The sequence below is a fragment of the Vespula pensylvanica genome, chromosome 1, assembly GCF_014466175.1.
Source record: "Vespula pensylvanica isolate Volc-1 chromosome 1, ASM1446617v1, whole genome shotgun sequence".
NCBI lineage: Eukaryota > Metazoa > Arthropoda > Insecta > Hymenoptera > Vespidae > Vespula > Vespula pensylvanica.
The window spans coordinates 2,825,681-2,881,783 of record NC_057685.1 but is presented as its reverse complement, the minus strand read 5'-3'; the positions used below and the strand labels follow the sequence as shown (position 1 = coordinate 2,881,783).

Genomic DNA, 56,103 nt, shown 5'->3' with positions numbered 1-56,103 from the left:
AGGAAAGAGAGAAAATAAGAGAGAGAGAGAGAGAGAGAGAGACGGTCAGAAAGATATAAATACAGGTAAGGATTTAAGTTTTTGTGCAATCACAAGTGGCACATGCAAATTTGGCTTTTTATGGTGGGTCAAAGGGTAAGAAAGAGAGAGAAAGAGAGAGAGAGAGAGAGAGAGAGAGAGAGAGAGAGAGAGAGAGAGAGAGAGGTTCAGGAAAGGGTTTCAATGGAAAGAGGAAATGAGAGAGAGAGAGGGAGAAAAGGGAAAATGTGTGTGTGTGTGTGTGTGTGTGTGAGAGAGAGAGAGAGAGAGAGAGAGAGAGAGAGAAAGTGTGATATATAAAGGGATTTAGAAAGAGAGAAAGAGATAGAAAAAAAGGGAGAGAATCTAAGTAAAACTCTGGTGATTTGGCAGAGGGGCGGAATCGCAAGTTGGTGCTGCGTACATATATATAAAACATGCGTATATATCGTGTTACAATGGTGCAGTGTCGATTGCTGTATGGTAGCGGGATCTACAAATACTAACTTCTGTGCTTCCAGGTAGGCCAAGTCCAAGTCATTTATTCCTTTGGAAGATGTGCGGTTAATGTACGGTTAATGCGGAAATATGTAAATCGAAAATTTACTATAAATAAAAATCAAATTTGGATCGTAAAGCATACCTTTGATTCTAATCGATGAAATTAGTTAAACTAAATTTAAATTTAGTTATATATATATATATATATATATATATATATATTTCTTTTCAGGTAAATATAATGGATGTTTTCCATTGGATAATTTTCTTTTCTTTGGATTGGTCGTATTGTAATTAAATTATTATTTTCGCCGAAACCGTACAAATTCCGTTTATTTACAGGCAATATCGTGCAGATCTCAAATAAAAAAGATGTTACATTATAAATGTCAAATATATATGTGTATGTGTATATATATATATATATATAGTTGACATTTTATATATATATATATATATATAGCTGACATTATATATATATATATATATATTATATATATATATAAAAGATTGAAAAAAATGTTATTGCACGATATTGCGTATCTCACAATTGTGTTGCATAGTGGGCATTTTTCTTTAATGTACATACATACATACATAAAAACGCCATGGGGCACTACTGATTCTTTGTATTAATTAATTAATTATCACTGATTGATTTTGAAACGTTACGTATCTCTCTTGACTTTTTATTTTTTTTTTTGTTCATTTATTTATTTATTTTACTTTGTTTTCTCTTATTTTTAATTTACTTTATTTACTTTTCTTTTTTATTAACGTCGAACGAAATCATCATTGTTTATCGTTCGTAATTATTACAATAAATGAAGTAATCTTTTTCTAATTTTCCTTCCTTTAGGAGGCACGATATTGCCGCCACCACCGTCGTTCGTAACAAGTGCAATCTTCCCTCCAACAACCGCGATGCTACCACGAGGACCACCCCAATTCGCTGGGCCATATCCACCACCACCGATATTTTATTGGCCCTATCCTTCACCTCCCGTTAGTCCAACTAATTATTATAATCCGGCGAGCGTCGGTGGCATCGCGCCGATACCTCAACAAGCAGCCCTGGTAAAATTAATTACATATTAATTTATAATACATAGATGTTACACACATATATATATTATTATTATTATTATTATTATTACATGACAATTTATAATATAAGTTGTGCGTGTGTATGTGTGTATGTTTGCGCGCACTTGTATGTAAATTAAATATAAAGTTATAAAAATAAGATAAATATTAAGAATCTGTTATCAAAGATCTTTTTTAACGTTTTGATTGCATATTAGATTTTGTATCGTGTAATAATAAGATTTTAATATACATACATATATATATTATAATATATATATATATATATATATATACACATATATATATAATATATTGAAAGTCGTTATTTTGATTAATTAAAAAAAAAAGGATTAAAGAAAAAACATTAAATAATGATACATAACATATTTATACGATAAAATTCAATGTAAGACTGAATGTGTTAAAAAAAAAAAAAAAAAAAAGAAAAAAAAAACAAACACATCAAATAAGAAGAGTAAGATATTTTTTAACGATACCTATATTAAATCGTAGACATACCAAAATATATCCTTATCCTGGATCGTTAATAACTCAATTATATCTTTTGTAGTTAACACCTGCCGAATGTTTACAACTAGGACCAGGAACCGCGGCAGTGACGACAGGAACGTCACCATCCGCGGAACCTCGTCTCGATGCAACTCTGACACGCGTGGAGGCAGAAAAACGTATTGCCTTGCCGGGGCATCACCAACCAGAATGCAGTCCCTTCGTCGAGGTTTTTATGGTCTGACCATGAGCCGAAATACTTTAGCGAACTTGTTTCTGGCCCCTGTTCGTTCACATTCGAAGTCGATCGAACAGAATGTGTTTTCTCCATCGATTCGAAGGAATTTATATACGTATAATATATACAGACAGACGCACGCACGCACGCACGCACGCACGCACATACACACACACACACACAACACACACAGACGCATACACGCGCACAAACAAATACACATAGGAAAGTTTTGCGTATCATCGTACGTGTCGTAATTATTCCAAAAAAAAAAAAAGAAAAAAGGAAAAAAAGAGAGAAAAAAAATAACGACGACAAAAAAGACAGATAGAAGAATCCGAAAGAAGAAAAGTTTTTTACGTTCTCGTCATTTAATCATCGTTTTAATGATTTCCTTCGTTAGACGAGAGAGAAGTACAAGGATGGAAAAATGCATAAAAAGAAAAAGGATCTAACTCGTTGATCCTTTTCTAATAGATCCTTCTATAACATACAACACATGTCATTTGGGCATCACTTTTTTTTTTTCTTTCTAGTCCAAAGACAGACACGAGCGATCGTAAAACAAGGTGCAGAGCTTGTAGCCTCATTTTTCTTTTTCTTTTTCTTTTTCTTCTTCTTCTTAAGTATCCTTCGAATTTCCACTTATCTTTCTTCTTTCTTTGTCTCTGTCTTTCTTCAACTTTTTTTCTTCTTCCTCTTCTTTTGATCCTCTCGAGTTAATACGATTAAAAATAATAAGCGTATTATCTGAAATTTCTTTTATATTCCAATCGTTAGGAAATAATTGTTATTTCTATTAAGAAAAAGAAGAAAAGATACATATGTATCTCTTTCTCTCTCTCTCTCTCTCTCTCTTTCTCTCTCTCTCTCTCTCTCTCTTTTTATATTACTTACTTATATACAAATCGTATCGTTAATAACGTTGCATGTGATAACGTTGATCGGCGATGTTCCTTATTTTCAAGAGAGTAGGTACTACGTTATTGTGCAGACATATTTAAAATATATGAAATGGAGATTGACGTATAAAATGAGGAAGCTGTGAGAGCATATTATAATCGATAAGAATGTGATCTTCAACGATATTCCGTCGTCGATCGTTGCGAACGTACGAGAAAGTATGAATTTGGATCTTTCTTTTCAAAATCGAATTTAAAGATCGGAAAAGAATTGTCAGGATCGTATCGTTGATAATAATGACGACGATGATTATAATGGTGATGACGACGACGACGACGATGATTATTATTATTATTAATATTATTATTATTATTATTATTATTATTATTATTATTATTATTATTATTATTATTATTAGTAATAGTAGTAGTATACGCGTTCGTTATGTTCAACGATCGTTATTTCTTTTTTCTTTCTTTTTTCGAATCGTTAGCATTCTTCATCGATTCGTTGAAGGAAAGCCCTTAACTTAATTTAATAAGTTTTATATTTTATGAAACTTAATATATTCCTTAATGTGAGAAATCTACCTTCGTTATATGTTATTCGTTAATTAGCCGCTCGTTTCTAGCTCGGATAAATATCGGATGTACATAATGAAACGTCCTGATTTTTTTGTTCTTCTTTTCTTTTTGTTTCTCATAAAAAATAATTCGTACGTTTCATTGTAAACAGCCTTTGTACTTGTGTATCAATCCTCGTGATAAATATACATAGATCGCGTTACTCGTTGCTATGTTCGCGAATCAGCTTGCCTATATTATTGCGTACGTTGTCTTTATTCGAAGGAATTTACGAATTGCGTGACAATCGCGTTAATTTCTTTTCTTACGTTAAGACGGACTTTTTATAACAGCAAATATCACGAATGTCTTCCGATTATTATGTGTCTCTCCGTTTAATTTTTTCGATTATTAGTACTTTTAGAATACAGGAGTATACATGTATACGTACATATTTACATACGTACATATATACATACATACATACATACGTATAGACGTACATATATACATATATACATACATACATACGTACAGACGTACATATATACATATATACATACATATATACAAGAGTTCTTATTATTTGGATATCCGAGTACTCGAAATTATATATTTATATATATATATATATCAAGTCTCGTAAATCTGAACAATAATAAGCACCCTAATACATACAAATATACATACGACGATACGACGACACAAAGACGATGACTATGACTACAATGATGATGATGATGATGATGATGATGTGATATTTTATCATTGGTGCTGATAAAAAAAAATAGCATCGATAAGAGATTTCATCGACATAATCGTGGCTATTTCAGAGAGATTCTATTTTAACTTTTCTTAAGTTTCTCTTTTTCTCTCTCTCTCTCTCTCTCTCTTTCTTTCGTAAGAGGGTTATCCTTATTATCGAATTATATCATCGTTTCATTGCATTCCTTTTGTTCACCTCCATGATGTTATCATCGGCAAACGTTTCATATATATATATATCTATACATATATATATATATTTTTTTTTTGTTCCGATGCAAATAAATAATTCATCGTCAAGAACGATTCATTCAAGGGCGCGCGTGCGCGCACCCGTGTAACATTCCATTAACAAAAAAGGATTTTATTTGCAATGAAACGCTCATTATATAGACTTACTGCCGTTGCCACGCGATTCGTTCTTCGTTCTTCAGCGATTTTTCCTTCAAACGAGACGGAAATTAATATTAAGTTCGAAGGAGACTCAATTATTTACTCGTGCATTCTTCGCACGATCGGTGCAATAATTACTGTTTTATTTTATTATATTTTATTTTATTTTATTTTTTCTTTTCTTTTCTTTTCTTTTCTTTCCTAACGTAACTCGTACAATAGAGATCAAATGAACGTATTTTCGATGCCACAAAGTGAAATCTCATATACGTATAAATATCTTTAAGATTCGTGAAGAAGCTACGTTTGCGATTATTTGATTTAATTAAACAGACATATATATATATATATATATGTAGATATGCACACGCATTATCTGTCTGAAGTATAAATTTAATATTAATCTGACTTTTGTTACTTTGTAAAAGAATATATTAAAATCTTTTCTCGTTTTATTAATTCACTCGAATTTAATCTAATTGTATAAGATGATAAAAATCATCTTAATTAAAAGAAAAATATTGACTAATATATGATTTCTCTCTGAGCAACGAAAGTACTCGCGTTTATAGCTCGATCTCGACGTGAGCCTCCTCGCGTAATTAGTATAATAGGAAATTGTATATATATACATATATAATATGAATAGAGATACATACAAATATATATATATATATATACAGATATATATATAAAAATGCGTATATATATATATACACACACACCACACACAAACACACACGCATATACATGTACACACACGACAGACGCACACACGTATAGAATTTATTACTATAGAATTATGTGCCTTTTGGCGAAAAAGTTGTGCATCCTGATATAATGCATGAGGCGTGTGCACGTAAACTCTTTTTATTCTCTCTCTCTCTCTCTCTCTCTCTCTCTCTCTCTCTCTCTCTCCTCTTTCTACGCCCTGTTTTTTTTTCTTTTTAATTTAAATAACGTCGCACATAGTGCATATCCTCTATCATCTACATATAAATGAGCCAGTGATTGTAGAAACGTGATCTAGGTAAAAAAATAAAAAAAAAAAAAAATCGTTCATTGCATAATTCGTAATAGCGATAATCCAATTATACGAATTATGCAATAAATAAATTTTATTCAAAAATTTTTTACTTGGATCACTTTCTCGTAATCACCGACGCACAAATAATTTGCGATTTCGTCAAATCGAATTGATCATCGCCAATTCTCCTTCTTCGTTTACAGCCTCAGCCAGGACGGCGACGATAAAATAGTAACCTGAATTCGATATTTATATAATTATGTTATATTGACGATATTAATATTAATATATTCGATATTGTTTTGAAAGCATTTGATTTTTTCTTGTTATACCATAAACCACATTGACAGGATGAAATGAAGTTATATACATAGATCTTCCTATTTTTCATTGCAAAAATCTCATTTATTTATTTATTTATTTATTTATTTATTTATTTATTGTTTGTTCATTTGTCTTAGCTCGATTTTTTGTTCTTATTTTTTTTTTTTTCGTGCATACACATGCATAGTGAAAATCCACGAATCGAGAAAAAATATATAGATATATAAATATATGTAATTAATACGAATCATATACATATATAAAATAGAGGTAAAAGGTAAGTTTCGTGGAAGTAATACAATTATAGATATATCGCTGTTTCATTGTAAAAGAGAAAAGAAAAAGAAAGAAATGAATGAAGTTTAACTTCATTGTGTTAATCTATTATCTTATAATTATATGTATAATATTTAATTATTTATATATAATATATATATATATATAATGGTTCATTTGAAAAATTTGTGACTTTTTTTTACTTTAAAATGTGTTTCACTTTAAGTAAGATATTTTCGAATGAACCTCATATATATATATACATATACATACACACATATATATACATATATATATATATATAAAATATATATATATATATAATGTCTCTCGTAGAAAGATAATTCTCGCTCAAATTTGTGCTTTTACACACAAGATAAACTTATAACAAACGGACGGATTATTTAGTTACAATATTTATGATGTTTTTTTTTTTTCACGAGATCATCATTTTGCTTAAGAAGGACCACATCGAATAAATGATTCGGGTAAGTTCAAATATATACCTACATACACACACACACACATATATATATATATATATAATTATATAAAACATGTATAAAATTTTCAAACTTATTCATTAAAAGAAAAAATTTTGATTATTTCCAATCGAGTCTACCCTATCAATTTTTGTTCGTTAAAAATAGTCATAATTTTGCATTGAATGATATAGTCCTTCTTAACAATAGACTCGTTCAATGAATCATTTTCTTAATTGATGATATAACGAAGAGTGAATTAACAATTAATAATTAAACCTAGAGTGTATACTACTTTAGACTCGCTCGAGTTTATGTATCACAATTTGGACTACTTAGGCGAGTTTCTCACTCATCGAGAAGGCAGAACTCTTTTGGGCATGATTGGCAGTATTAAAATCATCGTAGGTTTACATAAATTCTTTTACGTAGACGTTAATATACGGTGTCAATCTATAAATCGATCGTTTGATTTAAAAACGTCACATATTTGTCAGATACGATTGTAATCTAATTTCTTGACATTGTTCGGTTAGATCATAAATTAAAATAATCAAACATAATCTTAAATAATTGATAACAAATTATGTATATTCGATGATTATTAACAAACAAAACGTTTGTATCATCATTCAAATTGTTCGACTCACTCGCTAAATCAGAGAACGACAAGTATGCTTGATATATAATAAACTCATAGAGAAAAGAGTTCAAGTTCAGCTAACAAGGAAAAAAAAAAAAAGTCTTCTTTGGAGTAAAAAGAATTTCTGTGCGAGAGTACAAGGCACATTGCACAAATCTATGTATTCGTGCGAAAATCCGATCGTTCGTTGATCCTAAATCATCAGGATCAAAGGTACAACACGACGTTCGAGTATTGAGATCTCTTTATAATTGTATTATTACTATTAATATTATTATTATTATTATTATTACTATTAATATTATTATCATTTATAAAATGCAATTGTTATATTGCACCGCACTTTCACTCGAGGAAGATCACACGAAAAGATTTTTTTTTTTTTTTACTCAAGTACCAACGTTTGATAAGATGCTTTCGTTCGATGTGAAAGCTTTAGTGAACGTGTTATTCGTAAGGTAAACGAGGTAACAAAATTCTTACAGTCTCATATTCTCGCGTAAATTCGCGAATAGATGACTCGATTAGGGTTTCTACATAGCTGTCTCCAAAGGTTGACTCTTGCTTCGTGCACCAGCTGAGAGTTGAGTCAGCTCGGTTGGTTCACTTACCAAAAACGAATCGAGATTTGTTTCTAATAAAACTTCGCTCTTGGAACGAAGAGGTTTCTCTTCACCGATATCTAAATTTGTTTCGAGAAGAGCTTCGCTTCTTGGTCGACTTTCTTGATCATAATGATAAGGATGAGGTGGAAGAGGAGGATTGAAGTCTGATGGATATTCAGGAACAGGTTCGGATGCTTGACTCGGTGTTAAAGTTGCTGTATCGTAGTTACGAATTTTATCATAATCCACTTGTCCATAACCAGCTGTAGTTTCAATGTCACGCTTTAATTCACTCATGGAGTCTGTCAAGGCTAGACTCGAGTGTAAAGGTAACGTAGAAGCATTGTTGAGGTAAGAACTTTCGTTAACATTATCAGTGTTTTGACTATTTTCAGGTACAGCATCAGTGGTACTATCCAATGGCCAGTCACTGTTGTTTCTTGAAGCAAATGTTGAATGATTCCGAAAGCCCTCGTTACGATAGGTCAAGTCGAATACTGGATTTTCTGTACTTTGTGCAGTAGAGTAAGTTTGTACGGTATTCTTAAAGTCACTTGTACTTGGAGAATATCGTGGATTATGTGCCTCGTATACGTCATAACTTTGATTATCTTCCATGGAAGAATTTAATTGAGATTTGTCCATAGAGTCTATACTTCCACCGTTAAGCATCCTTTTGTAATCTAACGATTTGGAGTTTAATGTGTCCGTTGATTGTTTCGTCTATAAAATAAAGTATAATATGTGGAAAGTGTTGTTCGATTGAAAGAAGATTAATGATAATCTCACTTACTGCAATAGGTTTTCGCCGATAAGCCAATTCTGTAAATCCAGACGTTGAACCAACTGACCGTAGAGAATGCAAAGATTGACGAATAGAATTTCGCCTTTCTAATCGTTCGAGTTTTCGTTTTTTCGATTTAGACACCCATAATACAATGGCAGCTGTTAACAAAGCCAATGCTACACCTAAAGCTCCCAATACTCCTACAGCAACGATATCCTTTCTCCATGAGAGTGGATCGATGTAAACTTTAGGATCTATAAATCATGCATAAGTCTTTTCAATATCATCTGACTGGTTTTATAAATTAGAAAGTATTATTAATGATTTTATATACGTACCAATTTCACAGAGGAAAGGATTAGGTTGAGCACAATAATCTACCTCGATAGTTTGATAAGTAAAAATAGTACATTGATCAACACGTTCGAGTTGTTGAACCCAAACACGTTCAGAATAATCAAAACGTTCTTGTTGTTTTTTTAAAAATCTCCAAAGTTCTAAATAATCACCCATGATGAAAGGCATCGATGCGTTTGCTCCCTAGAAATCAACAAAATCATTTCTATTTATCTATTACTTTTGATTTTAATAGATCAACAATTACAATTTGTGAAAAATACTTACACGACAAAAATCACGTGCACTGTAAAAGTCCATTGGTGCACCGATATAAATGTAACAAGTATCACCAACTAAGTCCCAAGCAGGTGGACATTTACCACTTAACACGGACTTATTGTTTATGTGGAAAGGTTGATAATCAACCTGTAACAATTCTGAAGAATCACCACGATCTCGAATTCTTCCAGCTACGGCCAAGGTTTCGTTGTAACTCCACCAATTGTAACGAGCGTCTACATGAGATCTCCACATTTCTAATTCCCTTAAAAAAAAAAAAAAAAAAAAAAAAAAAAAAAATAATTACAACATGTAAAATATTTTTCGTTTCTTTTTTTTAATAATTATATATAGATATGTTATGAATCCTTACTGTGATCTATTTATAGTAAGTATTTCATAATCGTTATCAGGATTAAAGAAAACGTTATCAACATATCTTTGTCCTGGAGTACCAGCAATAATAGTACTACGTCCTTCTCGATCAACTGCATAGTTTCTAAAAAGTAATTTTTTCATGAATCGACAGTATAAAATAGAATGTTTGTTTACATAGTTTATTGATTACTCACTTATAGAATCCATTATGAGAAGTGCTTTGATATATCGGTAAACGTACACGTTCGAATCCCGAAATTTCAAGAAGATGTAAACCAAGATTAGCATGAAGATAATTTAAGCTCATATTGCTGACCACTTGTTTTAAAACGATATTGTTACAATAGGGAGCATTATTTTTCGTGAAGTAATTTCTGTATATCGTTATCTCTTGATAAGGACTACTGTGACGACCTTCGACGTATCTAGGATAAAATAATAATTATTATTTTTCTACAATGTTTATATATATATATATATATATATATATATATATATTGTTAAGTAATACTCACAGAGCAGGTTTATTAAAATTCTCTGCAAAAAGATTATTATGAATCCAGCCTTTCAAAGAAGTAGCAGATCCTCTTGAGTCAGCTCGGATGGAGAGTCCACCTTGATTTTGACGCACCAAATTATTCTATGAATATAAAACATATTTATTATACAATATAATTTTATTTAACATTGCATGATAATTCAAATCCTATAATCAGTACTTACTCTAAAATATAATGATTGTGTATTCTGAACGTCTAACCATATCGCTGATTTACAAGTTGAAAAGTTACCATAAAGTTTTTCACAATTATTTGTGAATTGATTACGTTCAAGAGTCATTATTGCATTTACTTCGCCAGCACTTGCATATTTAACAGCACCTTCTCGACAATTGGAAATAACTGAATATGAGATATTGTGTTGTACATCTCGATCTAAAGAAATTTTGGAATATAATTAATTAGTCTCATATAGTTATGTAATTAATTATAATTTTAATTAGTCTTTTCCTTTCTATCTTTTTTTTTTTTTTTTTTTTTACTTACTGAAGCCAATAGCAGAAATTGGAAGAGTTACAATCTCTGCAATAAAACCATGTGTGTTACTTGCACCATTTGCGAAAAGTCTTACACTGAGACTTGGTTCACGAGTTTTAAACAATTTCTTCTCGTGAGGACTGTCAACTTCAAGATGACCTATTACTTTAGCAGTAACATTGTAAATGTCTCCATCATACAAAGTGATACCATCTGCTCGACCTGGCTTTCCAGTGGAATTAAAAAGATTGAATTGTAGAAGTCTGTGAAGAAGAAAAATAATTTACAACTGTATTCATTATTGACTTAGATTATGTCGAAATAAATTTTATATTATAATTCACCTGAAACCAAATGGTTTGGTTCTATAAGGACTACGGAAAATCTTCACGCAATTCACTGGATGATTATCGTATCTATAGTATATAATAACACGTTCCTCAATCATTATTTCTTTTGCAGTATCACAAATATCGATCATACTGAACAAATGATAAGGAACATTTAGATCTTTGATTGGTGTGAATGAACTTTCATCAGCTTCTCGACCCTCGCCAGTTAAAGAAAGTATATTGACTCCATTTCCAAGAACATTCTTAATAGTATTAAACAACAAGTCGACCTGAAAAAAAAAATATATATATATATATATATATATACAAATATATAAATTCATTTGAACATAATCGATAGAAATTTATATAGAGTATACTTATACTTACTGTATGAGTCGGTGATATAACATTTATACCATGATAAGCACTACGTTCTATATTAACGTGCATGATCGTAGGTGATTTCATGATCGATTGCAAAGCAGCAGATTTTTCATTATGCAAAATACCAGCTCCAGTGATATTGATATACTTCAATACAGATTCAACCCTTCTAATTGTTTCATGAGTGACAACATCATGAATGCGATGTTCATAAAGATGATGTTCAAATTCGCTATTAGCTATTCGTATACCAGCCCAATAATCATAATCATCGTCAATGTTTCTTTTACCACAGTGAAGAAAAACGAATTGTCCATCCCAATGGCATTCGTGTCGATGTCCAAAGAATTGACCGTTCAATCGGATTTGACATTCTTCGAGATTCTCTTCGTTTCCAGAGCACTAAGAAAAAGGAACGTTAAAATTGAATGACACATTGTTTCATTTTCTTTTTCATATATTCGTATGAAAAAGACAGTCAAAATGAAAACATAAATACTTGTAATGGTTCTGGCCAAGACCAGACACGTGTCAATGAGCCAGGATGTAATTCATATCTACGATCATAGGATACATATACGTTTAAAGAATCATAACCGAGTTGTCGACAAGCTACTTGAGCGTTACGTTCAGTGAAACGTTCGTCACAAATTGGAATCCATTGTAGTGTCGTTTTATTAAAAACTTCTACGAATCCTAAAACAAAATACGTTCATAAGCTCGCAAGAAACAAATTTATAACTTGTCTTTAAATCGTATGTTATATAAAGAGAAAAGAAGGCCTAATTTGTACCTTCGTTATAAGAAGAAGAGCAACGAGTATCTTTGCATAAACGAATCATATCGTCAGACATTGAAACAAGTTTGTTAGAAGTTCTCATAGGTGCTGATATTGGAATAACTGATAATGGAACCGTAGCATTACGTTTGATAGGTCTCATAATGATTTCATGGCCAGGCATGCCGATAGCTTTCAATGTACCAAGTACCAAAATACCAACGTTAGGTGAAAATTCCATGATCACGTCTGGATGAATATGTAACGTAGCTTGTGGCATGATAGTTAGATCGGATTTGATCACGTATGGTTCCGTTCTCGAATACAATGTTAAACTTTCGATTATTCGACCACCCAAGTTATCCAAATTAACTTCCACTCCGATTTGCCATGATGCTGAAATCGATGCGTCTAAGGAGTCGCTCATCAAGTAGGGTCGATAATTGGCTACAGCGTGATTGTTCCAATCGTCGAAATCGAAAATCCTACGTCTGTAATATGTCACAAGTTAATTATATATTGTTAATCATAGGAGAGTTAATATTAAAAATAAAGATCTATAGATGACCTAATAACAGCATCGTCGGAAGTACCCCACCAATTTTCGGAAACATCGACTCCATTATTAATCTTCGCAGTTCTGATACCAGCAAGAAGCTCGTAATCCATAGAATTATCGCCAAAAAGATTTCTATTGACTCGAACCTTTTGTATACCGTGAAAACCAACTACGTAACTAGGACCATCGTAAGATCTACGTGATCCCACGGCATAATTATCGTGTCGATTTCGTTTGATCTCATTGAAATAAAAGCGTGCAGTAACGTCACCCAAAATTTCTGATTGACTGTTGGCCTTGAATTCGACCATGTAGGCACCGTTGTTAGCTTCGATTCTATTGTTATTCATCTTTATTTTTTTCTCCATACCGCGAATCGATATCAGACCGTTTTTACAACGATTTCCATCCCAACGATTGTGTGACACGTTCAACGTAGCAAAATGTCCATCGATCACGAAGCTAAACTGATCGTTGTCACGCCAAGTATTGTTATCGAAGTAAAGAGTATGAGTGAAATTTTCATTATATTGCCAGACATCGGGCAAAGTGACTTCGAAACCTCCAGCACGGTTTCTTTCGATCGTACTATCTTGCATTATCCAATGAAAGAGATTATTCGAGTGTCTTGCGTCACGACTGAATTGTGATATTCCTTTCCCGTTATCGGTGATCAAAGTATCGTTCAAATGAATAGCGATCTCGGATAAGTCAATCTCATAAATGTTCCAATGAGGCGAATGAACGTAAATCGCTTCTTCTTGATTATGTGAAATTTCGCAGCCGACGAATTGTATCGTCTCGTTGGCCTTTCGTAGAAAATGATCACCAACTTCGTCTATATAACGATTGTAATAAGAAGCTAATACACCTTTTCTGTTACCCTTGATTTTTGTCTTGGATACGATCAACGAAGGTATTGGCCCACTAATTATTTTATTTTTCGTGTTCTGTTGAATATAAATTGATATAAATAAAGAGATTAAATAGCTGATATTACTTTTTTTTTTTTTTTTTTAATATAGAAAATAACAAACATACTTGAACTGGTGCTAATAACGATGAAATTACTATAACGGCACCTCCAAGAGCACTTTCACCACTCTCGTATTCCAATATAACAGCAAACGAACTAGAGGCGACAGGAAAAATTGTTAGATTACGTTTCATGTGCCAAATGTTTCTTTTCTGATAAATATCTTGCGAATCGTGTATTGTAATCTCTTCCGTACTGCGATTTTCTATCGGATTTAATAATTGTATACCAATGACATAACCAGGAGTGCACTGTAATTATATATATATATATATATATATATATACATATATACATATATAAAGAATTTAATAAATGTGTTCCAGTATTTATTAATGATCAACAAGTATACGTTTATTTACCGTGATCTCGATAAACTGATGCAACGACTCGCCTTTCACTCTATCGGTAATGATATACTTGGTCTGCCAATTATCAAGATTAATTTTCGTCTCAGCTTGTGGTATAATTATTGGATCGTATGAGGATTCTGTTGAATATTCTGCTAAACGAGCAAACCATCCAGCCAACTCTCTTTGTTGAACGGCAGATAAAGCAGGATTGTGTCTAACACCTGCTACTTTATTATTTTCTATTCTAGAATTGATCACGCGCATGCCAAGTTGTTTGAAACTTATACCGCTTCCACCATTTTGAGAAAATTCGCAATTTCTAATTGTATTTACGGCATCGGCTGAATATATGTCAGAATATAAAATACCCAAGCCATCTTGGAGATTGTTAACAATTTTCACACCTTCCAACGAATGTCTCGCGAAATCGATTTGTAAAGCTACAATAATTAATCACATTAATTTTTCTAATAAAAGCAATATTAATTTCAATGAAACACTTTACCTGACTTGAACAAGTTCGTTGTATAATCCAACAAGCCAGCCTTTTCGATAGTTACGTATTGTAAATCGCTTCTCTGAGCCAAAGGACCTAATCTTAAACCAGCCCATGCTGGTTCGGAACATCTCACACCTACGTCGTTATCGTGTGTACAAGAATTCTCAAAGTCTACTATCGTCTCTGCTCTACATTTAGAAATATCGTTGTCACCCTCGGTACAACGTACGTTCGTAAGAAGGATGTCCTCGTTGATTCCTGCGTTGGGAATTTGCGAGCGTTCTATGAACCAATTATCTGGATCAAGCGTGAGGCCTAGTTGATGACAAACAATGGATGCATCGAGAATTGTCCATCCGTAGTTACAAACGGTGCCCCATTTTTCACCTATCCGAACCTTTTAAAGAAATAAAAGAAAAATATAGACCCACATACACACAATGGTTCTTTGTTATCATGCGATACGATCGTGTAAACTCTATTCTATTTTTATACTATACTCTTTTTCACACATAATGTTTCACAAACAATAAGCGATAATCGTTACAATATATAAGGATTCTTACCTGTAATCTTCCTTCTAAATTCGTTTTACCTCCTAACAATCTCACTGGTATAGAATCCATTGGAGAAGATTGAGGTGTCTCTTCCAAGATACTAGAATTCTGTGACTCCATAGAAATATCTTCCTTCAAAGTAAATCGAATATCGCTTGGCCGTTTTCCACGTGCATCCAATTGACCGGCTACCATCATTCCTACAGCTGGAGGAAAACGTAGAGTAACACCAGATTGTAACACCAACTTGCCACCTGGTCTCACGTTGATATCACGTTCTACGATGTACTCTCCTGGTTTTAACACTTCTTGACCGTCGACTTCACCACCGACCAAATTTGTATCGGGTGTTACAAATCTTGGAACGAACATTGGATTCGAGATAATCGTATTTGCAGCAGGATTGCTACTATGAAGTAGATAAGGAATATATTCGATCTTAGCAAGAGTATATCTGTCTTTTCTATAAAGAGAAAAACAAACAAAAATTTAGCAAGTAATTTGATGAAACAAAAAGGACAAATTTATCATAAATTATTCCTTGAGATATATTTAATACCTGTGAAACAGTCTTTCAAATATTTTATTCTCTTCCGTAAATCCGAGCCAATTGAACGTACAATTTATAATCTTACTTTGATCTTCCAAATGCGAACCAATCTCGTAAGGCGATTCGGGATTATGTAGAATATTACGAAAAACTTTCACATTGCTCGAAGAAACGACAACAACAGCGGCTACTCGAGAACGTGGAACAAGCCTGGACGTTACAACATCACCATTATCAAATAATTCTCTTACGCGATTCTCTCGTAAGAAGTTTTTCGTAAATAATAAATTCTGTACGTCGCTGTAAGGTGAAAGACCGATGCTAACAACGAAAGCACCACGATTCCCATAGAACTCATTGTATCTGATAGTGATGTTTGTTGGTAGAATATTAAAAATTTCGTAGAGTGGATTTTTAATCAATATTCCACCATTAGAATGTTCCCTGAATTGATTGTACTCGATAAAAGCATTTAAGTTAAGTGCTGGACTCAACTTGATACCTAATTTTTTATTTTGCACAAAAGAGTTATGACCAATTTGTAACTTCAACGTTCCTTCGTTTACTTTCCAACTGGATTCCACTTGCAATGCTGTATCCATGCTGGTATTAAACGAATTGCCTGTCACGTTAACATAAGAATCTCCAGTTGAATTACCAACCTATGCGGAAAAAAGAAAAAATATATATATAAAACCTCATTACGAGTAAATAACTTGTGTGGTCTTCAAATAATTTTGTACGAAATTGTTTCTATTACCAAGACACCTATATCCTTGTTACGAAATATCTGTGAATATTCAACCACAGTCGTTTGATTGAAATAAACGTACTCCGTGCTTGAACTATCATTAAGCCACAAGGCAAATCCATATCCGCTGTTAGAAGAAATGCTTGTTCTTGATACGTTGCGGTTTCCACCGGTAACGGTGATATTTATACCGTCTCCTTGATTAAAGGAAATTCGGCTGCCTGTTACATTGACATCCGCTGTACCATATAACACATGTACACCAGCGGCATGTTCGTTACTAGATATTGACGTCTCATGAATGTGAAGAGCCGATCTTAATTTTTCTGCTACTATACCACGACCGTTATTACTTGCAATTGTGCTACCTGTCACGTTGAGATCATATGTTTTTTCTGAAAGATAAAAAATGATAGACTGCTTTTCTCTAATATTCGTAATTTGTCTTAATTTCTTTTTCTTTTTTTTAATTCAATTTACTAACTGTATCCTGATGATAATCTGACGAAAGCAATCGTATTTGTACGTGGCTGGGCAATAAATTTAATATACAAATCTTGTCTAGTAGACGTAACACTTTGAGGCAACGTATTATTTCTGATTCTAACACTAGCTAACATTTTTTCCGTGCCACTAATCCCATCGTAAACCTCAATAACCGCACTGTCGTTACGGTCCGTTCGCATTTGTAAAAAGTGTAGAGTCAGAACGTGACCCGGCCGTGTGAAAATATGCTGAATCATAAAATTTTGTTAGAAAATACATTCTCGAGCTTCATTAGTTGTAAGATTTTGTTCAATAAATACTTACTTGTGGACAACGTTTCGTGTTGGGTGTATATTTACTTTGTTCCATGGATATCGTCACTGGAAAAGTTTGACTAGTTGTACTTGGAAAAGTACACAAATCAAAAATGCCTGTCCTATCCAGCTTATCTTCCGTTCTTTCGTCATGGTGAATATATTTTATTCCATCTGCTCCGTTCTCTTGTATCGAACATTCATCTATGTGTGCCATGCCGTCTGAACTATTTACGTAAATTCCATAGCCTGTGTATAATCAAAAAAAAACAAAAAAAAAAAAAAAAATCAATTTCATCAAAAAAACAAAGCATTCTATCACAATTTTAATTTTCCAATATTTAATTTATTTGAACACCATACTACTGTTTGTAAAAATTTTTTAATTGACTATTTTTTGTACTCTATTTTTTATAAATGTATACTCTATAGATTTATACATCTTTATATTGCTATACTATATAATATATAATATTTAGATATTATAAATTTTATAGATTTATAGATTTATATTTTATGGAGATTTATAAATCTGTAAAAATAAATTAATAAGATCTATAAATCTCTTCTCTATAAATATACATAATTTTATATATTCTTTGTATATTATATGTTAATATGTAATTTATATTAATAATTAAGTTTGTTCATTAAAAAGAGAAAAAGAAAAAAGAAATGTACCTTTATTTTTTTTCACAGTACAATTAGTTAACACAACAGGAGCTTCAGGTGTAGTGACATTAATACCCGTGAAAGCAGAGTTAAGAACAGATATCGATTCCATTCGAGGTGGAACACCATCGACTTCTAATGCCGATGTAACGTTATAATCTCTACCAGTACCAGCGTAACTGGAAATACAATAGGACATATTACATATAATCTAGAAAGGAAAAAATTTATTAAAGAACGAGCTTACTCACCGGATGATCACGTGTCGTAGAATTGATTTAGATCTTCTTACATAGAGAGTATTTTCTTGAATCAATGGTCGATCGTAAAGAGCTCCTTCGAATCTAATACCACGCCAGTGTTTAATAGCTTTGGTGGATCCATCATGTCTTGGTAAACAAGATAAGCCAAGATCCGGATGATAGTCTGATAATTAAATAGATTTTTTTAAATTGATAAATAATTTGAATTATTTTTATAATAAAATGTATATTTTTAAATGCTTGTAAAATCATCATAAATTATATAATAATATATTACATGTGTTTATACTATATACTACTTATAATATTATATACATACTATGTACTTTCTATTTATAGTATACGTTTATTGCAGTACTCTCTCCATATGTATTATTATAATAATAGTACAAGTATGAGTAAAACACATGATACTATATAACATATACATATACATGACATTACGTGTATAGTACATGATCAATAATTTTTTTCAAAAATATATAATTGAGACGTATAAATTTACCACAAACTCCACCACCGAGTTGTCTCTCGGACCAACCCTCGCAATGCGTCAGAAAAGATTCGGTTCCACGACAACGTGGTTGTTCATATAATAAACGTGGTTTAGCTGGCCATTGACGATCGATCCAGGACCACCATCGGCCACCTTGAAAACCAAGATGCCTACACGCTGTCTCTAAATCTGCTCGAGTCCAACTAAAAATTTAATTATTCATAGTGAACGTGAAAGGGAAAAATTTAAGCGTTGAATTTTTGATTCTTTTTTTTTTTTCTTTAACAAAATAAAACATACTTTCGCGAATTGGTACAAACGGAACGCCATTGATCTTGATGAAATAGTTGCAATCTTCCTTCCAACGGAGATGGGCCATCAACCAGCCGTACGATAGCTGGAGATTCAACAGGTGTCGATTCGATACCCATTTCCGCTGAAGTAAATACGATCGGGGCTTCTGGCTCTCCCTGAAATTCAATATATAGTTTACTAGATAAAATACGATCTAGAAAGTAAATCGTGTAATATAACAGATCAAGAATGATTACATTTTATAAATCCAATACTTGACAATGTAAACACTTAATCATGTAATAGAACAGAACAAAAATTGTTTCCATAAAAATTTCTTATAACTAATATAAAGACTAAATCTTAACAATATAGAAACTAAATCGTGTAATAAGACGGATTAAATATCGCTTATTTGAATACAGATTAGTTCACAAAAGCTAATCCTATTGGATCTTTCATTAATTTCTATTTTTTTTTTTTTTTCATTCCAAATTAAACGAATTTATTTCTTCGTTCAATGAAAAATCGTCATAAAAGAAAGCGAAGAATTTCTGTTTTAGACTTATCAAATAAAAAGTATATTCTAGAAACGTGAGAGTAGTCAAACTTATAAGGATATTAAACGATGACAAAGTGAAAACTGAGTTCAACAGTTTTTTATGATTTCTTCCGAAAGTAACGAGAAACAGATCTTTAGATTCCTCAGGGAATACGGGCAAAGATCTTGCCCTGTTCCTGAGTATAAGAGGATTACTGAGGTCAAGGGTTAACAACGTGCACACAAGAACCGTCTGTTGATCCATGACCCGAAACGCACTACGTACGAGGGCAATGTTTTCGAGCTGATTCACTCATTCATGCCTCCGAGTTTCTTCCCATCACGTACTTAATCAAGCGATTAGCCACGCGTTGTTTCTTTTGTCGTACTTGTATCTCGCAAAAATCTAACAATTCAAGTCTAAAAATGTAATATAAAAAGCACACACACATATATATATATAAAAGAATTTTGATTTTGCACTAATTAATAATTAATTTTTAATTTACGTTTATAGCTCACTTATAACTTACAAAACTATTAGAAAATTTCAAAACTAATTTATAAGATTAATCGGATCAATTATTTTTAATTTGAAATTATAATTCAGAAGTTGCAAGAAAATAATTTATAATATAATTATATTAGATAAATAATTTCGAAGTCGTTTTTTTTTCCAGTTCAGAAATATTAAAAAAAAAAAAAAAAAAAAGAAAGAAAAGAAAAGAAAAGAAAAAAATAAGGAATAAATTCATATAATTAAATAGATACAGAAAAATAATAGAATTTTATTATGATTATTTTTTATATAAATATATAAAAAGAATCATAATATAATAAATATAAAAATATAAAAAAATCATAATGTAATAAATATAGAGATGTAAAAAAAATGTAATTTTTTTATCGAACATATGAAATAAATTTACAAATCGAATAGGATGAAAATTGATCCGAGAAAACTGATAAACGATGACGAAAGATCATCCATGTCTGTTACTATTATACACCATAAAAAATTAATCCCGAGAGCATTGCAAATTTATATTCAATGGATGTATAGAACCATAGTATAGGATCGTGATATTATAACAGGGAGAACGAAGCGAAGCGAACTCGACCCTTTCACAAGTAAGTACTTGTGTTCGTTACAACCGATTAAAAGTTAATAACATTTATGACCACATTGTATAATAAGAATCGTAATTTTGTATTTAACGCATGATAGTAGTAGATTCGCTTACTTATTCGTGGTATGTCCGGTCATTTGATGACCTTCGACAAACACGTTCTAAGCGCATCGTGTCATTTTTACCGGATGACAATTAACAAGAGAATTGAAAGGAAGATAGAGAAAGAGAGAGAGAGAGAGAGAGAGAGAGAGAGAGAGAAAGAGAGGAGAAAATCACAAAAAACTAGACAAAACGTAACGGTATATTTACGTGTATATAACAATTGATTAATTGTACATTATTATTTAAATTTAACATTTGTTTTAATTTGTATCTTTCTTTTTTAAATGAGATTTTATTAATTCCCATTGTTTAATAAGTAATAATAAATTTTCATTGAATTTGTGAATAATATTTATAACAAATTCCTCTTTCAATTAACATTCTTTCTTAATTTAAATTTCGTCAATCTCATTGTCTAATAAGTAACAATAATAAATTTTAAATGCTCTTGCAGATCATATTCATAATAAGTTTCTCCTTTTATTATAATTTATACTTTCTTTCTTTCTTTTTTTAACTATATTTAATTGTTCTTATTGATTGCAACAAGATAATCAATTCTAACTGCAACGAATAGTTATCATTTCTTTTCACAAACATTTGAGACTGCAATTGTTAATTGTCACTATTGACATTCTATTTTTTGCATTGTAAATTGTAGTGAGAAAAAAACAAAAAAGAAAGAAAAGAAAAAACGATTCAACAATTATTTTTCGTTATTTCCGTTGTTGCGGAAGCTCGTAAAGTGAGTTTTGTCGTTAAAGAGACAGACAGACAGACAGAAAGAGAAAGAAAGAAAGAGAAAGAGACAGACGGAAAGAGAAAGAGAGAAAGAGAGAAACTGTAGCGATACCGACAAGAAGAAGTAGCGCGTAACGAAAGTCGAAACAATCCGATGATATTCCAGAACACAACCGATTATGATTATTACACCGGAAAGGTGTATTTAAGAATGGAACTAGCTTCATCGAATTACGTTACTGGTATATCCTGTCTGATCTTCAGGTCAATGATCACAAATATTTTTTACGAAAAAAGAGTCTAACAATAATAAAAAAAAAAAAAAAAAAAAAAAATCAATCAAAATCAATATTTTTTTACGATAATTATTCGCTATCGATTTTATTTATTTATTTATTGTCTTGATATTATCTCGATAACATTTTTTTACAAAATAAAAAGTATATATAAGATAAAAATAAAAAAATAAAAATATATATATATATATATATATATATATATATATATATATAGGCCGATTTTAGAAATCAATTACTCTTTTTCGAAACTTCTTAGGCTTGTAATTAGTTTTGTAAATGTACAATTCGATAAAAAAAAAAAAGATTAGCTTAAAAGGTCTCGAAAAAGGATAATTGACTTTTAACATCAAACCTAAGAACTTTTTCAGCGATCTAATAATAAAAATTATTTGATGTATAGTAATAAAAAAAAAAAAGTCAATATTTCTCGATACATTTCATTCATACTATCGATTTTATATAGCAATATTCTCGATATTATCTCGATAACAGATTACCCCATTGATAAGAAATTCATCCATTTCGTAAATGCACTTGATCAAAGTTAAAAAATCATTCTTTATTCTTCCTGTACAATACGTAACAAAATGATTAAATTTTAGCAGGAAAAAATTATTCGTTTGCCTGGTAAGTAGACTAATAAAATTTTATTGGTCGTAACTATTGTTTGAAAAAAAAAAAAAAAAAAAAAAAAAAAAAAAAAAAAAAAAAAAAAAAAAAAAAAAAAAAAAAAAAAAATTAGAGAATGTAGATAAAGAAAGAAAATAGAAGAAACCAAAATTTTACGATCTCTTCCTGTGTCACTTATATTACTATGGCACCTAGCCTGTTATTATTACTTTCACTGTAGTAGTGTGCAAATCATAATTTAAATGAAAAAAAGTGCTCGTGAAATTTTCCAAGAACCAAAATCGTTAGCGGCACGACTCATTATTGGAATATATACTAAAGATGACGATAAAAGTGGACTCTTACACACTAGTAAGATGACTCACATATTCATTCACATTGACACGTAATGTACGTTTACGTGTGTAAGGTACAGAATGGACTAAAAGTTCTTGAATCAATTTAAAAATCAATTATTTCTTTTAAACGAAACCTCTTGGGCATGTAACCAGATTAATAATTTTTCAAGCTCGTATTGTAGAGTTTTATAATTTGAAAAAGTGAATAAATAAAAAAAAAAGAAATAAAACAAATTAGTTTAAAAAATCTCGAAAAAGAGTAATTGTATTTTAATATCGTTTAGGAACTTTTGAGTCACCCTATATTTTACACATACATATATAGTATATGGTATAATATGTAGTATACGTATTTACGAATGTATTGAAAGTACAGATTGTAAAATAATATATATCCATGAAATTGGGAAAGACGATGAAATATTTCGTCGCAAGAAATTTATGAGAATAATGAGTTAGATTAATGGAAACTAAAATATTGTTAACGTTGTATGAATATTTGATTGTTATATACCTTCGCAGTAATGATGCCACGAACGGTGATTCCAACCATGGGACCAAAACGTATTTCGACTCCAGCTTCAATAAGTAATTCTCCATCTTTTTCGACGAAAAGATCCTCTCTGATCAAGTAAGGATTCTTAACTCTTTGCAAAACTTTTTGTCCTCTTACGATTCTAACACCATGTAACTCGGTAAATCCGTCGTAATTGTTCCCAGTGTTATTCGAGTTAACCAATGCAGGTTCCGTGTAATAAATCGAGTTCTGTTCGGTACTCTCTCGTAATTGGCCATCGACGAGGATAGTAAAACTCGAGATTGAAAATACCAATAAAAAAAGATTCATCTTTGTAAGAATCATGTAGGGAAGCTAGGATCAACGAAAAATTCTTTTCCCTGTATGGGATGAGTCTATGAAACGTCCAAGTTTCGCTCTATGAATCATCGATCACGAAACGATCATGGTACACTCTCGTTAGACAAACTATGATCGTACAGTTTAAGAAAAAAGATCTCTAACTTTTCTCTAATGTTTCTCTTGATTATTTAACACTTGAAATTTACTCGGACATCTAAAGATATTTCCATTCCAAATCAATTCGATATAGATCTTCTCGATCACTCTAACCTTTTCAATCGAAAAGATTTCTATTTTTCGCGATTCTTTAGGTTCCCCAGGTATACAAAGACCTAACGATACTTTAAAATCTGCTCGATATCGATCTACGATAAATCGAGTACTCCGTTTTTCTTTCCTCACGGACAACGCTTAGAACGGTAGTATACTTTCCCTCGACGTTTGTTTGTCCTTCATGGAACCTTTCGAGTTCTCTTGTTCGAGCTGCTTCGTGAGATCGTTATCGAAGAGAATTTAACGAGGCACAGCGCTCTTCTGGAGAACAGTTACGTTATGCTTCAGAGTGAACTCAGGCGTACTTCGTGAACTCTAGCGATGGATGGATTGGATGGATACTCTTTTCTCGAAACATAGAAAGTCTCACTTTGCAATCTAGTATTTGAAAAAGTCTAACGACGTACATGTTTTCTCGATCCACCGTGAATGGAAAGATCGAGCATCGATCTACGATGCCTCTTCGACATATCGGTAGAAAGACGATTAAAAAAGAAAAAGATAAATAAATAAAAGATACTTGATACTCCACGTGCGCAATGCACTAACACTACCTACAACCACCACTATTACGAGCACACACGATCGTTTTAATTCGAACGTTAACTTTCCTTCTCTTGAAGAAGATGACACAAATAAAAATATAAAAAAGAGATAGATAGATAGAGATAGAGAAAGAGAGAGAGAGAGAGAGAGAGAGAGAGAGAGAGAGAGAGAGAGCAAAAGAGAAAGGTAAAAAAGAGCAACGCAATCGGATTATCCTTGTCCTTTCCTTTGCTACTTTTAATCACTTGTATTTCTTCTTAAAGAATCGAAGGAAAAGAAAGAAAGAAAGAGAGAAAAAGAGAGACAGAGAAAGCGTCTATAGCGTCTTCTTTAGCGTTCTCCTTAATGACGCCGATCGTTAAGTTTATCTCACTCTAGAATAATGATCGAAGAGTTTGGTGACCTGGTACTAACGTTGTTGGATCGAATTTTAAAGGAAGAAAAACAAGATTTTTTTTTTTTTTCTTCCAGAAGACGAGGGTGGACGTTCGCGATAGCCACCTGGCGTGGCGTCACGTTGGGTGCGGTTTGACCGCTCGACTGGCAGCGCTTCGACGCTACTACTAACTCCTTCTTCTTCTTCTTCTTCTTCTCTTCTTTCTCTTCTCTTCACTTCTCTACTCTTCTCTTCTCTTCTCTTCTCTCTTCTCTCTACTTCACAGGGCCACCTCCGAACGAGTCACCGAACGGAGGATCGGTACTACTCGCAACCATCACACCGCCTACTATTCTACTCGAAGGTAAACGCGCCTGTCACGTGACCTCCTCCCAACAACTACGTCACGCAGGTTGTGAAACAGGTGAGTTTATCCCCCCACCACTAATCCTACTCACTTGGTCACCGTCATGGCGTTCATGAGGTCTTCGAGAGATATTCTTAAGGAAAACGAACGTTTTCAAAAATTTTAATGAAATTAAAAGAGAATGTATGAACCAACGTCGCGCTTTTAATGACGTTCATAGATAAGAAAAGTTAGGTTAAAATTGTAAATTACTTTTAGGTCATATTAGGTTATATAGAATAATTTTCTTCTTTTGGATTATATGGTTTTTTTTTTTTTTTTTTTTATTTTGTTCTTTTTTTTTTTTTTTTTTATTCTGTCGATCAACAATTGTATACATTCAATAATAATTTATCTTTCTAAGATATAAAGGCGCTTCGAATTAGTCATATAACAGAATGAAATAGATACCAAGAGATAGAGTTAGCCATACTGATAGCATTATCGGCTTATCATCGTTTATTAAGTAAACTAAAAATGAATCGTAAAATTAGTCACACAATGTAGGCGTTGCTAAATCATCATCTATTCTCTTGTAATATTGAATTTGTTTCTTTGAAATTTTTATATTCATACGTTCGATACGTTTTCGACATTCTTGATTAATACCTTCAAATAATTTTGCGCTCATTTAAATAATTGATTGACTTTTTTACTTTATTATATACGTTCATATATGAAGATTGAATCTTGTATAAAATGTGTATATCACAAAAATATGGAAAAAATTATAAATATCGAATAATAATTATGGTGTATAAAAAGTATAAATATCGACAAATAATTACGATATACTTGGTATTATATAAAATATTTTCGAATATGCCACCTTAAAATTTAACCAATCGAAGCAGATCGCTACTGCGCATATACAAATTTTCTTTTTGTCAACATAACCTAATAATGTACTGGATATATTTTTATCTAACCGGTATTAAAAGAGGTTATACGAAGTTTATATAAAATATTCGATTTTTTATCTTAATGTAAACATATGTATTATATATAAATTAATATTAACAAAAATTGATATTTAATTTCTGTATATCAAACGTATCAGTACTTTCTCAATATGGTATCGTTTTTAACTGATGTGTTAATTACAGCAGGTAACCTTCAAAATTTTCTAGTATAATAATATTAATTTTGATTAATTATTTCTATTATTTTTAATATCTTTTTTTCTTTTTCTTTTATAAATAGGGCAAGTTGAGAAGCTCAATCTTCGGGAAAAAATTTCTCAAATACAGGAGGAAATAGTAAAACTAAAATATGATGTCAAAGATTTCATGGATGATAATTATATTGAATTTTCATCAAAGCTGACAAAAAACCAACGTTTAGTTTCTAAAGCTGAAATACTTACAAAGGAAATGAACGAGCTACAGAAAAGAATAGATGATCAGGTAGATTTACGAATATGTAACAATAAACAATTAGATATATGCAAGAAAATTGTATATATATTTTTTAGATCAAAATAGAATTATCTGGTTCCATAAAGGAATTACAAAATCTTTCTCAAGCATTAAAAGAATCAAACGTTTGTCTTCACTTATCTAACCAATTATTATCTCTTAACGAATGCATTAAGTCGATAAACCAATATCAAGAAGAACAGCGATACGTTGATACTGCTAAAAGTTTATGCACAATGCAGAATTTATTGGATAATCCTGAAAGTGATTTACAAGATCTTGAAATTTATAATGCCATTAAAGAGGAATATAAAAATTTACATGATTCATTTTTATCTCATGCTTCTTTGCTTTGGGACGAGCGCATTTGTTGGACTGGTTTAGAAAATAATAAAGATGAAACGGTCGTTACTCTTCATATTAAGGATAAACTTGAAAACATAGAAGATCTAATTCGTGGTTTACATTATGTTAACAAACTTTCTGATCATTTAGATCAATTTTCAGAAACAATAATGAGTCATATAATTCAACCAATTATCAATGAACATTGCTCAGTTTTTGTTTCAAAAGAAAATATATTCACCATTGAATATATTGATAAGAAACAAATACCAATTTATAAAAGTGTCCTGCATAATTTAAAATTATTATTTAGATATCTTCATGAACATTTTAATGTTATAATAGATGATAATCAAACCTTACTTATGAAGATGCAGCCTCATATGTTAGAACAATTAACAGAAAGTCTTACAATGAATTGCATAGCTAGAACTATTCCTAGTTCCAATACAGAATTAAAAAATTTTGAGCCAGTAGTTGAAGAAACTAATGAGTTTCAAAGTTATCTAGTAGAAATAGGTAATAAAAAGTTCTCTTCTCAAGGTCATTTTAATATTATATTAATATAATTATTTAAACTATTATAATTATACAGGTTTCATCACAGAAGAAAAATTATTCTTAAAAGAATACACTGATAATATCGATAAGCTTTTTATTGATAAAATATGTCAAGATTTAATGGTAAAAGCAAAAAATATTATCAGGAAAGATCTTCATGATTCAATAAAACACATACCAGAGGTAAATTTCATTAAAATTTTAACGATACAAATATATTAAAATTGTTGCTAATAATTTTTAGACTCCATTAAAATTTCCAAATGATGAATTAGAAAATGAAGATATATCAATTCATAGATACTTAAATGAATCTTCTTTTCAATTACCAACTTGTCAAATAAGGTACTTAATATTACAAATTTTCATTAAGTCAATAATTAATTCATAACTTATCATTAATTTGAAAAACATTTTTTTATAGCAAAAGTGCAAAAGAAATACTAGATCTTGCAAAGAGTATTTTGGATGAGGCTTGTGACAGTTCAGATGCCTCTGCAGTCAGATTGTTTTATACATGTAGAAATGTATTTGAAATGTATGCAGGATTAGTACCTGAACATCACAAAAAATTTTTGGAAACAATACCACAACAAGTCGGTAAGAATTGGTCAAATGAAAAAAATTCCAATACATGAGAAATAAATCATAAATGTATCTATAGGCCACTAGACATTACAACTGTTCTTAGCTCTATTCCACAACAACTGTATGTATCTTGCACACCATCTACTTACATTGGCACACGAATACAGAGATAAATTGCCAGAATCATTGCAACAGCTTAACTTAACGTTTACTGATCAAACGCTGATACTACGCAACGTGGGTTCTGAATGTTTTCTAGAGCACATGAGATACCAAAGAGATATTATTATAGATATCCTCAAAGAGTCAGGTCAGTCATAGTCAAATTTGATATAAATAATATAATTTTTAAACAAAATTTATAACAATCGAAATTGTAAATATAATTAGGTTTAGCAGCACTAGGTCAAGTTTCTGAATTACCTTCGTCTACTGAACGTGCATTGAGACAGTGCATCAGACAATTAGAATTGTTGAAGACTGTCTGGTTAGATGTTCTACCTATCAATATCTATTGTAGAGCTGTAGGCAAGTCTTAATTTTTTTCTTGTTTCACTTGGCAATATATTTATTATAAATTTAATGGCCTCACTTACCTCTCGTTTTTGTTTATATTTTTGACAGGATGCATCGCTAATTCTATGGTCGAAGATTTAATATTAAGAGTTACATCTGTTGAAGACATACCTGCTGATGTAGCTTCTGACTTAGTGATAATGTTTAATACAGTAGCAACACGTGCACCAATGATATTTCCAGTAAGTCGAGTGATCGCATTTAAATTCTAGGATTCAAAAATAATAGAGATAATATTTCATTAGAATTTATTTTATTAACTTGTTTATTATGCCACAACACTGTTAAGGAGTCATGTGTGATTCTGCGATCAAAGAGTTGATATAGATAGAGTTGTTCCATCAACTTGTTCCTGTAAAAGTGAAACTATAAGAACATATGCGGGGCTGATTATGTATAAATTTGACAAGAATACTTTTTTACTTTTAGGAATCCGAGGAGATAGCACAGTATGTACGAAAATGGAGAAAATTCTTAGAACTTATTAAAGTTCTTGGTGCATCATTAAAAGAGATCGAGATTAGATGGGCAAGTGGGAAAGGTCCTCTTGCAAAAGAATTTACAGCTATTCAAGTAAAACAACTTATTAGAGCATTATTTCAAAATACAGAAAGAAGATCAATTCTCTTAGCTTCTATTAAGTAATACAATACTGTATTGATATGTTATTAATAACCAGTGGAGAAAGAAAATTTATTTGTATTCTATGCATTTCATCTTACTTAACAAATAATTTCTTTTTTAATACTTTCCTTCATCTGATTTTTTTTTTTTTTTTATTTTAATAATTTGATATGTATATTTTTTTGTTTCCCTATAGTTATACATAGTAACGGAATTAAAAACGCTACGAAACGCTTCGAATGTGTATATGTGTGTATATATATATATATATTTGTGTGACAAAAAATTCGAGATTTAAATTTGTTTACATAAATCTTTAAGTCTTCATACATCTCAAGTTTTTTTTATCATTTCCATTGTTTTAACGATCCTTCTTACTTTCTCTACTTTTTTTTATAATAATTGTATTTTCTGACTTGGAAAAAATCAATATTCGTAATATGTATTGTAAACTATAAAATAACGTAAATAAATATATTTATAATAATTAAAACTTTCCAAACTAGTTTTAATATTTTATATCAATTTGTAAGATATTGAATACTGATCATGTTTTCAAAACTTATTAATACTTTTAAGTTTTAAATCATGTTCAAAGTGACTCGAATTTGTTGTCACATATATGATACAAATTCAAAGCAATTCAAAGTATTTCAGATTCCATCACTAGTTATATACGTGTATTCTTTGAATTTCATATTACGTGACGAGCTCTCATGCGATCAATTTCATATATGTGAATATAAATTCTTGATATTTACAGTATTTTTTCTCATTGTAATAAATCCTTGTAAACTGATAATATAAATTTGTGTAAGGATAATAAAAATTAATTGATCAAACAAGGCATTGAATATAAATGAATAATATTGGCTTGTATAATATAATGAAAGAGAAAAAGAAAGAGAAAAAGAGAGAGAAAGAGAGAGTGAGAGAAAGAGAGAACGCGAATATAATGATATAAAAAAAAAGGTTAAATTGTAACAAGAATTTCCAAGAATAGTATTTTTCATATAAAATGTTTTTCAGTGAAAAAAATATACAGCAAGTTAAAAATTGCATAACATATTACTATAGATAATTTCCAATTTTCATCAAGAATATATTCTTATATGAGTTATATTTTAAATATCAAATTATTTCGTTTTAATTAATTAAACCTATATATATCTGTGTTTATTACGTGTGCGTGCAATCTCAATTTTATACATATTCATAAATAAATCTACACACATATAACTACCAATACGCAAGCTGCCTCCTACAATTTAAATATAAACAAAGTGAAATCAAATAAAGAGCATATATATATATAAAGAGTATGTCAATTTGTTAAAAACTAATAACATTATGTTCTTGTAAAAATAAGATATAAATAATTTTTTCATCTAAAATACTTACTGGCTTTTTGTATTACATATTTTGTATTTAGAATAACGGAAAAATAATTCATGAGAAATAAAATAAAAGATTAAGCATTTTTATGTAATGTTCGCTGCTATGGATAAAAAAAAATATTGTTTAGGTTTTGCTTAAAGGAAGTTATTATAACATAACTCGAATCTTTGATATATTAAATATTCTCGAAATTTTTGATTTCATTCAATTTCAACAATACCTATACTGATAGCATCGAATTTTAAAATGGATTATTTTGTAACTTGTAATCAGAATATATATATATATATATATATAGAGAGAGAGAGAGAGAGAGAAATAGAGAGAGAGAGAGAGAGAGAGAGAGAGAGAAAGAGAGAGAGAGAAAGAGAGAGAGTACGAGGGTCATGTAACTGACCAAACTTTGAGATAGCTTTATACTCATATTTATAAGTCAAAGGCACTTGCGATATCTGAATTTGACAAAAATTCAGATTTCATTTTGAAATTTTCCTTAGAAAGGAACTAAAGGAAAAACAACGAAAGAAGATTTTCATTGGATATAGACACTGAGAGAGTAATCAGGCAGGCAGGCAGACAGGCAGGCAGGGTGGCGGGCAGTAGTGAGCGCAAATCATTTAATACGTTTCCAATTCCAAGTCATGTACAGTCGAGGTAAAACATTACCGTAATTTTATCATTTTATCTTTTAGAGTCCAAAAAAATAGAAGGAGACGCTCATAGATGCTTCCAAATGCAGGACTGTTTATGCGCATATATTGCTAGAAATAAGCACAGAGTATAGCCTGCGACAATGTCTCACAATCTCATAGTTTTGATTGCACACATTATCTGTGTATCAAAATTTTTTGGGGCCAGGACTGTTTCTTTGTGCACTAGCACGATAGGCCATATACGAGCAGCAGTTTGCATTTGGTTGTATTGCGCATAGTTTTTTTTCCCTTTTGGACCTATATAAAAACGTTTCTACACGCACGATCATAAGCAAGGTTTTAACTAGATATATGAAGACTGTACTCAGAAGTATCATCAATATACTGGAAAACGAGAGTTTGGAAAGACTGTATTCACGCAGAGACGCGGTATCTAATTATACAAAATTCATGGTTACTATATCAAGCTTAATTTATCTCCATTCTTCACTACCTTCAGGCAAGTAGAAAAAATGCAAATACGTTTCTAAACTTGCATAAGTACCATGGATGTAACTATTAAACAAATTTAATCTATGACCCATGGTGTATGTAAAAAATATACCTTATAAAATATAAAGAAATTGGGCATATTTTGCCAAGAAATAAATTGGAATTCACAAATAATTATAACTCTTATGAGTTAAGGCTCTAAATGCCGATAGATAGAGTCTTATCTTTCTCCCCATTTCATATCGAGCATAGAACTTTTACAGAATCTTATGAACTGTTAATTAAGAAAAGTGGCAACGACCACAATCTGTCACATCAGATCATATAATGCAAATATATGCTGCAGCATAAACTGCAATGGTCGTTCTTGTTTATATACACGTCGCTGCGTAGATTGGATAGAAATGTAGTCGTCGAGGCGGGTGGGTGATTGGCCCGCAGTTCAGATTGGCAACGCAGCGTAGTTCTTTTATGTGCATTCACGTAGATGACGATGACTGTGAACATGGAAGTGCAAAACAGGATGTCACATTATTTTCGCCATTTATGGCGTATGACTCCCACTGATTGAGAGTCTTTAGTCTCTCGATATATATAGATATATATAGATATTTATATATATATATATGTATATATGCATGCAATAACTTAATTTTTCAGAGTTAGCGATCAGAAACTCTTCCTCATGCATTTATGCTTTCGATCATGTATGCTCACTCCATCAAAATTTAACAATGAATTTACTAATATTTGACAATGAGTTCGCGCAAATAAAAACTATGGTAGAAAAAAATTAAAAAATTTCGGCTTTTATAATAATTATCTACATTACAGTTTTGCACGAATCCTAGTAAAATAATTTTTTCAAGGAAAAAAGAAAAAAAAAAAAAGAAAAAGAAAAAAAGTAGAGTATAAAATATGTTGTCACATCACAAATATACAAAAACAAAATAAAATCAATCAAAATAAATTTCTCATAATGCCTATTATGAATTTCTTTTTGTTAATGGTTACAGATTCTTGATTTACATATTGATCTATTTACCATATTTATTTACCTATTCTAAAACTTTTAAGATAATTACGGAGTATTGAAAAATCTAAAGTCGACTGTACCTGGAAGATATGCAGATGTGACATTGTAAATTTGCGATTTACTTATGGCAACATTTGCTATAAATCTTAATATAGAAAGGAATTCACCATATATATTCCCTTCCCAATATTTAAATTAAATATTATTGAACTCGTGCAGATGATAATGATTCAACTTAAAATCATTTTACGAAGACTGGGTATCATTAGTACCTGCCACGGCCAGCCGGAGAGCGGCTTCGGTACCTCGATGTGCCGGTATCCTTGCCAGTGTAGTATTCCATGCCAGTGTCTCCGCTAGTAGCACCATAGGCATCTTGCATATATCCGTCTCGAGTAACATACCCACCGGTACGATTGGACATATAATCTTCTCCATAGCGTCCTCTACCTCTACTTCCACCACCCCTGCCTGCATAATAGCTGCCCCCATAATCTCCATATGTACTGCCTCCTCTGTAACCCATACTAGCACCACCCCGAGAACCGAAATCCCTACCAGTAGTACCACGAACACCTCTGAATCCTATTCCACCCCTACCTCCGCCACGACCTCTACCACGTGAAATTTCCACTTTTAACTTGACACCCATTATTTCTGTGCCATTCATACTATTGCATGCCAATTCTGCTTCATTCATATTCAGAAATTCGATGAAGGCAAAGCCTGGAGGATTGAAGGCCACCCAAACCTTGTTAAGCTTGCCATATTTTTCAAACTCCATTTGTAGATCTTCTTTTTTGATGCTCTCATTGAGTCCACCAACGTAGACACGAGTATAGCCCTCCGGAGTCATTTTATATCTAAAAAAGTTAGTTTGTAGCATGGAAGAAATGAGAAGACTTTATAAATTTCGTTTGCTCAAAATCAATATAACTCAAACAAATCATATATATATTTGTTAAAATTTCATTTTATATGCTCATGTATTATCAATTAAGATTTTTTGCATTGTCCTTAAGCAAAAAGATGAACAAAATTATTTTAATTAATGTACTATCTAATTACCTTCAAACATGCATCAAATACAAATAAATATGTATCTATAAAGAGGCAATCAATATCAAGCATAATATTTACTATACAACGTGTAATACACGCTTTACACAACTTGATAATTTTTCTTATCCAAGTACACTAAGGATAATCATTATACGCAACGCGTCCATCGAAGAACCGCCGAAGAAAAACAAAGACTTAGGAAAGTACCTTTCTATGTCAAAAAAAATGTCGTGGTAACCTATCTTAGTATATTATTGTGTCTGATTTAAAAAGGATTTCGAAATATATAATATAACGCGAAATAGTAAAATAAGACTGGAAAATAAAACAAATATGTACATGAGTCGGAATACATGACTTTACGCGCCAATAATTTTGAAGTTTATTTTCCCGCTGTATCAATAAAGTACTTACCCTTTTCACTTTCTTTTTAATTTATCTTGACAAAACACAATATCAAACGACGATTTTATTATTATATAAATCACTGTATGAAGAAATATACAGCTACGGCGGCAGAATGATGCACACGACGGAATCAATAGAAGCGAATCAGTAGGGGTCCACAGTGCACAGAAACTATATCCGACGCCTCTGCGTCTCCAACCCAGACGCCCAAAATTTTTACAAATGGTTACCGATCAGTTTGTATTTTGCGACCGTTTATACGTTAAATATATTAACCCTATAAAATTATGTCATTTCTCTTATTCTTCCAAATAATCCTTATGTTTTATTTATTTGTTAATACGTTTCTTTTTATTTTACAAAAATCATAACATTTTATTAAATTTTTATTGTACTTATTTAATTTGTATGATCTTAACAAGTTGTAGTAGAAGCCATTTCTAGTTGCAATAGAAGTGCTATCTAGCAGAAAATTTCGAAACTTTTCTGCCATTCGTATATATTATTTATATATTTTTATTAATATTTAATATATTGCACATATATGTTATACTACAACAATTTAAATTACTCAAATTCTTTATTATTGTTAAAAGAGCGTATTACTTGATTTTACCGATATTTTATTTAATATCAAATTTCAAAATATTTAATGATTTTTTTCATCACTTTTTAAATTTATATATTTATGCAGAGACAAAGAAAATGTGGTAGTCTCCATGCGTCAAGCATGAACAAAAGGTCCGGGTTTATTGCTAGTTTTCAATCATGTTATCTTATACCTTGATTACGATACGTTTAGTAATATTTTTATTTTATTTTATTTTAAATAATCTATAGATACTTATTGTTATATAAAAATGTATATATCATGCTCCGTAGATAAAATTAAAATGTTTACATCAAATGTTTTTATAAAAATAAAATCTTTTGTAGGAGAATTGAGTTTTATTGTATCGTCCAATCAACGTCGGTTTTTATTACGCAATTCGTAGTGATTGGTTGTACTAGTAGTCATACTTTTATTGGACAATATTTGAAGCAACATTAATTTTTCTAAAATTATGATTTTTATTAAATTAAAAAATATAATACTGAAAAAAATTTTCAAAGATATTTTAATGATAATAAAATATTTCTTCAGGTTGTTTCTAAAATTTGATAGTCATAAATTTTATATGACTATAATAGAGTCGATCACAGTGAAACGCATTGTTCATTTATCATGTTTATGTGCAATTAGTTCAAAAATATTTTCTATTGTATTCCCAAAGTATTAAACGTTCTAATAATGTTATGTTATAATATTTTTTTTTATATATTAATTAAATAATATGTGCGCAATTTCAGTCGTAACTTTAAATACGTAAACAACAATGGCGTTTTCCGTGAACATCTCGGTAGAAGCACCAATTGAAAATCAAATTCAAGAAATCACTTATGATGGGCAAGAAATTTATCAGGCGTAAGTAATAAATTTAGAAATTATACCTGTGATTAAGAAAATATTTTACTTATGACGTTGAATGTTGTTGTAAAATCATGATGTTTATGTTAACCTTAACTCGTGTAACTTCAATATTACAGTCCTCTTACATTATCCGAAAATTTGGCAAAAATTGCCCAAAAGATAGATTTTAGTAAGACTAATGGAGAGGATATTAAAAAAGAACAATCTGAGAATGGTGATAAAAGCGAAGAGGACGCAAAAGATCCAACATCTTTTCAATCTTCGTTATGGCCATGGGACAGTGTTAGAAGCAAATTAAGGTATTCTTTTTATAACAAATAATAGATATTTCTATTTTAACGATTTGATCGTTTTAGGAATGCGTTAACAGAAGTATGTGTATTAGCAGATGTTCTTGCAATAGCAAAAGAAAAACATTATTTAGTTTTGGATCCTGTACCTCAAGAAACAGTTGAAGTAAAACCCATGGTTCAAGTATATGCTAGAAAAAAAGCATTAGCAGGAGCTGCTTCGGTTCTTATGATGGGAGCAGAAAGATTACGAAATAGTCAAAATGAATTAGCTAGGAACCGTAATACACCAGATTTTCACATTGAATTGTTAAGATTAAGACAAAATTGGCGTTTGAAGAAAGTATCCAATTCTATAATTGGAGATCTTAGTTATAGGACAGGTAATATTTTTGCTATTTAACTTTTATCTATATTGTTTTTCGATATATTATTTTTTTTTTTTTTTTTTTATAAAAATTAATTGCAGCTGGCTCTAAATATACTCAGACTGGCATGTTTGAAGTAACAAAAGCAGAAGAGGAAGAAAAACCAAATGGTAGTCCTCCTGCTTCACCTAATTCTAGTAGTAACACAACAGGGCAATCTCATGGACCATCCAATTCAAAAGCATCTGCATTGCGTGTTACTATACCTAGTGAATTACAAGGAGTAGCTTATATTGAAGTACTATGTCAAAAAGGTAGATAATATTAATTTAATATTCTATAATAATTTTTTTTTTCTATGTGATTATGATTATATTTGTTTAAAAAATGATCATTGTGTTTTTTTTTAGATCAGGAGGATTTGTGTAGTGCTAACATTAGTTTACTTAACAGTAGTGCGCATAGTTCTAATGCAGATATGCATTGGCAACAGAAATTAGAGGCAGCACAAAACGTTTTATTCTGTAAAGAACTGTTTAGTCAATTGGCAAGAGAGGCAGTACATTTACGTGCGCCAATTCCACATATGGTTGTTGGGAATCAAATTATGGCTACAGTAACTATTATATTCCTTGCAATTATTTAATTACAAAGTCCATTATGGAATGCATAAAATTTATTTTTGCGTCAGGTGCTTCCAGGAATTCAACTGATTATAGGTTTGTGTCATAGTACTGGGAATGACAAAAAACCAACTGCACCTCCACCTCACAAAACTGATCATGATCATGTGTTAGAACATTCCTTGCATCAATTGCTACGTGAGGTACATCATAAAAATACTCATCATCCGTTTCCTCACCCTTCATCTGGTCCTCTTGGACCTAGCAAACGTCGATGTTTGGCTGGTCCAACAGCAGCAGATAGATATGAACTTTTAGAAATGTCAAAGAGTCAAACGTTATTGGAACAAATCATTCAACAAGCTCAACACTTTTTCATGAGATTACGTACTGAATATGTTCTGGATACAATAGCAAAAGAAGTTAAGGATCCTTTAATCGTATCTCACTGGATGGCATTAAATTCCCCTACACAGTCATGTGTCAAAATTAATATATTAACACACGGATACGATAGTTTATATCGTACTTCATTGATTGTTCATGTAGGAGAAAAATCACTTAAATGTGTCTGTAGAGATGGCAGAGTAATGCATATGAGTTATGAACCTCAGGAATTAAGAGATTTAATTTTTTGTCAGGTCAGTTCCTTAATATTATCGATTAATTTTAATTTAACAATGTAGAATTATACTGCACGCACACACATACACACACACACACACACACACACAATAATATGATATATTTAATACTAGGATTATTTTAGATATATCAACATCAAATAACGGCAGTACAATCTTTGGCAAAATGCATGGGCTGGCAACTCTTAGGAAATAGTTCACATCTTGGTTTAGGTGCGGTTGAGCCCCTAGGAAATGCAAGTAGTTGTATTTTAGCTTCACCAATCGGTGACAGGTAATTTATAATTTATATACTCATGCAATTATTTCTAATAACAATTATTACGTTATTTTGTACTTTTTATTCTCAGAATGATCGCTGTAAGATGTGAACCCCAAACAGGAGTACAAGTGGCTATTGCACATTCTCCTAGAAAAGATTTCTTTCCAGGTCAATTAGTACGAGAAAGGAAATGGGAAAATTTAGGCGGTTCTTTTAAAGAAGTTAGATGGGATAAGATGGAAGGAAAAAATTTTTTGAATAAGATGGAATTGCTCATGGCTTCCTTAACAAGTAGTTCATAGACGTGTAATACAAAAAAGGACTCATTTGTAGTTCTACACTTCACAGGGTGCAAAATATACAGATCATATTATTTTAAGCAATTGTACAAAGTATTATACTTAATAGATTTGACGCAATATATTGCTATTTCTGAAATACAAGATAATGTTAATAATTGAAAAGTTCTTAAGAGCAGTTTCTCTCGAGTAAATACAATGATGTAACATATTTTAAATTTCAGTATATTTATTTTTGAATGTTGATACAGTGGACTTTTATTAAATAGGCTTTATAAGTCAATATTCAATATCAACTTGTTATATTTTATGTATGATGTAAAAAAGAATAGAGAGTTCTGAGAGTGCTGCTCTTCAAAAAGTATAGCGTTTATAAAGTCAATATTTTTGTAATACTTAATTTTATGATCTTGAGGTAGATTCTACCAAATTCTTATTAATCTAAGTATACTCTCCTATACTTAGATTGTGTAAAAAGTTATTATAGACGTCATAACATTTGTGTATTGAAACATTCAAGAAATATAATTGTGACATTAATAGTAAAAAAAGTATGCATGGCAATTTAATCTCTAACATACGAATAGGAAAGAGTAATATTAAATATGCAGTGGCAAATGATTTCTATACAATAAATTGATTTATTATTTTATTAATGAAAAGAATGAGAATAACAATGATGCTCGTTTCTTTTTTTTTTTTTTTTTTTTTTTTTTTTTTTTTTTTTTTTTTTTTTTTTTTTTTGGAAGACAGTGATATATAAAAAATATCTTAATATTTTTATGAATTTTAAGTACATTACATATTTACTTGTTTTCCGAGATGATGGTAAGGAATAGATCAATGCACCTGCGATTGTACAAAAATGGTTTTTATTTGAATTACATAATTATACGAAATGTAATATGAATGGATTAATAAACTACTATGAAATGACATTGTGTTAATGAAATAAGGTGCGAGATAGAACATGATCCAATAATTATCTAAATTGTATTTTTAACAAATTATCTTATATATAAAATCAATAAACAATTCCTTACTTATCGCGTCTTTTGTATATTATATTCAAGCAATAGTTTGTTTTCAAACTTTTGCATAAAATAATCTGTATCATTATATCATATAATTAGATACACATACATACATGCATACATACACACATACATACATACATACAATCGCATAGAGAGATATTACATTTAGTTTTCTTGAATGAATATGCTATGCACTATATTATATCACTAAATTTTAAATTAAAACATTGTCTTTGCTTTACTGCAGTTTGAACAATAACTACGCTATTATCATTTGTTTTAATGGATCAAGGGACGGACTAGCAATTTTATCAAAAAACTTAATGCTAGAGCGTACCAAATAAAATAAATCAGATTACCTAAAATAGTTCTTACAGTTTCAAATCTTCAAAGAATTTAATGAATTAATGTATTTATAATATAGCTGTGGTTCTCAATGCTCTTATCTTTAATTCTTTTTTAAAGTAGACGTCTAATAAATAACTAAAGATCGTAGAGTTAACTTTTACTCCATATTCAATCCTCTCGTTGATTTATACTTATGTTAAGTATTAAGAAAGAATATCATTTTATTATCTTGTATAATATTTTTGTAAACAGTCCTTTTGTAAGTTATTTATTAAGAAATCAAATCATGTCCAGACTTTTATTTTTATAAAAAATGAAATATTTTGTTTTTACATCTATATATTATTAAACATGTACTCATTATATAAGCTCTTAATTTCTTATAAAACACTGAGTTATATTCACTATTTTCCCACCAGCGACCTTAAAGGCAAGAATCGCATTAATAATTAAAATAGTGTAACCAAAAGAGAGACTGATCGCAAATAACTGTTCTATGTTTAATAGGGTCATGAAGGAGACGGACAAATGTGATCCTATGACCCATATAATTTGTCCCCAGTTCCGTTTATCAAGAGCAGCAAAAAATATAATACCCCAGAATGTATGCAGTAAAATGAAGCATAATGTGGTGGATGCTGATATGATGAAGAAGTATTCTGTACCGTGTTTGAGACCCATGGTTCCAGGACCAACTGCGTCTGCTAACACATTGACCAGAGCAAAAGCTCCACTCATGAAACCGAAGCCTAGGCCACAAACATATGCAAATACATGTCTGCCGTTAACTACTTCAGTTGTAGTTACTTTTTCTAAACCTTTTTCAGCTTTTCGTAATACCCAGTATAAAAGATACCTATTAATTTATAAAATCGATTAGTATCAACATTATCTTTACATACATAGGTATAACAAATAATACGTGAAAACGAAACAAAAAATAAAAATGTATTTTGTAATATTTTATTACCTGAAAGCTTCTTGGAGTAATACGGAATATAGTAATCCAAACATTAAATGATTTTGAAATGGAATAGTATACCAAAGCACGGATGATAAAAGTAAAGAAATAAGCCAGAAAAAAGCACTGGCAATTAGTATAATAATTTTTATTGGATCATTAGCTATAGTAAATGCGAACATGGCTAATGGAGGCCCAAAAGCCAAGGAAGCACAACCGAAAAAATCCATAACCGTCATTTTTGTTGGGATGAATGCTTAATCACTCGCGTGTACTTATTTGTCAATTGACCTTTCTTCCACACTAACTGCTTCTAATCCTACACAGCCTTATTATGGCTCGAATGTCAACTTTCTGTGGGCGCATTTATTGCATTACCACAAACATAATTTTTAAATTTGACATTTCAGAACATATTTATAAGGTTAAGTACGACCTCGTTCAACAATCTTTAGAAATCGTACTACTGATAAATGAAAGCACCTTTGTATGAATTACAATGAGATAAGCTTACACTGTAATCGATAGTTTATCGATATTTTTTTTTTTAATTTGCAATATTGAACTTCATTCTCGAATTTATACAAGTTATTAAAAATTAAAACCAGGAATAAAATTGCGTAGATTTTACTCGATCGATATATTTTTTAAACGGGTAGATTATTTCTATGAAACGTGTTAAAAAAAATTTTCAAAAAATGATCCTAACAAGTGTTCTAGTTATTATTTCTATTGGTGTTATAACGTTGGCAGCATTGACGCTATGAACATTGTCATGAAAAGTGAATGATCCTGATTGGCTTTTAAAAACTGTTTACGTTAAACTGGTAGTTTGAAAAGTTATTCAGACAGCGAGTGTCATTCGCTTGCAAAGTGTTTTTATTTAATTCATTAAATTTTTGTTATGATGGTGCGATATGCAGCTCTTAAGGGATTATATGAGTTGGAAAAGACAATTGGAAGCGGAGGTTTCGCAAAAGTTAAACTTGGTATACATGTTGCGACTGGAGAAAAAGTTGCTATTAAAATTATGGATAAGACAGCTTTGGGCGTAAGGGATTATTTATTTAAATTTTATGGGCCCTTATATAACAATAAAAAAAAAAAAAAAATGGGATATGTAAAACCTTGAATTTTTAGGATGATTTACCAAGGGTAAAATTAGAAGTAGAAGCGCTCAAAACTTTGCTACATCAACACATATGTAAATTGTATCAAGTTATAGAAACAGACACATATTATTTCATGGTAATAGAATATTGTTCAGGAGGAGAATTGTTCGATCATATAGGTGATTGTTCATCTGATTTTATTTCATTGATGTTGATTTAATATAGATTTAACCCAGACAAGAATTAATTTAATTATTTTTACAGTCGAAAGAAACAGATTGACCGAGTCAGAATCTCGCAAATTTTTTCGTCAAATTGTTTCCGCGGTAGCATATTTGCATAGCCTTGGATATGCTCATCGTGATCTTAAACCTGTATGTTTGTTTTTATATATATATATATGTATATATTTTTTTTACATATCAATCAATAGTCGAACATAATGAATAATACTTATTTATAGGAAAATGTTTTATTAGATAAAGATGAAAACTTGAAACTCATTGATTTTGGTTTATGCGCGAAACCAAAAAGTGGAATGCAATCGCATTTGTATACTTCTTGTGGTTCTCCAACTTATGCAGCACCGGAATTGATATTAGGCAAAAAATATTTAGGTTCTTAATAATATCTTTAATTCAAATTATTTCCTATTCTTATTAAAAAACAGAAGTTGTCATAATTATTTTATGGATAGGTTCAGAAGTAGACATCTGGAGCATGGGAGTCATTCTTTATGCTTTACTCTGTGGTTTCCTTCCATTTGATGACAATAGTATAGAGAATTTATACAAAAAAATTTTGGTAAGAATTTTATAGTCCTTGTTAATTCTCGATCTTCCATTTTTCTATTATTTTAAATTTATCTTTTATAATTAGAGTGGGAAGTATGACGAGCCAGGCTGGTTATCTAGTAGTAGCAAAAGATTAATTCGTGCAATGTTACAAAGAGATCCAAAAAAGAGGATAACGATTCAAGAATTGTGCAATCACCCATGGATAACATCAGGTTTCCTTAATCCAATATCATTTGTTCATAAAACTAATGTAAGAATTTTAAAAACAATTTTCTTTATCTGTATACTAGGCTACTTCAATAAAAAAAATATTTTGTTACATGGGCACACAGTTTGAGAAAGATGACGATGTATTAAGTACTATGTCTGCAATTTGTGGAGAACACAGTTCGGATATATGGAATATATTAGCTAAAAGTGACAGAACTGATTATAGAACAGCCACGTATTTATTACTACTTGATAGAAAATTGCGTGGCCTTTCTTTAAAAATTTCATCCTCTGCAAAGTCTTATTTCAGGCAGGGCTTGGTATATATTTGTTACTATTTTTTATACTTACTTATCATTCCTAATTATTGATATCATATATCATTGTTATATAGACAGGAGTCGATTTGCCGCAGCATGAAGGTGGAGTTCATAATTTTATCACAAATTTGGAACACTCTCCTAGAAGTAAAATAATTAGAAGATCACCTGTCACCAATGACTGTTCAATTAATAAATACAAAACTCCTGTTGCTGGTTAGTACTTGACTCATATATGTTTTGCTATTTGCGATGCTATTTTTAAATTGAATTACATTTCTATTTTTAGATAAAACTGTAAAACAATTCACAGAACCGCAGACTGCTTGTAGAAAAAGATTAAGAAGTAAAGAATCAGATGAGTGTTCTTCCCCTGGTAAGTTCTGTTTTATTATAAATATATGCTAGTAAATACATATATTAACATATTTGTTTTCTTATAAAAAAACATCTTTAGAAAGCTATTTTACTTTGGTTGTAAGACATACTCTCTGTCTGTGCAATATGTTTTCTAAAGTTGGCTACTAATTAGGTGATACCAACATCTTAATTAGAAACTTTAATGGAAGTTCCCAAGATCTATACATTACAGTAGATATATGTAAAGTGGATAATTACAGTAGAGAGAGATAAAGAGAGAGAGAGAGAGGGAGAGAAATAACACGCAGTTTAGACTTAGAAGTTCTCTTTCAGTAAAATTTATGTGTTTTACTCTTATTAAACAAGTATATTTTTGTAATTTTTTATAATATTCTTGTAACATGAAAATTATCATAATGTCCTAAATACTTTGTTTCAGTGCCAATAAAGAAGTGTACTGAAAAAAATAAACTTGTATCAACACCTACTAATAACGTACCATCAGAATCTAGGTAAAATTATTGCAATTTTATTTCACTAAAATATTACTGATATTTGATAGGCAAAATATTTTATATATAGAGATGCACAATCCTCGACGCCGGGAAGTGCAAGAAAAGTTATAATGGGTTTGGAGAGAGGGTTGCATCGTGTTAGGTGCGTTCTTACTCCAAAACGGCGAATTAAAAATGAAAATGTAGATCCTGATCAGCCGACTGTACTTTCTGGAAAAGTACGTATTTTTTTATTACAAAAAATAATACTTTATATATATATATATTATATAAATTATATACTATATTAATTACATAAAAAAGATATATATATATATATAAATATAATGAAATTATTTAAACGACTTTGCTTTATTTTTTGAAGGGTTTGTGCAATGTATCATCGACATCCAGCGATTGTCCAAAATACGTCTTATCACAATTACGACGAGCTTTACGACGTAAAGGAATTATGTGTCATCAAAAAGGGTAAATAGAAAAGAATATATTATTTAAGTAAACACACAAGTAACAATTAATAAAATAATCAAAATTTTCGTAGTTTCATTTTGCAAGGAGAGACGGATGACTGTACGGAAGACGTGAATAATACGAAACCATTTTTATCTAGAAATGCATGTTCATTCGAATTAGAAGTATGTTTATTGGAAGGTATTTCCGATGATAAACTATTAGTTGGTATACGAAGAAAGAGATTAAAGGGTGATGCGTGGGTTTATAAACGAGTATGCGAAGAGGTTCTAGCTTTGGCAGCAGAAGATATATCCAGTGGACAAAAAGATGGTTCTTCGGAATCAAAGTGTCCTATTTAGAAAATTATAATATTTTCAAATGGATACAGATCATTTTTACGATCTTAATTACTACACGCTCCAAGATTTGAAATATTTTGATCTCAGTCAGTGTGTATCGCGATCGCATATATATATATATATATACGTTTGATATTTTATAAAAAGGAAAAACAAAAGAAAAACAATATGTACATAAATTAAAATATATAATACCGATCGAGTAAACATAATATTAATTTTTTTTATATCATTTATTATGTCGCTCGAGTTCGTGGAGTTTCTCATCAAAACTATAAATATATTATTAATCCTTAAAACAACAAAATGATCTTTATATATGAATGATAGATTCGTCTAAAAAAAAAAAAAAAGAAAAAAAAAAACAAAAAAAAAACAAAAAAAAAAAGATAAAAAAGGAAAAGAAAAAAGAAAAAAAGAAATAAGAAAAATACAAAAATGTAACGATGGAAGTAACTTTCATAAAACGTAATTTTCAATGAAACAAGTGTTCTTGTTATTGACGTTACATTTTATATAAGGATTATTATAGAGCTTAAGGGATAATTAATAATAAAATGCAACGTATATAGTATAAAATTCATAATAAATAAATAAATAAATAAATAAATAAATAAATAAATAGATAGATAAATATATATTTTTAACATTCCAACTTTACGATTCCATCCTATTTTATATCTTTTATATTTTCCATACCTTCAAAAACAGGAATGCATTTGATACGTTTCACTGGTATGAACCCTTTGTACCAACGACGCGTATAAAAGGGCACAAAGAATCTTTGAATTTCGCCGACCCTTATCGCGAAATATGTAAAGGCTCGTTTTGATGTTCATAGGAAAAGGATCTAAAGTATCGCGGTTCGTTTGAACCTTAGCAACAGTGCGGGAATGTAAGTATAGACAGGTGAAGTTATAAAATCACAGCACAACAAATCGATCAGCATAAAACGAAACCGTTTTGTTTTATGGGAAAGGAAAGACGATCCTTTTATCTTCGACCGCTCGTCGAAACTTCATTCGGTTCAACTATCGTATTTTCAAAGTGTATATACCTATATATTTGCTTGTTCGTTCTATGTTAGTCCTGATCGATCGATCTCTTTCTTTGGATCGTTGTAAAACGACGAAACGAAGCTTGAAAATGACTCTTACGTTGGTCGGTGAATATATCAAAGAAGGGTTTACAAAGGGTTCGCCGATAAAATTTTGTATTTCTCTTTTAACGTAAAATATTCGATTTCTTTTTCTTTTTTTCCTAATCAGGATATATACAGTATTTTTCAAATAATATTTTATTTTTTATTTGCACATATATATATATATATATATATATATATATGTATCTATAGCACCGATGCGATAATTTATTTTGTAAAAAGGAATTAGTAGAGAGAAATAAAAAAAAAAAAAATTAGAAAAAAGAAATAAGAAGAGACCTAAGTACGTAAGCGTATAGTTAATGCAATGGCGCACGACCTAAGTCCATGGAACATAAATTACAATTAACCGAACGTTGAGAGCTGGCCTGTGCGTGCGTGAGACTCTCTCGTATAAGCAAGCGTTACTTTACTTTAATTCATCGTGTATTTTATCTCGAGAAAGTCTTCGATCGAAATAGAAGAAGAGACGAAGTATGTATATAGCACGAAGTAGCACGGATTACCAATATAAGAATTTCATCTATCCAGACATGTTGCTGGTTGAGAAAAAGAAATGATGATCCATTTCGAAGGCTGAGAAAGTTATAAACGAATAAATATATAATACTAATAATAATACTACTACTAAAATAATAATAATAATAATAATAATAATAATAATACTGATACTAGTAGCAATAATAATGAATTTGAGAAAATAAAATTTGCATGATTCTCTAATAATTATAATATTTTTTATGACGATGATCTATTTATAGAAAAGAAAATTACAATATACAAATAGATCCATAATAATGATAATAATAATGATAATAATAATAATAAAAAAAATAATTTAAACTTTGAGAAATAAAAGCTTTCAACAATTCTCTGAATAATTATTATATAACATTTCCTGTCAATAATTATTAATAAGACGAGGAAGAGAGTATAAATATAAAAGCTATAACTATATAAACATTGATTAGAGTTAATAAGTAAAAAGCAACCGTTACAAACAAGATTCATTTCGTAGTCACGATCGCATCATTCGCATAATGATCATCATCGTAGACTGTGTTAGCCCTTATAAATCTTTCATGAGAATCCGAATCCGTTGGCCTCGCTAAGATACACGTTGGTAGAACATATTTATCGGGCGAGTACAATTTCTTAACGCATGCTTACCGCATACGGAACGTACGAATACATAGATACATACCACAAAAACACACATGTGCATATATATATACACATACATACATATATATATATATATATATATATATATATATATATGTAGATACGTCCAGTACGGCCAATTACGGCCGTCGGTTAATTAAGGATTGGGGCAATGAGGCCCAGCGATGTAGTTTCCGTGATAATGATTATCTTCGACGGTAATTGAGTGCACGGTGCCTCGTGGAAGGGATAAGGAGAGTTTAAGGGGTGGGGAGAGTAGAAAATAAAGGGGGAAGTTGAAAAAGGAGGGTGAAGAAAGAAATGAAAAGAAAGAGGAAAGAATATATACCACCTCCATCTTTCTTCTTTCTTTCTTCTTCATCTTCTTCTTCTTTTTCTTCTTCTTCATTATCGTGTTTTCTTTCTTTTTTTTTTTCACGCTCGTTCGTGCCTCTTGTTGAATATCGTCTAAGTATAAAAACGATGAAAAAGGTAAGAAGGTACTTCTCCCGAGGCCGTAGAAGGCGCGTGTTTGAGCTTGTGTGCGCGAGCGCGTGTAAGGGTGGCACGCGCGGCCGGCTTCTATCGCTTCCGGGCATCAGCGTGATCGCGAGCCGCGGCTAATTGCTCTTTAATGCGAACGAACGAACGAACGAACGAACGAATGAACGAACGAATGAACGAACGAAGGAATGAAGGAACGACCGACCGACCGACCGAACGAACGAACGAACGAACGAACGAACGAACGAATGAACGAACGAATGAACGAACGAATGAGAGAACGAACGAACGAATGAACGAATAGAAGCATCTTGTTTTTTAAGATTTTATATATATATTTTATATATATATATATATAATACACAGATAAATATTATATGTTATATACTATACATTATTATATATATTATAAATACACACATGTGTATATATTTATTATATATATTATATGTATGTATATTTTATAAATATATATGTAATGTGTTCGTATATGTACTGTTTTTATATACACAATATATATATATATATATATATATATTTATATATGTATGTATGTATGTCCATATCGTGCGCGACATTATATAATATTAAATATATTTGACATCGATGGAAAATTTAATAAAAAAAAGAATTTCTATTGTGATAGTTAATAAGAGTAAAAGAATTAACGATCGATTAAGGCAAAGAATTGATAATCATTTTCATGCGTTGGTATCGGTAACCCTGTATTTTCGATTACTATATCTACAATGTAATATAAAGATGTATTAATTAAAGTTAGATTAAAATATCATCCACTATAGAAACTATGTTAGATACATAAGTGATATATATATATATATATTATATATGATATAGATAGTTACAAATTGAGTCATACATTTTTAACACTCAATGTAATAAAATTACTAATTCATATTCATAAAGTAGATATAATAAAACCGATACGACTACGTTGAAACGAGGAAAAATCTTAAATTCGGTCACCCTTTTATTTATACATTCATCTCATCCTTTTTATTCATATATCAATGCATTTATTAACAATAATAATAATAATAATAATAATAATAATAATAATAATAATAATAATAATAATAATAAACAATAACTCGAATAATCAAGGAAACGTCCCGACAAAAATCGTCATGCGATTTGCACTCGGAAGGAAGGCAAGGAGTGCTAATCATCCGGCTTACCCATACAGTCAACTTCTATACTTTCGGGTTACGAGTCTCTTATTGTTTATATTTCTGTTACGAGCAAAAGAGGGTTGCGTTTGCAGAGTTCGTAGGAAAAATAAAAGAACGGAGAAGGGAGTCCGTTCGTCGAGGCATGACTACCGTGTCCAGCAGAAGCTCATACATATGTAGTTCGCGAGTATCGTGGACAACAACGACTACGATGACTACAACGACGTAGAGAGAGAGAGAGAGAGAGAGAGAGAGAGAATGATAAAGAGAGAGAAAGAGAGGAGGACGATGAAGTAAAATAAGGTGGGGAGAGGTGGGGGGAGGCGGACCCTCCGGAAAAATGAATATGCAGTCACCGTTGGGCTATTATTTTATAAAATTTACTATCTCGCTTGGTACGTCCTCTATTCGCGATCGCTAACTGCGTACACGGACACGGTGCAAAAGAATTTTTCACTTTAATGAGAGAATACCAGCTGTCCTAATCAAAATGGCTTCTTCTTCTTCTTCTTCTTCCTTACTTTCATTTCCTTTCTTTTTTCGATTACCATCGAAACTCATTTCAACTCCAGCGAACGTGTTCGAAGTCAAATCGTTTGATACAATTATGTGTTTTTTCTTGCTGTTTCTTTTTCGTTCTTTTTTTTTTTTGTACCGTAATTAACATTCGAACGTTATATTTTTTTTTAAAGAGGGAAAGAGAGAGAGAGAGAGAGAGAGAGAGAGAGGGAGGGTTTTGGGAATATATTTGGAAGGTTTATTTGCATCGATAGATATCTATCTGTTTATCGGTCGATCGATTTGACCAAGTGCACCTGCGAAAGTTGTATATTGCTGAAGACACGAACTATCTTCGTGTCTGTGTGTGTATGTATGCATGTGTATGTGTGTGTGTGTGTGTGCTTCTGTGTCTGTGTGTCTTACGATTAGAATGAAATGAAATGAAATTATTGAATTTATATCGATTTGCAAGAATGAAGTGCAAACGCAAGAACTAGTAGCCAAGTTTTTCTTATTTCTTCTTTTTTTTTGGCTTTTCTTTTTATTCCAAGAAAAGATCAAGTTTTCGTTATTACGAAAGAAAAAAAGGAAGAAGAGAGAAAACGAATGAAAGGTCCGTGACGATTTAGAAAATTTCTTTATTCTTTCGAAGGACGGCCTTCGTACCCCAGAAATGTTCGTTTCCGTTTGTGCCGTGCGATGGAACTTCTATAAAATCGTAGCCCCCTTATCGTCCGGGAGGAAACGAGACATTAAATCGGCTCGGACAGAGGGGCGGGGTGTTTCGGTGGGTGCGTCTGAGATTTCCTGTGTGGACTTTGGATGCTAGGAAGGATGGCTTCCTACCTAGCGTATAGGGCGCGTCGAGAGTGAGAGAGAGAGAGAGAGAGAGAGAGAGAGAGAGAGAGAGAGAGAGAGAGAGAGAGAGAGAAAGAGAGAGAGAGAGCTATGTTTTGTTGTCACAATGTTCAATTTATTCATACGAAGAAGACCAACCAGATTTCCCTCTAGTTCTTGATATATAGATAGATATCGAAAAAAAAAAAAAATAAAGTATGTAACGCATAATCAATAATTTTTTATCAACAATCAAAATGGAATTCTCACTGTCTAGTTTCTTTTACATACATACACACACACATATATATATGTATATGTATATAGATATTTATATATAAGTATATACATATGTATACATTTGGACATACGTAATATCACAATATCCAAACAACTTTATCATTAATGCAGCAGTGGCACAACATTATCTAGGAATTTGTATATAATGGCGCTATGTACATATGTAACGCACTGGTCCTCACATAATGGCGATATCATAAGATACGAACCAATAGCTGCAATTGTATGGAAATATGTATCTATGAATGAAGACACTTTCATTTATGAAACCAGATACTTATGTACCGGACACGGGCGTTGTAACATCCTGCTATTATGTGTCCTTAGCGTCCATCTCTTTCTTTCTTTACCCTCTTCCTTTCTCTCTCTCTCTCACTTTCTTGAATCTTCATTTAACGTCCACCATGCAGGACATTAACGTATCGCCATAGACTTCATTCGTTCTCTTCTGACGCGAAATAAAAAAAAAAAAATATATATATATATACACATATACGTAGCAAATTGATAAATAACACGTACATTACAAATATCTCTGTATTTTTATACATACATTTTTTATGATATAAAAAAACGTCACACACCTGTTACCAATTTCGAAAGTTTAATATAAAATATTGTAACAAACAACCCTTCGAAGGGAAAGGAGTAGATATGGTAAAAAAGAGAATCGGGCGAAAGCAACGTTGGAAGGGGGTAAAAGAGGAGGAGAAGGAGGAGAAGAAGGAGGAGGAGGAGGAGGAGGAGGAGGAGGAGGAGGAGGAGAACGAGGCTGAATGCGGTGACTGTGACGCTTTCCGGTCAGGTGCCGCCCTGCCGATCCTACTCCTTCCAACTTCTCTTTGGATCCACTAGCTCATTCACTCGCCCTCCTTCCTCTTCTTACCCTTCACCCTTTCTATCCTGGTACGTCAACGTCCGTCAAGAAAAATCATTAAAGGAAAAACGGATACGGTTAACTACCGGACGGAAATTTTGAAAATTCGATCGAAATTAAAGATCATAATTCATTTTATTACGAAAATATGGAAAGGAGTGTGTGAGAGAGTAAGGGATGAGAGGAATATGAAAATTAGAAATAAATTATTCGAAGATAATTTTGCAATTGAATTGAAAGAAAAAGAAGAGACACGAAGAAAATATAGTATTGTGATCGTACGTAATGTGTTGGTGAGTGTTGTAAATGTTTAATTGCACAAGATTTAGTGACGAAAAGAACGGAGTATAATCATTTCACCGGTCAGTAACACCCGCCTGACCAACAATAACGACGATGAAGATAGCGAACGCGTCTGTTTACCGAGTTATTACCGGCGTAATTATCGTGCTCATAGTGATGGTCTTGGATAGGGGGGAGGTGAAGGGGTAGAAGGGTGGAGAGGGAAGGGGTTGTCACAATGGGCGTCCGTAGTTTCCCTACGATTATCGTACCGAAAATCTCATCGCGAGTGTTAGCTTCTTCTTATTGGCTTCCTGCCGTTCGCCGCTGGACAACGGTTGTTTCTCGCAACTCAGATCTTCGCGTTTACTATCTCGGTAAAGATTCTACTCGTGATTCCTTTTTATAATGAGTTGGTTAGTTAGTAGAATTCTTTCTTCTACGTATATGAACAATAAAAAAAAAAAAAAAAAAAAAGAAACAGAAAAAAAAGAAGAAGAAAAGAGGAAATTATAAAAAGTTAAATCAGATCGTCGGTTAGTTTTTTTCCTCTTTTTTTTTTTTTTTTTTGCTTTCGCAATCACGACGAAAGGAAATATTTTGAAATTGTAAAAAAAGGAAAAATTTGGATCTTTCACGGACAATCATTGCGGAAGTTCGAACACGATGATTAAAGGGTGACGTACGCGGAAGTCAAACTTTCTCCTTTATTCGAAGGTGCGAAAGAAGAGGATCGCTGGGGCGTAAAATTTTTACGATTATCCATTCCTCCCTCGTCCAGGATTGAAAACCGACTAAAAATATTTTCAACGATTTCGCTTAACGCCTGTTGAAATTCACGATAATTGAAAAAGCGTGATTTACATGGACATTTTTTACTTTCAACATGCATGGTAACATTAAACACAAGGAATACGTTACCTTGCAGCACTTGTAATAATATTTCTAAATGCATCAAATCAAGATCCTTGAACAACAAGAAATTGTTCAAAACTATGTATACCTCGCACTGTTCCATACTAAATCAAGAGAATCGTCACTTGTAATATCGATAGTTAACTATCTTCAAACTATCGTCGTAATAATCGTGAAACAATATTTACGCTGTAATTCACGTTCCATTTAATTCAACGTAATGTTTATATAAACGCGACATTATACCGCCAAAAGAATCACAGAAATATCGGCGAATCGTCGTTTATTTCCTGTAAGTGTTCATGATGGACAATGACCAAGCAAGCAGAGACGAGCAAGTAGAAGCAAACAGGCAAGTAGGCAGGCAAACAGGCAAGCAAACAGGCAAGCAAACAAGCAAGTAAGCAGGCAAGCAAGCAGGCAGGAGCACTTGCCGGTGCAATGGCAGACGCGTTGCTTCTAATATCAGTCTGACCGATCTAGTTCGCGGAAACCAAAGGAACGTGTGCGCGGGCGCACGAGCGCACGAGCCCGCGCGTATAAGCGGAACACGCACGCGGCTCGTTCCACGCTAAATCCCGCACTTGATTTATTTTTCTTCATTTTTGTTTCTTCTTTCTTTTCTTTTTCCTTTGTCACTAACGCGTTATTAATTATTCGTTGATCAGCGTTCATTCGAAAAAAAAAAAGAAAAGTACTACAAAACGAACCTTCACGTTCTATTTAAGTAATTCAATGAAACTCCAACACACGATCAAAGTCGTATTATTTCGTTCGATATTTAAACATTTAATACATATATCTTCAAGAATTATCCCAATGTTCCAACTTCGGAATTCACGAAACTTTACTCACGAATTTATATCCGTATATATTCATTATTTTATTCATCGATACTTCTCGTAATTTCGTCAACGTAAAGTAATGCGTTTCAGACAAATATTATCTTTGCGAAATAATAATCATTACTATTTCATGTAGATATATACATACATACGTATATACGTATTACATCTATTCAAGTTACCGAGAATATATATATATATATACATACAAACGTAGAGTCTCACAATCATTAAATAAGATGTACTTACGAGGACGCGTCAAAGAAATAGAGAGAAAAAAAGAGATACATAGATAGACAGATAGTACGAGAAAGAGAGAAAGAGAGAAAGAGAAAAAGAGAGAAAGGGAAGAGAGTCTCGTGCTCTCGGAGAAGAGCGGCGCGTGTTCGTACGTCGTTTCGCCTACGCGCTGCGAGAAGATGGACGAGGTAGAGAAGAAACGTAGACGAAGCGCCAAAGGAGGTGGAGGTGGAGGTGGAGGTGGAGGTAGAGGTAGAGGTGGAGGTGGAGGTGGAGGTAGAGGTAGAGGTAGAGAAGAAGGAGGAAAGCACCACCGGAGAGGAGCCTTTCTGGAAGGAGGATATGATGGCTCGTGGCGTTATGCTCCGCGAACTGTTATGCTCCTCGGGCACCATCGGACCATAAGCGAGGCTACTTCGCTCCCGTACGCTCTCCGCGCAACACGTTTCTCGTTATATCGTCGTCGCATCGGCGTCGAACTTATCAAATCTTTTATATTTTAGCATCCCAATCGTATCTGATTAATATTATATACGATATTATATATATATTATATATATATATATATATATATAAGTGATAATGGAAGATCTCTACGATATTGACGGAGTATATCATTCTATAAGATTTTATTAATCGTTTGCACATATACCTTCATACGCTTACACTTACATATTTTTTCGCATTGAAGTAGATATCAAATAGGATATAATTTATTTATCGATATTCGAGTAACAGTAGATTTCATCGATATCGGCAAAGAGTTTACTCTTTTATCAGTGTTCGAATTAATTCTACAAATACCTACAATATTATTATACAGCATTTACGAATAATGACAATAGATTTAAGAAACTTTGGAAAGTAAGAATATAGAAGGATAGAAGAGTATCTAGCAAGTTAGTTAGGCGCCAATGGATCTAGGCACGAGCCACGAGTCTGCGTCGAATATGCCTCGTGCTCTCTGACCCGCAGTTCCTCTCGGGGTACGGTCTTCCGGAGGAGGAGGAGGAGGAGGAGGAGGAGGTGGAGGCGGTTGGTAGGGTGGTAGGGTGGCGGTAAAAGAGGTGAGAGGAAGTAAGAAGAATGAATACACGTAAGAAAGCGGCTTTGGCGGCGACGGTGGCGAGGAGGTAACGCGAGGCCGGCCCCGAACGAGCGAATAAGAAAGTAGTTAAGGCCTCGAGCGCCCGCCGGAGGCGGTTGCACGCTCCGCGACTCGGCTCGAGAGGGAGGAAACGCCTGCCACGCGCTGCCTATCTCCTCTCTTTCTCTCTCTTTCTCTATCTCTCTTTCTTTCTCTCTCTCTCTTTACCTCCTTTATAGTTTTATTACACTCCACTCTATCTCCACTCTTCTTCTTCTTTTTTTTTTTTTTTTAGTTTCTATTTCTCTTTTTGTCAACGTCATCGTCGTTGTTGTCGTAGTCCGTCGTTACCATCGAATTTCTTCCTTCTATTCTATTCTCCTTTCCTCCTCCTCCTCTTCCTCCTCCTCCTCCTCCTTTTCCTCTCTTCTCCATCTCTCTCAACGTCGTCACACTCTGCTTGCCCGCGCACACGATAATTGCTCTCATTATAGTTATTTAAAAAGCTCGCCGCCGCCACCGTCACCTATTCTTTTCCTTTTCCTTCTTTAATCTCTTTATATGTATGTACCATCTCGCTTAGTCGAGATCGAGTGCTGAGATAAGACCTGACTCGCGCGCGAGAGCTGTGAAGTCGAGACGAGGCGAAGGGATAGAGGAGTAGTAGTCTTCGCTGAGGGACGATCTAGCACCGCGCACGTTCTCGATCGTAAGATTTACTTGCGTTTGTATCGTCCAAGATTAAATCTAATTTGTGCCTTCTACAGTTGCCTCACTTCTTATCTTTTCTTTTTTCTTTTTTCTTTCCTTCTTTATTTCTCTCTTTCTTCTTTTCTTTCTTTTCCTTTTTCCGTATCTTTTTTTTTTTTTTTTTTTTT

The 56,103-nt window shown here is 31.8% G+C and overlaps 7 protein-coding genes and 3 long non-coding RNA genes across 14 annotated transcripts in view; 4 read left to right on the top strand and 6 right to left on the bottom strand.

Moving 5' to 3' along the window:
• LOC122635761 (RNA-binding protein fusilli) overlaps window positions 1–2,781 on the top strand; it is a 30,270-nt gene extending 27,489 nt beyond the window's left edge. For all 3 annotated transcript variants that reach the window (XM_043826376.1, XM_043826404.1, XM_043826396.1), the window contains 2 exons: window positions 1,379–1,596; window positions 2,180–2,781. In XM_043826376.1, the coding sequence (XP_043682311.1) occupies window positions 1,379–1,596; window positions 2,180–2,362 (401 nt within the window). In that variant the 3' untranslated portion in view covers window positions 2,363–2,781. The remainder of the gene's footprint in view (window positions 1–1,378; window positions 1,597–2,179) is intronic.
• On the bottom strand, window positions 1,070–2,245 carry LOC122635774. The gene is made up of 2 exons (XR_006328748.1): window positions 2,106–2,245; window positions 1,070–1,593 (listed from the first exon to the last, which is right to left on the bottom strand). It is a non-coding gene; the product is annotated as an uncharacterized LOC122635774 (long non-coding RNA).
• Window positions 2,782–8,001: 5,220 nt separating the features above from the next.
• On the bottom strand, window positions 8,002–25,428 carry LOC122636524 (protein bark beetle). The gene is made up of 27 exons (XM_043827832.1): window positions 23,783–25,428; window positions 19,491–19,660; window positions 19,200–19,393; window positions 18,683–18,857; window positions 18,441–18,610; window positions 17,770–18,008; window positions 17,444–17,693; window positions 16,969–17,354; window positions 16,218–16,870; window positions 15,668–16,121; window positions 15,108–15,498; window positions 14,612–15,042; window positions 14,255–14,500; window positions 13,223–14,163; window positions 12,670–13,145; window positions 12,376–12,572; window positions 11,880–12,278; window positions 11,502–11,779; window positions 11,167–11,420; window positions 10,844–11,055; window positions 10,636–10,760; window positions 10,315–10,545; window positions 10,116–10,241; window positions 9,749–10,007; window positions 9,463–9,664; window positions 9,131–9,378; window positions 8,002–9,060 (listed from the first exon to the last, which is right to left on the bottom strand). Exons 1-27 carry the CDS (start codon window positions 24,128–24,130, stop codon window positions 8,266–8,268), a joined length of 8,850 nt encoding a protein of 2,949 aa, XP_043683767.1. The 5' UTR covers window positions 24,131–25,428; the 3' UTR covers window positions 8,002–8,265.
• Window positions 25,429–25,614: 186 nt separating this feature from the next.
• On the top strand, window positions 25,615–30,183 carry LOC122636530 (centromere/kinetochore protein zw10 homolog). 2 transcript variants are annotated; one of them, XM_043827856.1, is made up of 10 exons: window positions 25,615–25,746; window positions 26,932–27,134; window positions 27,203–28,010; window positions 28,087–28,235; window positions 28,297–28,397; window positions 28,477–28,652; window positions 28,744–28,950; window positions 29,031–29,168; window positions 29,265–29,398; window positions 29,646–30,183. In XM_043827856.1, the coding sequence occupies exons 2-10, from the start codon at window positions 27,018–27,020 to the stop codon at window positions 29,859–29,861; spliced, it is 2,046 nt and encodes a 681-aa protein (XP_043683791.1). In that variant the 5' UTR covers window positions 25,615–25,746; window positions 26,932–27,017; the 3' UTR covers window positions 29,862–30,183. The 2 variants fall into 2 exon arrangements, with proteins under 2 accessions (XP_043683791.1, XP_043683781.1); XM_043827846.1 differs by lacking the exon at window positions 25,615–25,746 and adding an exon at window positions 26,493–26,837.
• LOC122636536 lies at window positions 29,453–29,779 on the bottom strand. Its single transcript, XR_006328973.1, has 2 exons — window positions 29,640–29,779; window positions 29,453–29,568 (listed from the first exon to the last, which is right to left on the bottom strand). It is a non-coding gene; the product is annotated as an uncharacterized LOC122636536 (long non-coding RNA).
• A 647-nt stretch (window positions 30,184–30,830) lies between the features above and the next one.
• LOC122636521 (RNA-binding protein Rsf1) lies at window positions 30,831–35,145 on the bottom strand. The gene is made up of 3 exons (XM_043827819.1): window positions 34,896–35,145; window positions 33,692–34,282; window positions 30,831–32,880 (listed from the first exon to the last, which is right to left on the bottom strand). Exons 2-3 carry the CDS (start codon window positions 34,273–34,275, stop codon window positions 32,853–32,855), a joined length of 612 nt encoding a protein of 203 aa, XP_043683754.1. The 5' UTR covers window positions 34,276–34,282; window positions 34,896–35,145; the 3' UTR covers window positions 30,831–32,852.
• A 923-nt stretch (window positions 35,146–36,068) lies between these two features.
• Window positions 36,069–39,530, top strand: LOC122627041 (mediator of RNA polymerase II transcription subunit 17). The gene is made up of 9 exons (XM_043807798.1): window positions 36,069–36,162; window positions 36,240–36,354; window positions 36,477–36,659; window positions 36,717–37,033; window positions 37,120–37,332; window positions 37,429–37,634; window positions 37,710–38,282; window positions 38,411–38,559; window positions 38,636–39,530. The coding sequence occupies exons 2-9, from the start codon at window positions 36,266–36,268 to the stop codon at window positions 38,847–38,849; spliced, it is 1,944 nt and encodes a 647-aa protein (XP_043663733.1). The 5' UTR covers window positions 36,069–36,162; window positions 36,240–36,265; the 3' UTR covers window positions 38,850–39,530.
• Window positions 39,531–39,700: 170 nt separating this feature from the next.
• Window positions 39,701–41,866, bottom strand: LOC122627061 (gamma-secretase subunit Aph-1). The gene is made up of 2 exons (XM_043807831.1): window positions 41,202–41,866; window positions 39,701–41,087 (listed from the first exon to the last, which is right to left on the bottom strand). The coding sequence occupies exons 1-2, from the start codon at window positions 41,429–41,431 to the stop codon at window positions 40,604–40,606; spliced, it is 714 nt and encodes a 237-aa protein (XP_043663766.1). The 5' UTR covers window positions 41,432–41,866; the 3' UTR covers window positions 39,701–40,603.
• A 97-nt stretch (window positions 41,867–41,963) lies between these two features.
• On the top strand, window positions 41,964–45,480 carry LOC122627051 (maternal embryonic leucine zipper kinase-like). 2 transcript variants are annotated; one of them, XM_043807818.1, is made up of 13 exons: window positions 41,964–42,243; window positions 42,333–42,483; window positions 42,569–42,678; window positions 42,768–42,921; window positions 43,002–43,108; window positions 43,184–43,351; window positions 43,434–43,631; window positions 43,706–43,847; window positions 43,921–44,007; window positions 44,431–44,503; window positions 44,574–44,724; window positions 44,871–44,974; window positions 45,117–45,480. In XM_043807818.1, exons 1-13 carry the CDS (start codon window positions 42,097–42,099, stop codon window positions 45,316–45,318), a joined length of 1,794 nt encoding a protein of 597 aa, XP_043663753.1. In that variant the 5' UTR covers window positions 41,964–42,096; the 3' UTR covers window positions 45,319–45,480. The 2 variants fall into 2 exon arrangements, with proteins under 2 accessions (XP_043663753.1, XP_043663744.1); XM_043807809.1 differs by having other exon boundaries at window positions 45,048–45,480.
• Window positions 42,942–43,770, bottom strand: LOC122627069. The gene is made up of 2 exons (XR_006326781.1): window positions 43,663–43,770; window positions 42,942–43,214 (listed from the first exon to the last, which is right to left on the bottom strand). It is a non-coding gene; the product is annotated as an uncharacterized LOC122627069 (long non-coding RNA).
• Window positions 45,481–56,103: the final 10,623 nt, after the last annotated feature.

Excerpts from the sequence above, each read along its gene's own strand:
- LOC122636524 (XM_043827832.1), bottom strand. The coding sequence starts at position 24,130 with ATGATTCTTACAAAGATGAATCTTTTTTTATTGGTATTTTCAATCTCG. Across the intron at positions 14,501-14,611 it reads ATCAGTTTATCGAGATCACG|TGCACTCCTGGTTATGTCAT; the intron begins GTAAATAAACGT and ends ATATAATTACAG. Across the intron at positions 11,780-11,879 it reads TTATATCACCGACTCATACA|GTCGACTTGTTGTTTAATAC; the intron begins GTAAGTATAAGT and ends TTTTTTTTTCAG.
- LOC122636530 (XM_043827846.1), top strand. The coding sequence starts at position 26,801 with ATGGTATCGTTTTTAACTGATGTGTTAATTACAGCAG. Across the intron at positions 26,838-26,931 it reads TGATGTGTTAATTACAGCAG|GGCAAGTTGAGAAGCTCAAT; the intron begins GTAACCTTCAAA and ends TTTTATAAATAG. Across the intron at positions 29,399-29,645 it reads GTGCACCAATGATATTTCCA|GAATCCGAGGAGATAGCACA; the intron begins GTAAGTCGAGTG and ends TTTTACTTTTAG.
- LOC122636521 (XM_043827819.1), bottom strand. The coding sequence starts at position 34,275 with ATGACTCCGGAGGGCTATACTCGTGTCTACGTTGGTGGACTCAATGAG. Across the intron at positions 32,881-33,691 it reads TCTCCGGCTGGCCGTGGCAG|TCATCGTCATCTACGTGAAT; the intron begins GTACTAATGATA and ends CCATGTTCACAG.
- LOC122627041 (XM_043807798.1), top strand. The coding sequence starts at position 36,266 with ATGGCGTTTTCCGTGAACATCTCGGTAGAAGCACCAATTGAAAATCAA. Across the intron at positions 36,660-36,716 it reads AGTGTTAGAAGCAAATTAAG|GAATGCGTTAACAGAAGTAT; the intron begins GTATTCTTTTTA and ends TGATCGTTTTAG. Across the intron at positions 37,635-37,709 it reads GGAATCAAATTATGGCTACA|GTGCTTCCAGGAATTCAACT; the intron begins GTAACTATTATA and ends TTTTTGCGTCAG.
- LOC122627061 (XM_043807831.1), bottom strand. The coding sequence starts at position 41,431 with ATGACGGTTATGGATTTTTTCGGTTGTGCTTCCTTGGCTTTTGGGCCT. Across the intron at positions 41,088-41,201 it reads TTACTCCAAGAAGCTTTCAG|GTATCTTTTATACTGGGTAT; the intron begins GTAATAAAATAT and ends ATAAATTAATAG.
- LOC122627051 (XM_043807809.1), top strand. The coding sequence starts at position 42,097 with ATGATGGTGCGATATGCAGCTCTTAAGGGATTATATGAGTTGGAAAAG. Across the intron at positions 42,679-42,767 it reads CTCATCGTGATCTTAAACCT|GAAAATGTTTTATTAGATAA; the intron begins GTATGTTTGTTT and ends ACTTATTTATAG. Across the intron at positions 43,848-43,920 it reads ATACAAAACTCCTGTTGCTG|ATAAAACTGTAAAACAATTC; the intron begins GTTAGTACTTGA and ends TTCTATTTTTAG.